Consider the following 72,089-nt stretch of genomic DNA (forward strand, 5'->3'; position numbering starts at 1 on the left):
TCCCCAGTGGTGCTTTTGCATCCTTCAGGTTTAAATTCAGAACCAGTAAATGCTGTACACTTTTGCAAATGCCATGGAGCTAAATCTTAACCTGGGATGCATGCAAAAGCAACACTCCTGAGATCCTATTAATGAACAAAATACAGTGAAAAGGGGCAAAGAAAGAAATCAATTAAACTTTTGGCCCCCAGCCAACTGAACCAACTTCTCAGTGAGATGTAGCTCTAATATTCTGTTTTCTAACTATAACACAGTAACAAGTAAGACACACAAGAAGTTGAAAATGCCAAATGTGTCATTAGAAAAAGTGTGTTGTGGAAGGGGAACTTCATTCCCAGCAGTGCCCCGAGGACAAAAATTCTGAGAATTGTTGAAGGAGATTTGCTTGTGGCGCGCAGTTCTGTCAGTGACATATGTGGAATTCCGCCCACTGTCAAGGAGGGTACATTAAAAGGCGCTGGCACCTACAGGAGATACGGAGGGAGAGAAAGAATTCACTTTCAAATAGCGTCTTTTGATTCCAACGCTACCACTTTGGGTGTCCTATGCAGAGAAACAGCGGCGTCAGTTAATGAGCCAGTTTATTTTAAATTTCAAATAAGTTTGAGTGATACAAGCAAAAAGAGAGAGAAGACTAAAGATGACTCTATATTCTTGCAACCATCTGTCAACCAAAAGCTGCCTAAAGCTGTCCTTGGGAAGAACAGTCAATTTCCCCTTTCTGGTGCTGTTTCAGAGCAGAGAAGCTAGTCCCGCAATGCATATCATAGCAGGTTCTGAAAGAAAGCTTCGTGACAAATTATGATTGATATGAAGGCTTTGGATTTAATTCCCAGGAGCAGCCTGAACTGGGTTTTGGGCAGACCTAACACTGGCCCCAGATGCACTGTACATTTAAAGCAGTATCACATCATGACTTCCCCCAATGATTCCTGGGAGCTGCATTTATTATAATGTTTATCTTTCCTGGGAAGAGGGATTGGCTGTTAAGTCACTAAGAATTATATCTCTGGGAGGGGAATAGCAGTCTCATAATTCTCAGCTCCCTTGACAAACTACACCTCCCAGAATTTCTTGGAGGAAGCCTTCAAAGTGGTAGGACACTGCTTTAAATGTATAGTGCAGAAGAGGCCACTGTCTGATAACCAACCCATGCTCTGCCTCTGAACTCTGACCCTACCCAAGGCAGAAGGTGGAGAAGAGGTTGACACATGTGCAAAGTGGGGGGTGGAGGCTGAAGCATGCAGCTAAGGGCAAGCGCAGAGACAGGTGGCTCAGGGAAGAGAAGCAAAGAAGCATCCAGAGACCCTGCCCAAACCCAGGCTTCCATTACTCACTCCAGATAATTCTGTTTCTGGTGTCTCTGGTGTAGAGTGGGCAAAGTCTACAAAGGAGCCCATGTGGAGTGGGGAAACCTCACAACATCAGGATGAGCTCTGAAGTGAAGCCCAGGCTGATGAGCTGGCTAGTGGCTTCTTGTGCCCGTCCCTCCCATCTCTTGTGAGGCAAACTGGGAAGGCCCTCACCCTGCGTGAATGCAGCAAAGAGCATAAAACATAAGGAAAGCCCTGCTGGATCAGGCCAAACATCCATCTAGAGCAGCATCCTGTTCTCACAGTAGCCAATTGGATGCCTATTAATGATTCCCAGCAACTGGTCTTCAGAGGCATGCTACTTCCTTACCCTGAATGAACAAGAAACCTGAACTGGTCTATGTTGTGTAATCCAGTGGAATAACTGGGAGACCAATAAATACTTGCCTGAGGCAACAGATCCTGGCTGAATGAGTAGAATATAAATCACTAGATCTGACCAAACCATAGTGTCATAGAATCGTACTGTTGGAAGGGACCTTAAGGGTCAGCTGGTCCAACTTCCTGCCATGCAGGAGTCTCAACCCCCCATCCAAGTTTAAACAATACGGGATCCCCCTTAACTTTGCAAATGTGCTAGCAGTTATATTGCTGCACCACTAGGAGTACTTTTCTAAGGAGGCCATGATGGATGCGGAGTGCTTCTTGCCACTGACTCAAGTAAAGATTGTTTTGGATAAAGCTGTTGTTGTTTAGTAGTTTAGTCGTGTCCTACTCTTCGTGACCCCATGGACCAGAGCACGCTAGGCACTCCTGTCTTCCACTGTCTCCCGCAGTTTGGTCAAACTCATGCTGGTAGCTTCGAGAACACCACCCAACCATCTCGTCCTCTGTTGTCCCCTTCTCCTTGTGCCCTCCATCTTTCCCAACATCAGGGTCTTTTCCAGGATAAAGCTAGTTCCCTTCAAATAAGAATCCTTCATAGGCTACAGAATTGCTGCCCCACATACAGAAGGAGGAGGGAAAGCATGAAAGAAGACCACCATATTGGTTGTGCTTTTTTAACTTCCTTTTTAATCCTGTTTGCTGAGAACTTTTTCATTGCTTTGCTCTGTTTTCTGCGCAGTGCACAAACATATTATGTAAGTATCATATCTATTCATTAATTTGGAGAATTAATAGGCCAGTATTCCATTTAAAAAGAAAAACTGCCCAGAGTGGCTTAGGTTACTGGAAGGCAATGTCACATAGGAGCTCATGCACCACTGAAGATGCAAAGGCTTTGAGTTCACATGCCACTTCTATTAAATTTCTACATGTAAGTTTCACTAACAGGCAGGCAGTTCCTATGGTCCAGCTGCACCAACCTACACTATGCCAGGGATAATGTTTGCATAATGTCAGCTGGGCCCCAACACAACATACTGTATCTCTTGAAAGCCATCCAGCATCATCCTATGATCTTCCAGCAGAAAAGCTCAATGCCAGCCAAAGCTCAATCCTTGGCAACTCCACTGGCCTTGACAAGTGAAATCTATTGACAATGCCACCACATGTCCAGAAGTCACCGATCCACATATAGTAACAGCCAGGACACAGAGATGTCCAAGGGATCAACACTGTACCTATGTACAGAAACTGGGTTTGTACTGAGACACTGCCCAGTGGTGTTCACAGAACGGCACAGAGGCATAACAAAAATCTAACAATCATGACACCTCACCCAGTGCATAGCCCACTGTAGGCCCCTGCCTCAGCACTGGTCTTCATACTCCAGAGATAAGGCTAGGAGGAACTACCTGGTTTCATTCTTCAGACTTTGGTAGAGATCGCAGTCACATTCCTCTGCTCTACCAAAAGAACTTCCAGAAATCATTCCAATGTGAGGGACACTGCTTGTCCCAGCCTTTCACTGAATCATATTTCCAGAATATAGCTGGTACATGCTAACAAGCTTTGTTTCAGACCCACTTGGATATTCATAGTTCTTGCCCAGATTCGGAAAGGGACAGACCTCAGTTGCATCTCTGTCCAGTTGTTAAGGAATTTGCAAGCAAACTTCACAGACTACAGAATTCCCAGGAGAAGAGAATTAATCCTGCAGGCAACTCCCTTGAAATGGCATGCAGCAATGCAGCATGTTTGTGTTGGTTTCTTTCCAAGGAAGCCTTCCCCAATATAGTGCCCTCCAGGTGTTTTGGACTCTGACTCCCATCATCCCTGACTATTGGCCATGCTGGCTGGGTCTGATGGAATTTGTAGTCCATAACATCTGAAAGTCACCAGGCTGGGGGAAGCTGCTCTTATAGGGGCCATCTCATTCACACATTACACTTTTTAGGTTTGCATCTAACATTAAGATGGTAAGAAGAGCTTTGCTGGATCAGGCCAAAGGCTCATTTAGTTCAATATCCTGTTTCTCTAATGAGCAGACATATACCTAAGGGAAGCCCACAAACAGAACATGAATTGAACAGCAATCTCCCCACTCCCTAGCAAGTGGTATTCAGAGGGATATCGTCTCTTATACTGGGGGTAGTACACAGCTGACATAACTAGTAGCCACTGATTTTACTTCTATTGGTGAAGGCTCATCCATCAGGGCAAATGGGGAACTGCCCCACCGATTCCAGTCTTGATTCCTCCATGCCCACTGGCCTTCTTACAACCAGCCCTTGGAGAACTTGGCAGGAGAAGGATGGGGATAAAGGTAGAATTAGTTGACTGCATTAGCCATTGGCTCTGTCACTGGTTCTGGTTCTGCCTACTGTTGACTTCCTTGCCTTCCACCCTATCAGTTCCAATGGGCAACAGGCACCGCTGGGTGCCATATGGCAGTTTCTTCCAGATATATAGATCGATCAGTTGGTCAATTGATCAGTATTGTGTACAAATAAAAATGTGACGTCTGAATGCAACAAATGCATGTCTTGTACTGGTACACTTGTCTGAATTTTCCTGTTGAATTCACCCAGTGTCCAACCTTGGTTTTCCCCTCTATAATACGTGAACTAGCCTGGACTCTGTGCCTCCTAGGGAGGCTTGCCTCACACTTCCAAAAATGCACCCAGCTAGAGAGATGTGATAAGACATGAAAGAGGAGGAGGTGTCAAGAGATCTTATTATCGGCTGCACCTCATTGAAAATGAAAAGAGATTATTATCAGGCCCACATGTTTGGGTGAATGATGTTGACTACTCACTCCCCTGAGCAGAAGGAAATTGCCACTTTTAATCCCACCTGGTTTGACAGACATCTGGAGTTCCAGCATCATAGATCCCAAATCTTGCTACAGGAAACAGCCAATAAAGTTGTCAAGGATTAAAAAGCACAGGCACTTTCATTTACATCTCTGTTCTTTACATAGTTCCTAGCCAGGTGAAGGAGAGCAGCATGTTTTTTTAAAAAAATAGAAGGCCCCAGGTTCAACAATGGAAATATCTAAAGGCTTATGTTGCAGGTGATGGAAAAGGCCTTTGCTTGAGGTGGTAGAAAACCATTGGGTTGTAGCCAATGAAGTTCTACACAGAGTAAACCCATTGAAATTAATTGACCTAAGTTTATCATGCTCATTTGTTTCAGTGGGTTTATTCTGAGTAGAACTGTGTTGGATACAACCAGTTATTAGTTAAGATAGACAATGGTGAGGAATAAGGCAGGGAAATAAGGCAGCTTTCCTATCAGAGATGGCAAAAGCGCAGGGACTTTGGGGCAGTAGTCCATGGCCCCAGAGGAGGGGCGTCCAAATGCAACAGAGAATATGCTTCCTATGGTTGTTAGCAAAGATTTTGCACCTATGTTTCCCATTACACATCTTAGATAGCACAGCACTGGCAGTCCAGAGGTGCCCTATGCCCCAGTACAGCACATAAATATCTCCTCAACCATTATCCAAATCAGATAATTTTTATAAAGGTTCCCTGCTTGCTAGCAAAGACCACCAAAAGAGAAGGAACGTCAGCTGGCTTCCCTCCTGCAACAGAGGGCAATTCACTTCCTTAACAATCAGCAGGAAAATTTTTACCCTGAAAGCACAATAAGCACTCTAATAATTCAGTTTTCATCTTGCAATTTTCACATCGGCTGAACATTCCCTCTAAGCTGCATCAAGTGGGAAGCAGTTTATTTGATTTAATTCACCTAGCTTGGGGTGTACATTGTATTTCCCTGTGCTCACTTTGACTAATTTAGCATTTGAGAACTTCATTGCTTTTTTCTCCCTGAAACTAAACCAGGAAGTTGTGACTGTCACGTGGGACTTCACAAACTTGTTACCTTAAGTTCCTGTTCTGAACAAAAGCCTCCTTCCTTGGGCCCTTTCTTCCACTCATGAACCGAGAGGTACAGGTGCAGACACGTTCTTAAATGCTTGTCTAAGGAAGCAATATATTTAAGAATAGGCTTGAATGGAAGGTGTCTGTGATAATAACTATATCAGGTTATGTAATTGCTAAGATCTCTTTGCATAATGCAATAGGAAAGCGCAGGTGATAAAAACACCATGCAGGTAAGGGTGGAAGTCAACCACTAAGGATATATTAAATTGGAAATTAATTTGTAATTTTTAACAATGAGTTTTCCTGGAGGAAAATTAACAATGAGTTTTCCTGGAGGAAACGGCAGGACCAAAACCAACAATTCTTAGACACAGACCTGGAAAACACAGACCTGAGCCAGGAAAGCATAGCACAAAAGGAAGTCTGGATGAGCCCTAATTCTCATCACTGGAACATAAGACGAGCCTGCTGTCCTTTTCTGTTACTATTGCAACCCAATGGAAGCAAACAACTTCTTAAAGCTGAGAGACCTGTGGCTCTCTAGATGTCATTGGACTCCCAGCTCCCATCAGCCCCAGTCAGCATGATGGGAGTTGTAGTTCAGCAACATCTGGAGACAGGGGGGCTAACCTGAATAAAATATGGGGGGACAGGTAAGCTCCACACTGCAAGATGTGGTGCACACAGACCATTTTAATGGCAATGCCTATCAACTTTGAGGGGTGCTGGCCCCTCAAACATTTTATTGGGGGACCTTGGCCCCTAGGAGTTGGCTCCTATGTCTGCAGAGCCACAGGTTCCCTACCCCTTCCTTAAAGCTTTCTTTGAAAATTCCCTTAGTCCTCCACTGTCTCTGAAGTGCACATAACTTTTCTGTCTAAGCCTCTCTATTTCTCTCCCAGGAACTCTTTCCTCCATCTCCTGGGCCAGGTAAACTATATCTTAATAGGAATCCCCAAACCCACGAAGGTTAGGATTTTGTGAATCAATTAGTTCTTGCATTTTCCTTTTCCTCAATTGTAGCCCAATTCTTGTTGTAGTCGCTTCTATGCTACTGCTACTGCAGCGTCAGTTATCAGGGGCATACAATCTGTTTTCATTAGGCTTTATCACCCTGTGCAATTTGATTATTTCCTCGGGGCCTCTGCAAACCTCATTTGCTTTATAGCAGACTTTTACCAGCTGTTTTGTTTCCTGCGATATGTGGCACGCTGCTTCTCTGATGCTTATTTAAATGGCAAAATGCTTGGAACAGGCCGACAGTTGCGTTTCAAGGTTTTAAAATAATGGGCCACTGTTCTCATTAATTCTTTTTTACATCTGAACTTCACTGTTCTTAGGGAAACCAGCTAAACTGTTTTAGGGTAGATTCAAAATTAAAGAGGTGACTGGGAGCCATAAGCAAGGGATGCCTTAATAGTCTGCCAGGGCAGCAGATCTCACATTTCATATTTCCAGATCTGCTGCACAGCATCACGTGTGTGCAAGCAGCCATTCAAAGACACTGCAAGAGACTGTGCATCTTTAGCTACATGATAATATTCACCTGAGCACTATCAAACTGTAGCTCAGTGGTAGAGCATCTGCTTTGCATGCAGAAGATCTCAAGTTCAATCCTCAGCATCTCCAGGTAGGACTGGGAATGTCCCCAGTCTGGAACTCGGGAGAGTTGCTGCAACTCAAGGGAGAAGGACCAATGGCATACCCTCCAACATTCCTCAAATGGAAACAGGGAGGTTTCTCACTCTTCTCCAACCTACCCTCCTCAACCCTTGCTTCCCCCCAGGGGTGGAGGAAGGGGGTGTGTGGTGGGGGCGATCCACCCAGGTGTCACCACTGAGGGGGTGACAAAATGCCAGGCAGCACTCACTGCAGGCCCTGCAATGCGCCCGAGCCACACGTCCTGGAAGTGACGTGGTGGCTTGGCTGCCCGCAGGCTCTGCGCTGCCCCCCAAACAGTCCGCCCGCAGCTTCCCCCTCAGCTGTGGGCTACTGAGTGGGAGGAGGCAGGCAGACTCCTCAGAGGCCCCACAGAGTGTCCTGCCCTGGCTTGCCCCATTCCGCAGGCGGCTGGCCCCGCCCCTGGGTGTAGGGCAGGCGTGCCGCCCCAGGCACCCTATCGGCTTGCTCTGCCGCTGCTTCCCCCCACCTCCGCAGAGCATTTCCTATTCAAAGAAGGATGAGTGCCAACACCACTTGACCAGTGGGACACAGCACACATGTCCTCCACCATCCTGAGAAGACCCCTTAATCCCTGTTTTATTTTACAGTGGATGCTCAGGTTGCGAACATGATCCATGTGGGATGCATGTTCGCAACCCACAGTGTTCGCAACCCGCAGCGGCGTGTCTACGCATGCACTGGTTGCAATTTGGCACTTCTGTGCATGTGCAAAGCACGATTTAGCACTTCTGTTTATGTGCGACTGCCAAAACCCGGAAGTAACCCATTCCGGTACTTCTGGGTTTCGGTGGGTCCGTAACCCGAAAAACGCAACCTGAAGCGTCTGTAACCCGAGGTATGGCTGTATTTTATTTGGTAGGTTTACAAAAAGAAAAACACACACCTATAAATAAATTTTAGAAAGGAGCAAGATTAAATGCAGATGCACAAAGTATTTATTCATGACACCTTGTGCTCTGCTCTAAGCCCCTTTTTTCCTGCCCAGGGCAGCCCTGCTCTCTGCCTGCACCTCAGAGCCAGTATGTCAGATGAGGTGGGGCCTTGGTGGCAGCAGCCTCCTCCTCCTCCTTTGCCCGCTCTCCAGCAGCTGCTACAAGCTGCCCAGAGGAGGAGACCAGGAGCAGCAGCCATGGAGAGGCGACGGGATGCTCCTTTGCTGCCGCTGCTTAAGACAAGCGCTGGCTCATCCTCCACCCCGAGCTTGGCAGTGGCAGCACTGGCAAGGGAAATAGGGACCTTCTGGGATCAAATCAGAAGCCCGGATGGCTTTCATAATTCTGGGACTGTTCCAGGAAAATCAGGATGCTTGGAGGGTCTGCAATGGTTTGAATGGGCATAAGGCAGCTTCCTATAACTACCTGTGCCTACGCTCTTATGAGAATACTATTGTTCCGATGTCCTGGTTGTGGGCTTCCCAGAGACATCTGGGAATGCTGGACTTGATCGGCCTTTGGTCTGAGCCAGCAAAGTTCTTCTTTATTCTTCTTATAAAAATGTACTTGCAAAAAACAACCCCAAATAAAAGAAACTCATAAACGCTGGTACACTCCACCTTGAAGTTCTCTTGCACAAGGCCTCCTGAAATGATGGATAACTTCCAGGTGGATTGTTGACCCAGATTTGCAACATGCTAAGGCAAGCAAGCGAAGTGTTATTACCATTCATCTTTCAGGCTTTGGAAGTCAATATTCTTAAGTGCTTCCCTTGTGCAGGCAGATTTATAATCGTGGACATCCCTTTGACTTTGTAGCTTCCTCCTCCACCTGATGCCACACAACACAGCTCTTCAGTGTCAGTGCTAGACATTGCAGCATATACTATCTTCTAGACTAATAGCAGCTTCCAAACTGAAGTTTCTCTGTTATTATCTACCAGAAATGTCAACAATCACGCCTTACATATAAATTAGGCAGCACCTATCTCACCTGAAATGAACACCTGCTGGTTCCGGTGGCATTGCTTAGAGGTAGCTGACCTTAAAGTAATAGTAATAGTAATAGTAATAGTAGTAATAATAATAATAATAATAATAATAATAATAATAATAATTGGTCAGCTCAGCACAATGTGCTCGAAATCATTTTGCAAGGAAATAGATCTGTGAGGCTGTGTATTATATGATACTTCCTGTCCCCAGGTCATTTGTGTGGTGTGCAATGTGACACCTTGAGGACAAGATAAACATCTTAACTTCCTCCTTATATGTGTGATGGATAATGTCCAGCTGGATTGTTGAGCCAGATTTGCAGATCTGGGTTTGCAGATCCATGTATCAGGAGAAAAAATAAACACCCATGTGACTGTTTTCGAACTGTATTAATTTACATCATCCCCACGCACCCCACCCCCAGCCTGCCATCAATATACCTGCCAGAAAAAGTAGCAGGAGTCTGTAGCCAGAAGTGAGGTTAGTACAGCAGCTAAGAGGCTGAGCTGGGAAGTCAGGAAGCAGCAGGGTCAAATCCTGGTTCTGCCATTGATTCACTGGGTGGCCCCTTTTGCAAACCACTCACTCTTTTCCTTGGCTCCAGTTCCATCTGAAATATGGGAGGAGGAATATGGACACAACTTACATGGTTGTTAAAAGGATTTCTGAGAGAATACACATGAATCCAAACAATAGTCACTGAGGCACAGTGGTGTGTGTACTGTGTGCATGTACACACTTATGTTGGTTCTGCTTGTTGGCTTCCCATAGATAACTGGTTATGGAAACAGTGGTGGAGCAAGCCGATTGGGCGCATGGGGCGATCCATGTGCCAGTGTGATGTAGTGGTTAAGAGTGGTAGACTTGTAACCTGGTGAACCGGGTTCGGGTCTCTGCTTCTCCACATGCAGCTGCCGGGTGACCTTGGGCTAGTCATACTTCTCTGAAGTCTCTCAGCCCCACTCACCTCACAGAGTGTTTGTCGTGTGTTGCGTTCGCAAAGTAAAGGAAGGACTGGACCCTGATTAAAAACAAGACACGAGGCTTTGACCAGCAAGGCTCTCGGCCATTTTATTAGCAAAAGAATCTTTTACACAGTGCTCGTAAGAACCAATCATATTTCCTCTGAGCATTTCATCAAACCCCACATGGGGAAAAAGTAACACTACAACACTAATTAGCATGCATATACTTCTGGGGTAAACAAAGAACAGAACTACAAAGAAGAGTATCTGGCAACCCCGGAGGTAATAAACAAGCAATACACATATGATAAGAAGGATGGCCAGTGACCATTATCACCTTAATGTGAAATCTGTTTCCTGGCCCTAAGATTAACATCTTAAGATAAATATATAAGAAAACTACAAAGACGAAACTGCCCAGTCTTTGAGGACACAGGACGCCTGCCTGTCTAAGTATGTACGTGATTTGTGAAGAGCAAGGAGAGATGGGCAGCAGAGGCAAAAGGGTATGAAAAGGGCACGAATGCAGAATCTTATGGGATTTAATCAGAAATTATCGCCAATATATCAAACCCAGTCAACACAATGTCTTCATCATGGACATGATGGCTTGATGTATATTTTATAATTCCTCATGGTAATCCCATCTGATCCCTACAGTCGTGGGGGAGGAAGAGAAAGGAAAATGTTAGCTGCTTTGAGACTCCTTTGGGTAGTGATAAAGCAGGATATCAAATCCAAACTCTCCTCTTCTTCTCTTCTGCACCCAGGGGCGGGGCCAGCTGCCTGTGGGGTGGGGCCAGCCAGGGCAGGACGCTCTGTGGGGCTTCTGAGGAGTCTGCCTGCCTCCTCCTATTCAGCCACCCTACAGCTTAGGGGCAGGTGGCAGGTGGACCATTTGGGGCAGAACGGCGCCCAAGCCAACGCGTCACTCCCAGGAGAGACATATGGCTCAGGGACGCTGCAGGCCCCGCAGTGAGTGCCACCCAGCATTTTGTCAGCCCCTCAGTGGTGACACCCGGGGCGGACCGCCCCCACGACACACCCCTTCCTCTGCCCCTGTATGGAAAACAGGGTGCTGGTCCAGATAGGCCTTGGGTAGCATCCAACACAACTTAAGCGTATTAGATGTTGTTTTTTATTATTATTAGCCTGACTAGGATTTACTGAAATGTAAAGATGGTGTGTTACTACTGCTGTGTTTTGTAGTTGATGCGGTCAAAAAACTGCAAAACTACTTAGGCCTGATCCAGCAGGGCTTTTTGATGTGCTTTCATGCTTGGCCTCCATCTGCACTATATATTTAAATCAGTATCATACCACTTTATATATTTTTTAAATAATATTTATTACTTTTCCAACAATTTAAACACAACAAAAAAAAGACAATACAATACAAAGACACTACATAACACTAACACATTAAACTAACAAAACAAAACAAAAACTGTTTAAAACACATCAAACAATTTCAATATCTTATCTTTCATTCACTTATTTCAATGACCTCCTCACACCTCCCTTTTTGTATTCCACTTCTGTTAATTGTTTCAGCAATTCCTTTCCATCTTCCTCTGTTTTCTATCCTATAATTATCTTGACACATTCTAACCTTATTTTTTCCTTTAATACTCTATTAATCTATTTATACTTAGTTCCTTATAACATTTCTACTAAAGCCATATAACTTCATTCCAACATTTTTTTCTAACATTCATTAATTTTACAGTATTTCTGTAAATAGTCTTTAAACTTTTTCCAGTCTTCTTCCACCGACTCCCTGGTCTCGGATTCTGCCAGTCATTTCTGCCAGTTCCATATAGTCCATCACCTTCATCTGCCATTCTTCCCGGGTGGGTAAATCTTGTGTCTTCCAATACTTCGCAATAAGTATTCTTGCTGCTGTTGTTCCATACATAAAAAAGTTCTATCCTTCTTTGGCACCATTTGGCCGACCATGCCCAGGAGAAGGGCCCAGTATCATACCACTTTAAACACTCATGGCTTACCCCAAAGAATCCTGGGAAGTTTGTTAACGGTGCTGAGAGTGGTTAGGAGACCTCTGTTCCCCGCACAGATCTATGATTTCCAGAGTGGTTTAACAGTAGATCCTTTTCCTGCGCTGTAGCTTTGTGAAAGGAACCGGGTCTTCTAACCACTCTTAACACCCTTTACAAAACACAGTTCCCAGGATTCTTTGGGGGAAACCATAATTCTTTAAAGTGGTATGATGCTGCTGTAAACATATAGTGCAGATAATCTACCATACTGGCTTCCCAGATGCAAGATGTGAATGTTATTCTGAGGTCGCGGTGCGATGTGAGACCTTTGTCATATTTTAAAGTGCCAAACAGTGTTACCTTCTTATTAGTCACCTATTCCTTTTATAGGTCACTTTTTTATATTCTTGTGTTCCCAGTGTGCTTTTCCAGAGGACAGATCGCTGATATTACTTCAAGATGTCAGCCTGGTTGACACTAATGTGACACATGGTATTCTCCAGAGTCCCCACACTCCAGGACAAGGGAATGCAGGCTGATTTCACATGACAGCATTCCCTAATTGATTCTGAGGGCGCTTTGAAGTTGTCCTCTTTTAAGAATCGCCGCGGATGAGTTGCACCCCCACCACCACCACCAATGGATGTTGTCCTGGAAAATACATTTCTTTTGCTACATCTGCTTCAGAGGTGGGGAGACCTTCACAGCCTGGGGGCCACATCCAGTGGCAAAAGTAGGCAATAGATGTGATGGTAACCTTTTGAAATTAGGCTACATTCCAGCCTTGCAAAAGTCGGAGGGAATTCAACATTGTGCCCTAAGGTGAATGTTCAGTCAGTGCAAGGATTTGTCTTTGCACAATGAAATGTTCTCCTTCCCCTGTGTGGCACCTAAATCTGCTCTAGGGGTTCTCCAAACCTTTGACGCAAATCTGGAGGTAGCCTGGGGAAAGGAGAGGGCAGGGGCAGAAGTTCCATTCCATTTGGGGAATTATGGGGACAGAACTACATACCGTATTTTTTGCTCTATAAGACTCACTTTTTCCCTCCTAAAAAGTAAGGGGAAATGTGTGTGCGTCTTATGGAGCGAATGCAAGCTGCACAGCTATCACAGAAGCCAGAACAGCAAGAGGGATTGCTGCTTTCACTGTTCAGCGATCCCTCTTGCTGTTCTGGCTTCTGAGATTCAGAATATTTTTTTTCTTGTTTTCCTCCTCCAAAAACTAGGTGCGTCTTGTGGCCTGGTGCATCTTATAGAGCGAAGAATACGGTAATTGTATAGGAATTTATTCGTGTATGCTACTACAGCAGAAAGAATGCTACTTGCCCAAAAGTGGAAAGAAGTCGAAGTCCCAGTAAAGGAGGAATGGATACAAAAACTCATGGAAGATGCAGAAATGGTGAAACTTACCAGAAGAACAAGAAATCAAGATAACAAACTTTTTCTAAAAGAATGGAAATGGTTTATTGAATATTTACAGATAAATTGTAAATTGATAAAAACATTAGCAGGATTAATGTAATAACATGCACTTTTATAAGAGTCTATATTTACACTAGATAAATAAATGAGCAAGTTAAATGAACTTGGATATGCAGAAGGTATTAAAAAATAAATTTAAGGAACCGCAGAAAGAGGGGGAAGGAAGTCAAATTTTGAAATTGTAAAACTAATGAAATGTAAAATAAATTTAAGGAACCGCAGAAAGAGGGGGAAGGAAGTCAAATTTTGAAATTGTAAAATTAATGAAATGTAAAAATTTGAAAAATATAAATAAAAAAACTGAAAAGAAGAAGTTCAATTGCACAAGCAGAAGTTGTTCCATTGACAGTTATATAGTTGAAAATGGTCCTCAGCGATTTACAAACACACAAACATTTCTCCATCCAGGGAAGCCGGAGGCATTATAGGAATTCAAGGACGCATCCCAGCCATGCAAAAACTCTCAAGGTGGATGCAGAGCAGGGTCAGCAAAGGGTGTCTTGGGGAGAAGGGGTGTGGCCTGCAGAGGCAGTGCATTCTGGGAAAAGTCTGAGAGCCAAATAGAGAAGCTTGAGCCACATTCCATCCCTGAAATATGTGTTCATCAGTAAACACTGTGTCAATCTTCCTTGGAGATAATCATGGAGGGTCCCCATAGCCTCCTTTTGACATCTTTATTAAGTTTCATCACACTTTAAAAAAAAAAATCCACTCTGGGATTATGAACAAAAAAATCATAATCCACTCTGGGATTATGAACAGCAAGTAGTAAATCTTTTAAATGAACGAATAAAGAAATCTGTCTGCTTCTGGTCCTTATCACTTCCACTGTTTTTAATCCACGATTCCCTTTGATTTCCATTTCTGGACCTTTTTGAAAAAGAAATCTTCTCAAAATGCATATTGAAAGACTGCTGTCCTACGTGGATGGAGGTTGGGTGGGGAGACTCAATGGCTCCAAAGCACCATATGAGCATTTTAAAAAACAGCAAAACCCAAGAAACACAACTGAAAAACCAAACTGCATAAAAAATGCGTCTAAAACCATCACCACAGCTACATTTTCTTCTGGGTAGAAAGGGTACACTCCATCTGGTATATAGTCATTTGGGGGGGAAATTGTTAATTAAATGTTTTAATGACGGAGTTCAGCTGATGCTCACTAATTAATCAATGTTATTCTTTATTTACAAGCAACTGTCCATCAAATTTGAGATCTTCCATTTTTTCCTTCCTCTAATCAGAAGTTAAAACTCAGAAGTAGTATGTAAATGCATGCTGCTGAGAAACATGTCGGAACATTATCCACTGGTGAAAACCAGTGGATAGCTATATTCTAGTCTCCACATTAGCCTGAGAGGTGCAGAACAGGTCATGTCGCAAAGAATGAATTCCTAAAGCATCCCTTGAGTCTCGTAACCATTGCCCCCTGTGTCTTGCTATGGGCTGAAAACCTTACTAATAATTTGTTCATAAATAACACATTACGCACCCATCCCCATGTTAATACCAAATTAGGTCATTTACTCAGAACTGACTTGAACTTCAAGTATCTGCCCTGTAGAGTTAACCCTCTGCATAATGATACTCCTAATAGGTAATTTAAAATCCTAAACTCCATTTTCTCTAACTGTTAGAGCCTTTGAAGCTAATGATCTTCAGAACCATACTTTAATTAGAGCCAGGGGATTTTAGAGAACTACCCCCCCATCCCAGTTTCCATATTTCTTTACATCCAAACTCTGTCCACTTAAGGATCATATCACAATATCGACACCAGTGAGATAGCTCTGGCATAAATTATCTGAAGATTGCAGTCCAATGAATATCTATTCCAAATGTAGCAAAGTTTGGCCAACAGTTTTAAGTGATAGCATATATTAATTGCAGGCTTATTTTCATGTCTTGGGGTATGAGCCAAGAACATTAAAGCACTTTAAGTAATGAACTTTTATGCTACAGTTATCTATCTATATCTATCTATCTATATCATCTTGTGGCGTCTTAATTTGTCTCTATATGTGAGAGTATTCCTATATACTCTTGCTGTAACTTTTCACCATTTCAGAAATCCATCAGCATATGAATTCATTGATGCCTGCTCTCCATACCAAACAAGTGTGAATTGATTATGATGTCATATTCTGTAGACCACATGTTGGGAATCCTTGGCAGATGTAAGTATGGTCAGAACTGTGAACTGTGACCTTCAGAGGGCTGCTAAGAGACACTGAGCTGAACAACAGTAGAGAGAAATGCTGATGAGCAACAACTTTCTGTTTGAAAGTTACCATAACATGTTGAAGAGGCAAGCCCCCTTTCACATTTTTAAACTGCAAACTGGGAAACGACTTGCCTCTTCAGAACTTCCAGCAGCCGCAGTGAAAATTTCAAATAAAACCTAGCCTATCATGACATAAAGATTGTGCCAAACCATGGCTACTGTGGAGCAGAGAAAAATGATTCCCGTTTGCTTTCTTATTCTCAGTTAGAAGCTTGTTTTTCTTAGCTCTGTATAGTCTCAATAAACTGTTTTTAAAGAGGAGGTTTTCTTCCCTAACCTCTAATATACAGAGAGATCTTTTGCAATCTAAAAGGAAATTTACACATTCTCATATTTAAGGTGAATCTCTTCAAGAGAACAATAATTTATTTACTATTTATTTATATATATATTTATTTATTTCATAAAACTGATTGTTGGGGGGGGGACCTAAAGCAGTTTACAAAAAGGATAAAGCAATAAATTTATCACGTTAAAAAAATACAGACATAATTTAAAACATGCAGAAACTACAAAAGCATTTTACATAATAGACTAAAACAAATTAAAACTCATACAAACTTTTGAAACATCTGGGTAGGCTTGACTGAATAATACTGTTTTCAGCAGGCATGGAAAAAGATGCAGTGAAGGCATCTGCCTGATTTCAATAGGCAGGGAGTTCCAAAGTGTCAGTGGTTCCACACCAAACGACTGAATTCTCACAGATACGGTGCAGGTATTATGTGGCATTTGTAAAGGTGCCAATTCTGCTGACTGAAGTGGTCATGTAGGCACATGTGGGGTACAACAATCTCTATATAAATGCATCATGAGGGCATTCCTCCACTCTTTCTGTTCTTTCAACTCAAACCCTGTAGTGGGACAAGGGGGCAAGCTGTCAAGAGTTGGGGTTTCAGCAAGGCTTCTAAGCCCACGGCTTGCCTCTTGTCGGCCCGATTTGAAAGTCTCTGTTCTGAGAGTAGCACCTTAAAGACCAACTTGGTCTTTAAGGTGCTACTGGAAGGAATTTTTTATTTTGACTATGGCAGACCAACACGGCTACCTATCTGTATCTGTTCTGAGAGTTTAGTACAAGGACAGTTGGTTGCACATTGTGCCTCTGGCCACGCCCATTTTGCCTCTGGCCATGCCCACCATTGGCATGTGGCCCCCGTAAAGGTTGCCCATGATGGGCTAAACTGGAAAAGGTCCCCCCCACCCCCAATTTATGGTTAAGCCACTTCCGAGCTCAGGAGGAGGTGGTGTTGCGTGCTTCACGCCCCCAACACGCGCCCGGGGACTGGGTCTCAGCCTCCGCGCAATTAGGGGGATCCTCGGCCGCGTCATCCCCTGGCCAGCCAATCAGCTGGCCCAGGGGATGTGGCCTGCCCCATTTAAGGCAGCAGCAGCCGGGAATCTCCATCTTTGGCCGCTCAGCTGCTCGGCTTCCCACCCACCCTCCCTTCAAGGTTTCCCTTCTGACCTTGCTATGGACCTTGGTTGGTCGCCGTTAAGGGGCCTGGTAGGAATTTTTTCCACTTGGCAAATTGGCACCAGCCATTTGGTTTTTCACCTACCTCGTAGCAAATCGTCACAACTTCCTTGGTACTGGCGGTTAGGCATCACCTCCCCCGGATATTGAAGGGTAGTCCGATAAAGGATTCCGGGGGGCATGGCCCTGTCCGAAGCCTATGAAGTGAGGGCCTAAGGCACGCCCCCAATCGGTGACCCCGGGGGAGTTCCTAGTTGATGTGCATCAGCAGGGCTCCCCCTGCTGGTGTTAACCCTTCCTGGTCTTCAAGCCCACAGGCTGAAGCCGGATAGTCGGTTAGGACCAATGCCTAAGCCAATACCACTCATCACCTGTAACCAATAAAGTTGTGGCCAATTTTAGCCCATTAACCTAAAATAACAGTGTCATGCGTCTTTATTCCTACTGGGGGGAGGCGGGAACTCGCCACACAAATAGCTGGGTCAGGCTCACCTTCATTGAAGCTGAAGAGGGCTGAAGCAATTTGCCTCCTGCCTTTGTCAAATGGGTCTGCACAGTTCAATCTGCTGCAGATCTCCTTTGCTGTTAAATGTTAATACATTTGTGGCCCTAGTTAATCCAATGCCATGTGTTAAATAAAGGTTTGGAGCCTTTCCTTGCGGTTCGATAGTGTGGCATTTGCTACATTCTAATTCTGTCAGTGATTAACTATAGAACTCTGTTTGAAGAGGTCACTGCTTTTAAATACCAGCCAGAACGCAGCGAAGCAAAGATACCAATTTCAATATCATGGTAGCTAGAAGTTAGTGTTAAAATATTGAAGTGGATGTTCTCCAGATGCTATCCAGAAAAGATATATTGGTATTCCAGAGGGTAGATGAGAGATTAGCTTTACAAAAGAGGTTTGTTAAGTAATCAAATAACTAATGAGGGCACTTTTTAAAATTACAGAGTTTAATTGGAAAGGTAATGGCAGATCGAATATAGCATAATATAATTAGCAGCGAGGCCGTAAAGAACACACCAAATGACTCTCATTAATCTTTTGTCTAAAAATTGATATTTTAGAAATTATGTTAACGTTTAGGATTATTAAGTGTGGAATAGTGCAATGTATTTTAAATGTAAATCTAAAGCACTCTGTCTCCTATGAGGGTGTAATCGGCCTACAAACATTTATATAATAATATCCAGCATTGTGCAACTAGAATACAAATCTGTGCAATGAACCATTCCCTACTCTTTTGAAGACCCCAATACTTCCCCCCCACAAAAGCCTCTCCAGAGAGTCTGGGAACTTTATGAAACATTGCAGTGTGAGTTGTAAAGTACTGCAATGGTTGGGGATATCTCTTCTGATTCACCGGTGTAACATTATTCTGCTGAGCTTCAAGCTAATTCTCTTCCTTCCTGCTGCAGCCCTGTACAACTCACTGCTCAAGGTTGGTGAATGCTTCGGACCCTCTAGGGAGACTTTTTGACGGTATTGAAAGCTATAAGGGGTAGAAAGTTTTCATGTGTGTGTGGTGGGGTCATTTCAGATATCTATATTATTTTATGGTGCTTATAATAATGTCATTGTGTAATTGATGAGAATTATGTAAGATTTTTTATTTATTATGCTTTTGTATTACCTTGGGTTTTTTTGGTAAAACTTCCTCTGGAATTGAACCAGCAGGCAGAAAATGAGAGGCCCCCACAAAGTCAACAGTTAGACACAGTTTCAACTAAGGAAAGGGGTGCCAACATTTCTGATGCCCTTAAGACTTGCCAGATGGTATCAGCAGGAGTCAGGCTATATGGACAACTGGCCAAAGCAGAAAAGGCGCATATTGACATTCATAGTCAGCTATTTTCTGCCGTGTCCTAGAACTGAAATCTCTTAGGGTTGCAACTTATCCTTTCACAAGAGCATGAAAAGACAAACACACTTGCCATCTGTTCTCAGCAGAATCCTTCCATATAGTTATTGAATCTTCAGCTTTCTCTTGTTTGAGGACCATTTAGTAGAGCTTATTTCTCGCAACTCAAAATAGAAAAGGGGACTAACCTGTTTCGGCTCTCCGCGGTCGAGCCTTCACAGTCTTGCATTCATCAAAGCAGCATCTTCTAATCGAAATTCATGTGCAAAATATATTACATTGGCATTGCAAGCTACAGAGGCCTTGCCAAAATATGTCAAGAAATAAAGGGGGAGAGCATAAAATGAGACGAGGAGAGCAAAGACAGAGGCAGGCTGGTGCTTTATAGCAGCAAAATGTGATGTTTGCTCCCTGTGTTTGAAGGAAAGGAAAGTACCAGAGACATCTTCTTCTGGTACAAAGAGAGAGGATTGTTATAGAACTCCCTCTGCAGTTTTGAACAGCATCATGTACCTATGAATTTGGATTTGCTTTTCAATAGCTATGTGCTAGCACTGAGCAGTTTCATTTTGAATTCTCATAATCCAGCCCCCACTCTACAGGGGGACAGATTGCACCTTACACTAGTGATGAGGAGCCTATGCCCCTCCAGATATCGTTGGTTCCCCATTCCCTTCAGCCCTAGCCAGCATGGTCAATGATTAGAGATGATGGGAGTTGTAGTCCAACGATATCCTCATCCTTGCCCTCCACACTCCTCCACAATACAGTCCCAATCTGACCCAAAAGCTCATGGAGATATTCATTTGGGAAGTAAGGTGGCATGCAGAGGGCCTCATAAATCAGCGACCTGGGCTTCATAGCCAGGGCACACTATCAGCAGATCGAACAGCACCCAAAGAATAGGCGTGAGGCTTGTGGAAGCATACTACAACTACAGATTTATTAATCATAAATCAGGACAAAGAAACGTGTTGTCTCTCTCTCTTCGTCTTCTCAGAGAGACAGGGAAAAGCAAAAGGAATACACACAACGGAAGTTCCCAGCAAGCTGTGCTGGAATGTAAACAGACCATGTGACACGCAACAGTTCCACAAGTCTGCTCCTTAAGGTGGAATGGAAATTCTCAAAACTCACCACTGTTGTGGCCACTGGAACTCTCTGCTTGCTTAGCTCCACAGGAAGGTAGGGAACTGCCTCATACTGAGTCAGACCGTTGCTCCAGCTAGCTTAGTATCCTCTACACTGACTGGCAGTGACTCTTCTGGGTTTCAGACAGGCATCATAATGTTCATAAGAAGAGTCTGCCGATGGCACGATGGCATGGACTGGTAGGATGCAGAGGAGTGGTGGGAGGAACCAGATGAGGCAACCCCAAGGGAACAAGGCTGGGAGTCTAGGGAGTGGTAGTGGGATAATGATTAGTCAGAAAATTTCAATGAATGGTTTTTCAAAATGAGAAATGCACATTTCAAAGGATAGCTGTGTTTCTGTTTGCGTGTTATTTCAGAAAAGGAAAATTAGGTAGGTTCATCCCTAGTATGGCATCATCATCATCATCGTCATAGTTTATTATTTATACCCCACCCATCTGGCTGGGTTTCCCCAGCCACTCTTGGTGACTCCCGGCCGAATAATAATAATAATAATAATAATAATAATAATAATAATAATAAAGCGATAAAACATCAAACATCAAAAAGTTCCCTAAACAGGGCTGCCTTCAGATGTCTTCTAAAAGTCAGATAGTTGTTTATTTCCTTGACATCTGGTGGGAGGGTGTTCCACAGGGTGGGTGCCACTACAGACAAGGCCCACTGCCTGGTTCCCTGTAACTTCACTTCTCACAGTGAGGGAACCGCCAGAAGGCCCTCAGAGTTGGACCTCAGTGTCCGGGCTGAATGATAGGGTGTGTGTGTGTGTGTGTGTGTGTGTGTGTATGCGTGTGCGCGTATGTGTGCATGTGCACGCACGCATGTTGGGTGAGCCACACAATCATTTCAAAGCAAGGCGGTAAGGATTTCAAGAGAAATATATATTCTGTGCTGATTTCCAGCTGCTTCTGCCACATGCCTAAACTGTAGTGCACCAAAACAACTCCATGTTGCCACAGCACATGCTCAGATCATCCAAGCATGGGTCACTGGCAGTAGAAGTCAGGCCAAGCTCCTCTTTTCCCTGTGGCTGTCCTGTAGGAGCAGTGTCATATGACTTGCCCTCATGTAGTGTAATTTGTAAAGAAAAACATGGACAGCTGTTGGGAAATGATGGTGCCTCTTTTTAAAAAAACAAAACAATAGCTTTGATCCAAGTGTCACCCGGGTGCACAAAAGCACATGCAGCTCCCCAGCCCAAGGCCTTGGCACATCTGCCAGAGCTCAGCTGAATCAATCTCAGATATTTAGGCTTCAATACAGTCCCTTGAGATGATTTGCCGCTTCATCTGCTGGCATTACGTGAGTTTCAAAGGGCAAGGACCTTGATGTTCCTTTGTTATTATCTGGATTTAAGAGGTCAGCATGAGGTCTTTGTGACTCTTAATGCCTTTAATACGGGACGGTTGTCATCATGCCACAATCTGGGCAGAATCAAAGGGGCGCTGGAACAGAATCTTGGCATTTATTTTTTATGACTCCGCTTTGCCAGGGAACCCTCAGGTTGGGCGTTGAAGAGGAGCAGTTTTGTACCCAACACCTCAGGAGGATGACAGAATGAAGAGTGACTTGCAGTACAGCCACATGCAGAGTCTTTAAAATCAGAGATGCACCTCCCTTCTCTCCCTTTGGTTTGTATGGAAACAGTGTGTGGATTCAAGTAGTTGTCTGTTACTGGGACTGCATGGAAATATTCTACCTCACTTGTGTGGCGGCAGTGGCAGGGGGAATCGGCATCAGGTGTGGGGAATCTTTAGTTCTCCTGAGGCAGTCCAAGTCCTATTAACCTTAGGAAGTATGGCAAGTGGCCAGGGATGACGGTTGTTGTAGTTCAGCAAAATCGGAAGGGCTAAAGATTCTGTGCTGGTTCAGGGGAAGAAAACAGAAATCAACATTTGGTGAGCACCGTGTGACATCTTTTCAGGGAAAGGGAGGCTTCCTCAGACCTGAACTTTCAGTGCCATGAGGCTAGAAGGAATTAAGAGCAGGGCCTTACCTTGAGGTCCATCAACTCATCCATACAAATCCAACAAGATTCATGGAGTTTTAATAAGGCTGGCCCTACCATTAGACAGTGAAACAGCCACCTCAGGCAGTGGATTATGGTTGTCATAAGAAGGCAACAAATCATTAGTTTGATTTGTTATTATTATATTTTCTACTGCTAGGGAGGAGGCTTTTCTGCGTGTAGGACTTTTTTTTTTTTGCTCCAGGTGTTACTAGCCCTGGGCAACTTGGTTTAGAAGGGAAAAGGGCACAGCTGACTGCTCTGCCTCTGGTACCAAAATGTTTCGGGCTGACAACGAAATAAAAGAAATAAAAAACAAAATAAAAACTTCCTTTATTTTGTTGTTTGAATTGTTGTATGTTATGCTCACTGTATGTTATGTTTACATTTAATGAGGGTGGATTGTGTATTGGGGTGGAGGTTTATGCTATGTTGTAAATAAAATTCTAATAAAAATTATTTTTTAAAAAATAATTTTGGGCTAGCCATGGGTGTTGATGAGAGTAAGGGCTCTACCAACTAAATCATTGCACTAACACAATGGGTCTCTCCCCACACTCTTCTACCCCCACACCATTCCCAAATCTGCTCCAAAGGGTCAAGATAACCCTCTGAATAATTTGTGGTGGGGGGGGGGAGAGGGGAAAGGGTTCTGTCAAGCAATCTCCTTTGTGTTGCAACGAATACAACCCTAAACTTTCCTCAGCACATAAATGTGGGACTACGGGTAGGAGGAATGGCAGGCATAGGCCCTGGAGCTCACCCCAACAATGCTGAGAAAGAAGGACAAATATGCCTCACACTGGACACCCGACACTGGAGGGCAGGGAGTGGAAAGAGAACCTCAGAAAAGTTGTTGCTCATTTTTAATCCCCCAAAGACTTGAGTCTTATCTCTTCATTTGGGGTGTTGCAAGTATTATCGACTCTTTTCATTTACAGTGGTACCTCGGGTTAAGAACTTAATTAATTCTGGAGGTCCATTCTTAACCTGAAACTGTTCTTAACCTGAGGTACCACTTTAGCTAATGGGGCCTCCTGCTGCCGCATAATTTCTGTCCTCATCCTGAAGCAAAGTTCTTAACCCGAGTTACTATTTGGGTTAGCAGAGTCTGTAACCTGAAGTGTCTGTAACCCAAGGTACAACTGTAAAGCTCGCAGGCTGCTCTCCTTGGAATGGTCGTGCCACAAAACGGCTATGTGTGATAACATTAAGAACTTTATTTGCCACCTTCCAACAAGCCACATTGCTGCTTGGAAAACAACCTCCGGTCCTCTTCAGAGACCAGCTCAATGGCTTTGCGGTCAGAAGAAACAAGAAAGGTGGCAGACCGTGACCTCACTTAGTCATTTGAGTTTTGTCAAATCACATAGTCGATGTCTAATCAACTAACCATGTTGTTTACCACTTCCACAGGAGTTTATCAGTACAAAGATCAGGTGCTTTCTTGTTAGTATGTCTTATTTATAACTTGCCATAGCCATAGGCTGTGTATGAAAAAAGTTCTGGGTTCAAATCCCAGCATCTCCAAGTAGGAGCATTGCTGCTAATCATTGTAGATAATTCTGAGCAACAGACACCTATGTTCAGATTCAGTGGCCTGATCCAGCATAAGGTGGCTTGCTAGGCTGCTAAATATAAAACATAGAGAGGTATTCAATGCCACACTATGTTGATCATTCCATCACGGTATGCCAGATGGAATCAATCCCCCTTTCCTGTTTTTTCACCTTCCCTGAACCAATTCATTCACACGCCATAGTAAAAAATGCAGCATTTTGCCACAAGTGAATATTCAAAAATACAATACTTGGCCTATTGCAGCTTCAGCAAAGTTAGGTGCAAATTTCTAGTACCATTTTCAATATTCCAAGCACATGTCTGTGTTTATATTTTCACTGAGTAATCCCTAAACTGGCATTCCCCCTCTCATCCCTTGCCTTCGAAGACACATTGGACAGTGCTAATCCAAAATTTATGATCCACAAACTCAAGTTATACTTACTTCAAATTACTAGTTCTTCAGGCAGAAGATTACAGTCAAAAAATGGCTCACTGGAGTTTCAGTGCCTATTGAAGACGTTTTAATTCAGACAAGCCTTCCCAGAGGATTGATCCTAGCTATCTCTACTGTCAGTTTTACAGTATATCAGAACTGTATCTTATATTGTATTAGGAACATAGGAAACTGCCTTATACTGCTTAGCATTACCTACACTGACTGGCAGCAGCTGTTTAAGATTTCTATCCCAGTCCTATCTGAAGATGTTGGGGATTGAATCTGAGTCTTCCTGAATGCAAAGCAAATACTCTACTATTGAGACCTTCTCCATAATATATTATTATTATCATTGTGTATATTTTGATTCAGGGTTTTTTTAATTTTTTAAATAAGAATTAATATTATTTTCTGAATAATGATAAGATACAGTGAGAACAAAGAAGAATACTATGACTTCTGTTTATTTAAAAGAGTGATCAGCCACCTTATACCACAACAACAACAATCTTTATTATGGTCCAGAGACCCAACAAATTGTTACAAAGCAATACACAATTCATACAGCCTACCTCCAGGTTAAACAAGCATTTTGTTCAGAATATAGGGGTCATTGGTTCTTGCAACCACCGATAAAAACTTTGCCACTGCTAATGTACTAGCATTTGTCTGGTCTTCCAATAGGAACCTGACACAGTGAACCTCTGATTTTCCCAGGAAAGGTACCAGCAAGGGTAGTATCAGTTCAGTCCTGACTTGCTCATATTTTGCACAGTGCAACAAAATATGTTTTATGGAATTGATGTCTTGTGCACACGAGCAAAGTCTGTCCTGGTAGGGAACTCCTCTCAACGTGCCATCCAACACTGCAGAAGGAAAGACATTTAGTCTGGCTTTGGTGAAAAGCCTTCGATAGTTTGGTACTGTCAGGTTTTTAATGTAAGATGTTAACTTAAAGACATGCCCATATTGTACCCCTACTGCCAGCGGACTACAGACTGCGTGTGATTGAGATCGCAAGTCACTGTGTGCATTATCCCATAATCTTTGCTTTAACATCTTTTGGGCGCCTTCATAACCCAGGTAATACAGTTGGGGGGGGTGACAGACCAATAGAGGTGGCTTTTTTAGCCATGGTTTTCTGCCATTTGCTGACAAATTCCTCATTGGTCAGGTGTTGGTACAAACCCTTCCCTAGATCAAACACTGAAATCCTGAGCCTATGTTTTAGGGCAGCCCACCACACTTTAGTTGAAATTGGGCATTCACCAGCTTCTAACAGAAGTATGGAGTTGGGGACACAGTTGGGTACCTGCAGCAGAGATTGTAGAAATTTTGCCTGAAAGCCATCTAGCTTTGGCAGGTCCCCATTATGCCAGACATTTGCAGCGTACAGGAGTTGGGAAACGGGTTTTGCATTGAAAACCCTTAAGGCTGCTGGAACATATTTGCCACCCTTTGTGAAAAAGAATCTGAATATGGCTAGCTTTGTGATCTTCGCCTTTTGAAGGGAGGTTTGCCAGTGGTGCTTCCAAGATCCTGTATGATGGAATGTGAGCCCTAGATAACTGAAGTATTTGATCTGTTCAAGGTTTTTTTATTTATAAAAACTGTACAATTAGAGAGAGAAATTCAGAGCATATATTGGGGTGCGGGGAATCATCGCTAGCGAATGTCACCTCCTTTTATTTCTGGGTCTGTTTGAAGTGGGTAGATTGAAGCTTTGTGGCTGGCAAAATTAAGAGAGCTTCCAGACCAGTTGGCTTGCATGTGCTCATGTTCAAGAGCAGAATATTATGAGTCTCACTTTTGGGGGAAAGAATAATTAGGCTCATGTGCTACAAAGCCAAAGTGAGAAGGTAAAGAAGGATGAGAGGTGATGGGGCAATCTCTAAATCACACAGGGATAACTAGGGCTGGGTATAGAAGGAAGCTAAAATAAGGACAGATCCCTCTGTTCCGGAAAATAGGAAATTATTTCTAACATTACTGTGAAATCCTTCCCCCCTGCTCAAATTTTTTTGTTAACTAACGCTTGGAGAAGCTTCTCTCCTAATTGATCCATCAATAAACATTGTGTTCCAAATGCATCTATAGGGACTGAGTTAGAAGGGAAGCCAGAAGCTGCTTAATTAACCTGAAAAAGGGATAAGGATGCTTTCCCAGTATCAAAGCCTGCAGTTCATTACTGTCTGCCATGATAGGAATCCTTATAACTCAAACCAGCCATATCAGCATGTATATGCAAACACCAGAAGCAATTTGGAAATGTTTTAAACACTGTGATGAACCTGGCTTGGCCTGCTTGACATTGCAAGCTCCCATCTTAAAAGAATGGGAGGCTGTCTATCACTGCTATGAGGAGATGCTGGCTTTGGAGGGAAACTGCTCAGGTTGTATTTACTATACTAGAGGGCTCGACTGAAATATTAATCAGTTTATTACTAGGGAAATTTGGGGGTGCCTCAGCTGGGCTGCACAATGTCTTTTGACACTGCTTACCTCTTGATGTATGACACTGCTTTCCCAGTAGTGATGTATGGAAGTGAGAGCTGGACCATAAAGAAGGCTGGTCGCCGAAGAATTGATGCTTTTGAATTATGGTGCTGGAGGAGATTCTTGAGAGTCCCATGGACTGCAATAAGATCAAACCTATCCATTCTGAAGGAAATCAGCCCTGAGTGCTCACTGGAAGGACAGATCCTGAAGCTGAGGCTCCAAGACTTTGGCCACCTCATGAGAAGAGAAGACTCCCTGGAAAAGACCCTGATGTTGGGAAAGTTTGAAGGCACAAGGAGAAGGGGACGACAGAGGACGAGATGGTTGGACAATGTTCTCGAAGCTACCAGCATGAGTCTGACCAAACTGCGGGAGGCAGTGGAAGACAGGAGTGCCTGGCGTGCTCTGGTCCATGGGGTCACGAAGAGTCGGACATGACTAAATGACTAAACAGCAACAACAACAAACCTCTTGAAAACTTGTAAGAAATCACACATGGGAAGCTGCCTCAGACCAGCTCAGAATATTTGTCCGCCAAGACCAGTGTTGTGTACTCTGACTGGCAGCCACTCTCCAGGAATTCAAGAAGAAGTCTGTCACATAGAATCATAGAGCTGGAAGGGACCCTGAGCATCATTTGGTAGTCCAAGCCCCTGCAATGCAGGAATATGAAGTTATCCCATACTTGGGATAACCTTGTTGTTATCAGCCCCATGCTCCAACCAATCTGATCATTTTAACAGCGGGTGCCAGGAATGAAATTGGGCACCTTCAACACACAAAATATCTCCTCTACCACTGAGCTCTGGTCCCTCTCTAGGGAAGTATTCAGCTGAGCAGAATTGTGCCTGCTCTCCTTATCCAGTAACTGGACCTTCTTTTCTTAAACTGGTCAGGCACTGAACCTGAGACCTTCTGTTTGCAAAAGTGTTTGCTCTGCCAGTGAACTGTGTTGTCTCTCCATCTGATTGGTTCATGTCCCAAAGGAGGCTTAAAGGAGAGGCAATGTATGCTCTTGGGGAGAAGGCAATGAAGTGGGGGAAGAATCAAATGGATCAATGAGCATGGACCGTATTTTTCGCTCTATAAGACGCACCAGACCACAAGACGCACCTAGTTTTTGGAGGAGGAAAACAAGAAAAAAATATTCTGAGTCTCAGAAGCCAGAACAGCAAGAGGGATTGCTGTGCAGTAAAAGCAGCAATCCCTCTAGCTGTTCTGGCTTCTGTGATAGCTGCGCAGCCTGCATTCACTCCATAAGACGCACAAACATTTCCCCTTACTTTGTAGGAGGGAAAAAGTGAGTCTTGTAGAGCAAAAAATACGGTACTCAAAGTGTGGGTGGAGGAGAATACACATTGGCTCATCATTGTGCTTTGTCTCTAATTGTTTATAGCCATGGTGTCAAATGCATTAGCAGTTGGGGGTGGGGTGGGGGTGGGCATTAGCTCTGTGCTGAAATCTGCTCCCAATTTCCCCAGATGTTTTCTTCCTTTGCAAAACCAACTTCCCCTTTCAAGACTCATTCTCTGGGCACTTGGTAATTCCTTACAGTCTGGGCCACTGTGGGAGTTTTGACCGTAACTTATTGTGGCCAAAGGTAGTGTCTTTGTGTTTTTCTGTTCAGTAAATATTTCTCCAGCATTCTGGTCTACTCAGAAGCACTTCAATATCAGGGGATTTTGCTGGGGCTTCCCACCTATTCGCACCAGCATCAGTTTGCTAGGATGGCTCCAGATATCAAGGTATCAAGAATTTGGGGGAGGGGTCCCTTGCCAGCTGTTTCCTCTGTGTTGCAGGGGAAGCCTTTTGTTATGTCAAACTTCAGAGCAGCTAAAGATAGTTCATTTCCCTCAGAAGAAAAGCAAACAAAAGGAGGCAATCAGATCTGCATTTGCTTTCGCAGTGTATCCCCTATTGGTGATGAAATCTAGCCATGAATCTGAAATTAAGACACACATCCCAAACACACACACACACACACACACACACACACACACCAACAACAGAAGGTTGGCACCAGAGCCAACATTTAATATCCTGAAATGAAGCCAAATGGTTACCTCCACTCCTTGCTGCTCTTTCTTCCTCCCTTCTAAGTTTTTTGTCCTGATTGGCACACAGCCAGGAAATGGGCATTAAACATTTCCAGCTAGCTGCTGCTAATGTGCATTGGAACAAGACCTCCTTGATGTAGAAGGCTGCCTAGATAAATGACTGCAAGAAGCCAGCTCTTCTTTTTTTTTCAAATAATTTTTATTAACAGGCCAATCAAATCACATTACACAGCCAAATTTTTAAATTTTTGTTGGGGGTACCCATGCTTCGAGCTCAGAAAGGGATCCAAACATCTCTCTTGCTGCTGCTTTAATGTACACAGTTCTGTCCAAATATTATTCACAGTTCTGTTCAATCTTCAATCTTCTCCTTGTTACTTTCCTCATTTTTCTTGTTGTTATCATATATTCCTCTTTGTGATCTCTGGTAGTCTCCACAAGCGGGTTGAAAACAAACGTTGTTATATCCTGTGTGGATTTTACACTCCTCCAAGAGCCATATCAAGATAGACAGACGCCATTTCCGCACCTCCGTACAAAACATTCTCAAAGTCTGTCCGTTAATTTCCACAAGCCTGCCAATCTCTCCTCAATTTTCTCAGGGGGCCCTGCCAGGTCAAACTCACAGTCCGATATAATAACAAACCATGGTCCTCCTCCCCCTCGATATCCTGTGGCCAGGCCTGCCGTAACAAATCTCTTTTTATTTCTGCGCCACAAAGAGCTTCCATTCCTTTCCCGATATTCCCACACGCCATGTCTTTGATTAGTAAGTTATTTCCACACAGTTCTTTTTTATAATAATATTTATTCCTTTTCATAGAATCATAGAGTTGGAATAGACCACAAGGGCCATCGAGTCCAACCCCCTGCCAAGCAGGAAACACCATCAGAGCACTCCTGACATATGCTTGTCAAGCCTCTGCTTAAAGACCTCCAAAGAAGGAGACTCCACTGTCAAACAGCTCTTACTGTCAGGAAGTTCTTCCTAATGTTTAGGTGGAATCTTCTTTCTTGTAGTTTGGATCCATTGCTCCGTGTCCGCTTCTCTGGAGCAGCAGAAAACAACCTTTCTCCCTCCTCTATATGACATCCTTTTATATATTTGAACATGGCTATCATATCACTCCTTAACCTCCTCTTCTCCAGGCTAAACATGCTTTTACAACAATTTAAACACTTACAGAAAAAACAAAGAAAAAACAGTACATTACAATACAAAAACACTACATAAATATTAACAAAACAAAACAAAAACAATTTAAAAACACATCAAAAGAGAAGAAAAAGAAAGGGGGGGGAAGAAACTTCCAATATCTTATCTTTCTTTCACATATTTCCACGGCCTCCTCACACCTCCCTTTTTGTATTCCACTTCTATTAATTATTTCAGCAATTCCTTTCCATCTTCCTCTGTTTTCTATCCTATAATTATCTTAACACATTTTAACCTTATTTTCCTTTAATACTCTATTAATCTATTTATACTTAATTCCTTATAACATTTCTACTGAAGCCATATAACTTCATTCCAACATTCTTCTAACATTCATTAATTTTTCAATATTTCTATAAATAATCTTTAAACTTTTTCCAGTCTTCTTCCACCGACTCTTCTCCCTGGTCTCGGATCTTGCCAGTCTTTTCCGCCAATTCCATCTAGTCCATCAACTTCATCAGCAGACGATTTGAAGCAACCGGGTTTCCCCGCGACTAGGGGAGGCGCAAAAGGTGCCCGCCAAATCCCACGTTCACAGGCTTCTCCCGCCTGTGATTTTTATGGGTCTCCGCCTTCGCCGTGGCGGCCAGACCCAAATTTCCACAGAGCAGATTCCTCCCGGTCAGAGGAAATCCGCCATTGCCGGAGACACCAACCCGGAAGTGCTATTTCCACACAGTTCTTAATCATCCTGCCTGTAATCAGTAATTGCAACGGTTCTTTCTTGGCTCTTGCTTGGGTGGGGAGTGTGCTTTCAAGGTTCACTTTATTGGGAAGACCCCACACAAATCAACTGGCAGTCCAGTAGGAATTTTTCCACTTGGTAAATTGGCACCAGCCATTTGGTTTTCGCCTACCTTGTAGCAATCGTCACAACTTTGTAAGGTTAGGCACTAGGTAAGTCTTGTTTATGGGAGGGGAGGTTGTTGCCTCCGCCTGCCCCTCCTCGTTAAGGGTATTCCGTTAGAGGGATCTGGGGGTGTGGATCCTGTCCAAAGCCTGGGTGTGGGCTAGGACCATGCCATGACCCCATCGGGGACCCTGGGGGTGCCCTGATTTGATGTATATCATAGCGCTCCCCCTACCGGTGATTTATCCTTATGAGACTCCCTGCAGATGGGCAGGAGTCAGCATACACTCCAGATTCACCCAATGCCTAAGACAAACCACTCACATCTGTAACCAATAAAGTTGTGGCCTATTTTATCCCATTAACCTCCTAAACATTTGTGTCTGTGTGTTTATTATCTAAGGGAATTGCAGGGCCTGGGGCCTCGACATGCAATCCAGAGATGGTAGAATGCATTGATCACTTTGGATGGCAAGTGGGGATTATCAGGAAGGAAGGAAGGAAGGAAGGAAGGAAGGAAGGAAGGAAGGAAGGAAGCCACACAACTCCCTACAAGTAGACAACTAGCAGAGGACTACCTAGAACCCTTTATTTTAAGTTACTTTCTTCTGGCAGAAAGCTTTTGACAAGAGAGTGCAAATGCAAATGTATAATGGCAACCCTGCCTGGAATATTGAAAGTTAGCTTATGCAGAATCACACCATTGGTCCATCTGGCCCAGCATTGTCAGGAATCAGGAACAGGAAACCCCCTTTTGGCCCGAGGATGTCATTCCCTCAGGATTACTCTTCTGGGGATCATGTGCCAGTCAGCCCAATGCAACGCACACACACTTTCCATCGCTCTCTCTAATGCACGGAAAGAGAGAGAAGGGGAGGGGGGAGGGAGATTCATACCCTCTCACACACTCTACAGCAGCAATTAGGCTTGGCGAAAAAGCACTTGAAATATTTTCAAGCCTAATTGGCAGGAGGAGGTGATCGTCATGAAACTCACAGCACACAGGGAGGGTTATTGCTCCCTTCCCAATGCAAGTCACCTCAAAGGATGCCTCCCTCCCTTGCAATTAGGCTGGAAAACAGTCTCCCACCGACTTTTGCTAAATGCAGAGCAGATAATAGAAAAGTGACCAATTTTGTGTTTGGCTTCAAACTTTGTAGATTGTGTCGGATGCCTTTGTGCGGAAAAGCGATTTATCCTTTTCCCCCCTTTCCAATCTTCAGGCTGTCAGGGTCATTGCTTATGTGTAACATTAGTAATAACAATAGTAGTAACAAAAGTAGCATCACTCTGCCCTTTATCGTAAGATTCCCTATCAGTCGCTCACCTGATTCCCCCATTCCCCTGCCTACCATCACGGGATAGTAACTGAGTGTTGGAGAAGAGAATAAAGGGGTGGGGCAGGAAATGAAATGGGACCCTCAACAGAAGCATTCCATGCTGCACCATTTTGTTGCAGAATCCCACCTGTGCCATCACATTTTATTCCAAATTAAATGAGAACAAGAACCAAACCAGGGCTTAGCTAACACAGATTAAAACCCTCATTCTGCCCTTAAAGTGGTGACGATAAGAATTGGTGCAAATATACCTTTCGACATTCTTGAAACCACTGCCGTTCTGCAAAAGCAGCCACCGCTTGGTGTTTCAGTCGAGGAAAAGGCGAGTGGCTCCATTTCCTTGTGTTTGTGTTCGCAGAGGTGGTTCAAGGACAGCTGCAGAACGAATGTTCAGCAATGTCCAAATGAGCTCCGTGTAAGAACGACTGGGTACTGCCAGGAGGTTTGTACCCTTCAGATTTGTAGAGACAGATATTTCATTCTGTTAGCAACCAAGTTGCTTAGGTCAGCTGGGTCTACAAGTGCTTTGGAAAGAAGGAAAAGAAAGAACGATTGCATAAACTTAGGGATGGAATATATCAGTTTATTTCTCTTCTGTGTCAGTTTCATACACATTTAAAAATAAATACCTTTCCATTCCACTCACCACAATTTTTTTTATTAACCCCATTCTGCCTAAATTGCATTTAAGTTCTATGCAATTTTATCCACACTCTTCCCTAATATACACATTCTGTACAAATTCTGTATGCATTTGTCCCTAAAATACAGATTTCTGTAGGCATCACAAACTACATAGGTGTTTAGCCCATTGTTAGCTATTTTCTCATCAGCTCATAGGTCCAGGAACTGTGAATTAGCTTGGTTGGCACTGAAAAACAATTTTTCTACATCCTTACATTGCTTTCAAAAGGTGTTGTGTACCTCTGTTGAGATCTGGGCCTCAGGCACCATTAGTAACCAGAGAGCAATCTCTTATTCTTCTTAAATTATTGTACAGAGTAGGACAATAAGACAGCTGTGAAGTTCATAGCCGAGGGATATTTTGGGCTAAGACATGAGGGTTATTCTATTGCAGTTGTCACTTTAAGCCTTTGAGCATGTACTCAGCTCCCAGTTACAGCTAGCGACTGCGAGTAAATCAAGTGTTCTTGTCATCTGAACAGTGTCTGCTCAAATAGCTTCTCAATCAATCATCCTTCATATTGGAAACTCCAGGGCAACACTTTTCCCCCCTCTCCGAGCCAACCAATCAAACTCACTTGGCCAACAAGCGGTAGGAGAAACAAATCATGAAGTCAATTATAATTCCAATAAATGTCATTGGTATCCAAGCCGTCTTGACAAAGCATCTTCTGAACAAGAACTGCAGGAGAGCAGTTCCTGTTTTAAAGGGATTGATAGTCTTGCCAATGCTTCTGCAAAACATCTGGACATCCAAGCATCTACAGATGCACAGATGTGAAATTTGTACTTCCAACTCAGGCTATGGACACATTTTACATTTAAAGCAATCCCCTACAAAAAACCTGGGAACTGTAGTTTTCTACTTAAAAAGCTACAATTCCAAGGACCTCTAACAGACTACAGTTCCCAGGAGATTTTGGGTGTGTGTGTTTAAATGCACTTTGAATTCATTTATTCTGCATTCCTTCCCTCTGAACCTCACAAGGCACCATGAATTATTTGCTTTTGGTGCCTCTTGGAAACATACCTGTCAGAGCTGCTTGAAGATCCTAGCTCACGGAGGATCACGCTAGCCAGCGATCATTAAGTAAAAGTCTTTATTGAATTACAGTTTCCATTCTCACGCTGCTGCGCGCAACTCTACGTCTAGTAGCTAGGTCGGCGAAGCTCCGTCTGAGTCTCCACCCCGTGTGCACCAACTTAATATCCTAGCCTTGCTCCACCTTTTCCGCCTGACTGTCCTCCTCTGGGTCCCTCTACCCCCCGGGGCTTCTTCCTTCCGGGATTCTTCTGACGCTGACCCGGACCCTCCTGCCTCCTTGCGCCGGGCTTTAGGACCTGGTTCCCTTTCGGGGCTGCTTACTGCGCCGCCTTCCTCTGCATTTGAACTTGGCGCGCGCGCCCAACCTTCCACTTTCCTCTTAACCGTTTCTTCGCTCCCCGATGGAGGTGTGGCCACTCCTGACTCATGCCCTCCCTCCTGTGGTGAGCTGCCAGCGCTTCCCCCCTGGCTCCCTTCCTCTTCCCTGCTTCCTGGCGGTGACGCTGGTCCCGATTTCCAGCTGCTCCCCCCTGAGTCCCCTCTGGCTCTATCTTCCTGGGGTGCCCCCCTAGACTCCCCCCTTGCCCTGGCCACTGGTGCTCCTTTCTGTGAATCCTCTGATTCACTGGAAAGACTAGGAGATCTCGGGTCGTCGTCATCACTCATCTTTTCTTCTGCCTCCTCCCCTTCGCTCTCTGTTTCCTCCCTTGCCCGTGCCTCTGCTCCTAAACCCCTGACATCCATCCCCCCCTCGAAGCCCCCCATTCCCCCCTCCCCTCGTTCCGGTGCTGGAGCTGGGGGCTGCTGTTGCAAAGGGACGAACGTCGGATATCGGTCGCTTCCCGTGGCGGGCCTCCATCTGAACTCTCCCGGGTCTTCCTCCCTGCTCTCGTCGACGACGGTCACCTCCGCTTCCATCTCTGTGCCGCCGTGCTCGAAACCAGGGTCGTCCCCGAAAATGTCCATGTCCGTCTCTCCCTCACTTCCTCCTGGCGGCGTTGCTCGTCCTGAGCATTCCAGCCACTTTCTGCGGAACTGCTCCTCTGGCCTATCGTCCCACCAATACGAGGGTTCTGAGGCAGATCCCGAGGGTGACCCCTCCGGGGAACGGACGTCTCGTGTCGGTTCCTCGTCCGAGTCGAACCCCCGGAACGTGCTGGCCGAAAGCGTGGGCGTGAAAAGCCAGTCGTCGAAAAAGTCTGCTGGCATAGGTCTATGTGGGAAGAGGGCATGAAACTCGTCTTTGAGCAGAGGTTCGTCTAAGGCGTAGCCCGGCACCCAGCTGTTCGCACTGGCCGGGGTGCCCTCCTTGGCGAGAAAGTATTCTACCCCCTCTTCCCCCCATCTGGAGTCCAAAATCTCCGTGACTTCGTTGATGCGCTCCTTCTGTGCCACTCCCGCGTGCCCTGTTCTGTCTCTGGCCGGACTCGGCGCCGTTCCGGGTTCCTGGAACCTGTGCGGTGCCTTGTAGGGAGTGAGCACCGATCTGTGGAATACCGGATGCATTCTGGAACCCTCCGGAAGTGCCAGTCTGAAAGCTACCGGGTTGACCTGCTCTTCGACTTGGTAGGGCCCCAGTTGTTTATGCCCTAGTTTCTTCTTGGCCAACGACCTGGCCGGCACTGCGTGGGCTGCTAACCAAACCCAGTCTCCCACGTGGAGCTCTTCTCCAACCCTCCTGTGCTTGTCTGCTTGTACCTTGTATGCGTGCTTGGCCAGCTCCAGGTGGCGCCTCAGCTGATCGTGGACTTCCTGCAGCTCCGACGCGAACGCATCTGCTGTCTGCGGCTCCCCCTCCCCCATTCTTTCCAGTCCCGGGAAGGTTCTGGGGTGCCTCCCGTTGTTGGCGAAGAACGGCGTGACCCCCGTGGACACGTGCTTCGTGTTGTTGTAGGCGAACTCGGCAAGCAGCAGGTAATCCACCCACGTCGCAGGCTGTTGATTTGCATAACATCTCAGGTACTGCTGCATGATGGCATTGACCCGTTCCGCTTGCCCGTTGGTCTGCGGGTGTCTCGCCGACGCCAGGTTGATCTTGACGTTCAGGAAGCCCATCAGCTTCTGCCAGAAATTCGAGATGAACTGCCGCCCCCGGTCGGACAGAATAGACCGTGGCAGACCGTGAACCTTGAACACGTGGTCTATGAACAGTTTGGCGGTTTGCTCCGCCGTGGCCACCTTAGCACACGGAATGAAATGCGCCATCTTGGAAAACAGGTCCACCACCACCAGCACTGCCGTCTTGCCCCTTGAGCTGGGCAGATCCGTGACAAAGTCCAGGGCCACCCTTTCCCAAGGTTCGACCGGAGTTTGCAGCGGTTCCAACAGTCCGGCCGGCGGTTTGTGCACTGGTTTGGCCCTCTGGCAGGTGTCACACCTCGCCACGTAGTCTGCGACCTCCCCTCTCATTCCAGGCCACCAGAAATCCCTGGCTACTAATTCCACCGTCTTCTCCTTGCCAAAGTGCCCGGCCGTGGGCGCGTCGTGCAGCTGCTGCAGCACCTTGGCTCGAAGTTCGTCCCCCGGCACGTAGATGGCCCCTTTACGGATGAGCAATCCATCTCTTAGCTGGAAACCGTCGGCCGCTGCCTTGCCCCTTTGCACCTCTGCCATCTTTGCTTGTGCGAAGGAGTCCCCCTGCAACGCTCGTCGCACCGCCTCTAGGTCCACGGTCGCCGCGGCGCACGCCCACACTGTTGGTGCGAAGATGTGCATGGCGGCCGCTGGTGTTGCGTCCTCCAGATACTGTGGCTTACGGGAGAGAGCGTCTGCCATGATGTTGGTGTCCCCCGGGACATACTCTATTCGGAAGTCGAAGTTCGCAAAGAACTCAGCCCAACGTATCTGCCTCTGGTTCAGGAACTGTGCCGTGCGCCAGTGCTCTAGATTCTTGTGGTCCGTGCAAACCTGCACCGTGTGCTTGGCGCCGATCAGAAAGTGCCTCCACGCCTTGAACGCTGCGTGAATGGCCAGCAACTCCCTGTCCCATATGGTGTAGTTCTGCTCGGACTTGCTGAGCTTCCTGGAGTAAAACGCTGCCGGTCGCCACACCCCCTGCGGGTCTTTCTGCAGCAGGACCGCCCCCACGGCTCTGTCCGAGGCGTCTGTCTCCACCCTCATCGGCTTGCTGGGGTTGACATGAAGCAGCTGCTCTTCCGACGCGAAGAGACGCTTGAGTGCCTGAAAGGACTGCTCCGCCTGCTCTGTCCAAATGAACTTCTTTTTCTTGGAGCTAAGCGTGTCCGTGATGGCCGCCGTCTGCATCGCGAAGCCCTTGATAAACTTGCGATAGAAGTTCGCAAAGCCGACAAACCGTTGGACCTCCTTCCGGTTGCGCGGGCTCTTCCAATCCAACACCGCTCGAACCTTGGCGCTGTCCATGGCGAGCCCCTTGTCAGACAGCTTGTAGCCCAGAAAATCCACCTCCGGCACGTCAAATTGGCACTTCTCCAGCTTGGCGTAGAGCCTATGTTGCTTTAGCCTGCTCAGCACTTCCTTGACGTGTTTGTCATGCTCCTGCTGCGACTCCGAAAAGATCAGGATGTCATCTAAGAAACAGACGCACGTCTTGTAGAGAAGTCCCGCCAACACGTGATGCATAAATGCTTGAAAAACGTGGGAGCCATTTTGCAATCCAAAAGGCATAACTCTATATTCGTAGGTCCCCAGTGGCGTGAACATGGCTGTCTTCCACTCATCACCCTCCCGCATGCGAATGAGGTTGTACGCCCCCCGCAGGTCCAACTTGGTGAACACTCTGCCCTTCCGTACCTTTGCGAGGAGGTCGTCAATTCGGGGCATGGGGAAGTCCGATGGCCTAGTCACACTGTTCAAAATCCTGTAATCCACTACGAGTCTCTTTTGGGGCGTGTCCCGCTTCTTAACAAAGAATACGGGACTGCCCCCCACTGCCCTGGACTCCCGGATGAAGCCGCGCTGCAAATTATGATCAATGAACTCCTTGAGTTCTTGCAGTTCGTCCTCTGACATGGAATACAGTTTCCCTTTAGGCAGCGCCGCCCCCGGCAGCAGGTCAATTTTGCAGTCATATGGTCTGTGAGGGGGTAGCCTGTCTGCCTCCTTCTCGCAGAAAACTTCCAAAAATTCAGCGTACTTGTGGGGAATCGCTTGCAGCGTGCCTAGCAGCAGCTGCGACTCCTCTTCCTCTCCTTCCTGCCTGGGCACGATGCAGTGTTCAGCACAAAAGGAAGAGCCGAAGGTCAGCTGCCTCTGGTACCAAGCCATCGTTGGGCTGTGCTTGTCCAGCCAACTCATGCCCAATACAATGGGCGTGTCAGATAGTTGAGTGACGTTGAAGCTGATGATTTCTCTGTGATTCCCAAGTCGCATCACCATTGGTGGCGTCTGCTTCACCACTTGCCCCCCGAGCAGCTCCCTGCCATCCACCGTGACAACCTGCAGGGGCAGTGTGGCCGGCAGCAACTGCACAGCGTGCCTGTCAACAAAGTCCTGCCCTATAAAGTCCGCATTGCTGCCTGAGTCAATGGTGATTGGCACGTCCATGGTGATTCCATTGGGCAGCTGGAGAGATGCTGTGAGCCTCACTACTGGTTTGGGCGGGAGGGGGTTCACGGGCTGTAAAATCTCTGGGGACTGCGTCACTAACACGTCTGGCTGGGCCCCAGTGCCTCTTCCTCCAGCCAGACAGCGTCGTTTCCCTGCTGTGGTCCTCCTTGCTGCGTTGCTGCAGTCACCATTGCTGAGGCTGCAGTGAGCTTGTGGGGCCTCTGGGGACAGTCTTTTGCCATATGCCCTGGCTCCTCACAGACGTAACACTTCCTGTTCCCTCTAGGAGGCTTTGCTTTCACTGCTGCCGGTGCTAGGGCTCTGGTTGCACCTCCAACCTCCATAGGTTCGGCTCCTCCTCCTGGCGGAGGCGTGGATGGCGCCCGCGCTGCTTCTCTGGGAAGGAAGGAGGGGCCCCCGGCTGGTTCGCGCCCTCCACGCCCTTCGTCCCTGCTCCACGGACGTCCTTCCAGCCTCACCCCCACTGCCAGTGCCCTCTGAACGACCTCCTGGGTGGTTCGGGGTCTCTCCCCCCTCGCGATCTCATCTTTAATCGAGTTGTGCAGCCCCTCCCAAAAGAGGTCTCTTACAGGAGCCGAATCTCTGTCCCATTCCAGGGCACTGACCAAGGCGAAAAAGCGGGCATGATACTGCCTGACGCTGGCCCTCCCTTGTCTCAGCCCATGCACCTCCTTCCGTGCAAGATCCACGTCAATACTTGATAAAAAACACCCATCCATCGCTTTAATAAAGGCATCTGCATTCTGGAGCGCCGGATCCTTATCTCTCCATAAATTGCGTAGCCATGCTTTCGCATCCCCATGCAAATGGGACATGATGAACCCCACTCTCTCTTGTTCATCTCTAAAGTCTTTATGCAGCAGTTGCAGTGCGCACAGTACGTCGGCTCTAAAGTTGGGATACTGTTGCAGGTTCCCATCGAAGTGAGAGACCAGCCCGTCTGTCCGTCTCGCCAACCCAATTCCCTCCTGCCGGGGTGTCTGCTTTGTCAGCACGTCTAACCTGACCTGGAGATCCCTGCAGGCGGCGGCTGCCTCCTCCTCTCTCTTCCTGGATGCGAGAGCCTCGGCGTTCAGTTGTGCCACTGCGTTTCTGAGTTCCTCTATCTGCTGCTCAGCCGTCATGTCGTCTGCCGTTCGTGAGCTCGCTAGTAGGCACCTGTTTCTCTCCCCTCCTCGAGGCTGTAGATGCCCACAAGAGGGAGACGGAGCTTACTGTCAGAGCTGCTTGAAGATCCTAGCTCACGGAGGATCACGCTAGCCAGCGATCATTAAGTAAAAGTCTTTATTGAATTACAGTTTCCATTCTCACGCTGCTGCGCGCAACTCTACGTCTAGTAGCTAGGTCGGCGAAGCTCCGTCTGAGTCTCCACCCCGTGTGCACCAACTTAATATCCTAGCCTTGCTCCACCTTTTCCGCCTGACTGTCCTCCTCTGGGTCCCTCTACCCCCCGGGGCTTCTTCCTTCCGGGATTCTTCTGACGCTGACCCGGACCCTCCTGCCTCCTTGCGCCGGGCTTTAGGACCTGGTTCCCTTTCGGGGCTGCTTACTGCGCCGCCTTCCTCTGCATTTGAACTTGGCGCGCGCGCCCAACCTTCCACTTTCCTCTTAACCGTTTCTTCGCTCCCCGATGGAGGTGTGGCCACTCCTGACTCATGCCCTCCCTCCTGTGGTGAGCTGCCAGCGCTTCCCCCCTGGCTCCCTTCCTCTTCCCTGCTTCCTGGCGGTGACGCTGGTCCCGATTTCCAGCTGCTCCCCCCTGAGTCCCCTCTGGCTCTATCTTCCTGGGGTGCCCCCCTAGACTCCCCCCTTGCCCTGGCCACTGGTGCTCCTTTCTGTGAATCCTCTGATTCACTGGAAAGACTAGGAGATCTCGGGTCGTCGTCATCACTCATCTTTTCTTCTGCCTCCTCCCCTTCGCTCTCTGTTTCCTCCCTTGCCCGTGCCTCTGCTCCTAAACCCCTGACAATACCCTTTTGCCTTAAGGTTGAATTTGATACCTCTATGTTCTCACAGACTTCTGCTGCTTCATTTTTTCGATTATGTTTTTTGTGATAAACATATTTCAGGTTACGTTGTATATTGTTCAATACTTGTAAGTGGTCTATATTTTAAAACAAAAACAAAAGCCTCTATTTGCTAGAGAAAGCCTCTTTCCCCCTTTTTCTTTTTTGGAGGGGACACCTGTCCCTAGTAAAACACCAAACCCTATTTTGCCTTTCAAAGTAAGCATATTCTCTGGACCGATATTTATTTTCAAAATGTTGTTAGTGTGTGTGACCATATGGAATGATCAAGGATCCCTTCTGCTCAATCACAAGATGCACTGCACTTCTTCAATATTAATGCCAAATTCTTGGAATGGAAACTCATGACACGGTTCTCTGAGCATTCGATTTAATACTGTTATAGGTTCTGGGTGCCAGAGCATGTGGGTGTAAGTCACTCATAACTCTTGACTTTAGTAAAAGTTAGAATTAATCAAGGTTGGACTAAACCGTGCCGAACACAGAAACCCCTGGATTCAGCTTATGCTAGTGAGCCAGGCTAGCTTGGCAGAACTAACTGAGTGGGGATCATTGGAGGAACAAAGGCTACTGCTGGTGTGGGGCCCCTCTTGCAGCTGTGTGTTAGTGGGCAGTGTGGCGTTTGCCCGTTCATTTAGAAAATGTTTGAACAAGGGGTAGAGATAGGGTTAAAAATATAGACCAATAGGAAAGCCGGAGGCGGAGCCTACCTGTGTATAAAAAGGCTTAGCCCGAGGTTTGAGTTGTTGTTGGGAGTTGTTGGTGGGTAGTTGGTTGGTTTTAGTGGGTCGGCTGGTTGGGAAAGGCAGTTGGAGAAGCAGTTGGCAGGCAGTTGGAAATAGAGAGACAGTTAGGGCAGTGGGTTCTTGAGTGAGGGGAGGTAGAAGAGATAGAGACAGGAAAATAAGACTAAGAAAGTAAAGAGTAACAACGTTTGGAATGCCGGAAAAGTTTGTTTGTATCTGAAATAAAATACACTCTTCTTTATTAATTGGGAACCTAACTGAGGCTGAAGTGATTTTACAGGGGAGGACCTGGTCGGTGGCAGCGGATTAGTGGTGTACGGGTCAATAGTCCGTGAGACGACCGGGGGCTCCGTACAAACGCCACAGGCAGAGACAAGAAGAGTTTAGGATTTCCGGTTTGGATGACATAGGATGGAGGGAAATGGTTTCACTAGGTTAGCAGCGGCAAGGAGGAAGAAGGGGCAGAATATGATGTGGGCTGATGGTAGCAGGCTGTAACGAGGGGGAGGGATGGAGGATTTCTGTCTTTAGATCCAAGCCTGCTGCACCTGTGGGAGAAGTAAGGGACCCTCTGTATGGTATGTAATGCTGGGATTTTCCTCCATCTAGACTCAGGTTGTATAGATGTGCAAATAAACCATATATCATAAAGACACCACAGTCTCTGCTCTGTCTCATTTCCAAAGGAAACACAGACCCTGGCCTGGACTCCTAAAATTTCACACCACTCGGAAATTGGGGTGGAAGGCAACAATAATGAAAAAGTGCAGTGCCAGGCTTTTTCTGTCTGCTATCCCTTTCCCTTCCACCAAAGACAAATAAAAATGATCACCATGAAAAGGATGTGATGTAAGAAGAGTTTTGCTGGATCAGGCCAATGACCCTTCTAATTTAATACCCTGATCTCATAGTGGGCAACCAGGTGCCCATGAAAAGACCAAAAGCAGGACTTGAGCACAAGGGAGCTCTACCCATTTGTAATACCCAGCAAATGACATTCATGATGCTTCTGACAGTGGAGGAAGGACCCAGGGGAAAGGCCTCCAAGCAATGATGGGGAAGTTTCAGCCACAATTGCAGCCCACCAGTTCTACAGACCCCCCCATAAAACAATGAAATCCAGACACAGAATCCCAGCAAATTCACCATACAGTGGTACCTCGCAAGACGAATGCCTCGCAAGACGAAAAACGCGCAAGACGAAAGAGTTTTCCATTTTTTTAGTCGTTCTGCAAGACGAATTTCCCTATGGGCTTGCTTCGCAAGACAAAACATCTTGCGAGTTCTTGTGAGTTTGTTTCCTTTTTCTTAAAGCCGCTAAGCCGCTAATAGCTGCTAAGCCGCTAAGCCGCTAATAGCCGTGCTTCGCAAGACGAAAAAATCACAAGACGAAGAGACTCGCGGAACAGATTAAATTCATCTTGCGAGGCACCACTGTATGTTAATCTATTTTGCAAACTACACAAGCCTTTATCTCCTTTTCCTTTGCTGAGCTGCTAGGCCCATCACGACTACTGCTTTTGAGAGCGTTACAGAAAAACTAAAGGCCGAAAAGGAATGCCAAATTAAAACTGCCTTGGTGCAGAGAGGCTGGTTTGGGACATTCCTTTAAAAATAGAAGTATTCTGACAAATCCAGTTATGCTGACAGCCCTTCTTGAAAGCAGGTAAGATATCTGAACAAATTCTTTGTACTCTCTACGAAGGTGGGGAGGGGGAGGAATTTCACTCTCTGCAGTCTCCTAAAATGAACCTTTCCTCACACATCTAAGCCAACTTGAATCTCATTAGGCTATTTGCTTTTTGATGTACCTGCCTTGCTCAAAATCACAAATGGCATATAGATAACGCAGCATCTCCAGTTGTTTTATTTATAAAGGGAGCACATTTCCTGAATATCATGCTCTCCAATTAGGCAAGTATGGCACTTCCCAGTCTAATGGACCCAAATGCCCCGATCACACATCCCTTGAGGTTAATGAGCTATATTTTCTATTTGATGTTTCATTATAGCCTAAATGTCAAGGAGGTTTTTCTTTTCCCCCATCTGTGCTAAAGCTGCCATCGAACAGCCTGATTCAGAATGCATCATACTAAGAGAGCAAAAAGCTTTCAAGTAAGAATAGAGCCAAGTTAGGCATGCTATTTCTTAGGATCTGTACAGATGGGAGAGGGGAGGAGAGAGAGATCATATTCAGGTCCATATCTCCATCGCACCCTAAAGCTGAATCAGCCCTCTTTTCTTCCCCCTCTTGCACACTTGGTGCAAAAAGAGAAGCAACTTCCTGGCTTCTTAGAGTACAATTTTCCATGGTGAACAGTTTCCCATGGTGTCCAAACCAGGACCCTGGGATTTAAGTTTCTGAGATTTCCTCCCTCTCTTGTAAAATGAGAAAATGGAACTTCTAGCATTTATGGATTATTTGGGAGTGGGGGTATGTTTTGTTGCTACTGTTAAACCATTGGGAGTCAGCAAACTTTGCCAATCTTCTGCAAATCACCCTGCTATCTACCAGTAATTTCCAGCCAAGTAGGGGGCTGGACTAGATGGCTTAGCTGTATGGGTTATATCCAACAAAACTGTCCCATCTGGAAGCCCCAGAACAGATCTGGGGGGTGCCTGAAAAAAGGAGAGGGAGGCGATGTACCACTGCACAAGCAGAAGTCCGTGCATGAACGAGATGACTCTGTTGGATACAACCCTGTGATTCCCTGATTTCTAAGAGAACTATTTACTTCAATGCCCATTCTTCCCCGCTGAAGCTCCAGCAGAGTGATTTGTGCTCATCTTTCACAATCACTCATAGCTTTGCTGTCATTCGTGTCTTGTATGCCAAAAGAGTTGATGGAACCTTGATGCACCCTCTGTCACAGAAATAGATTAGATCTGCCATTGTAAAAGAAATTATATCATGATTGTCATTCATAGCTCTTCTGCTCACCATAGATAAACTGGGGGATGGACCAAATGCAAAGGTGATAACAGTGAAAGGATGAATGGGTGTAAGGAAGGAAGGGATAACTCTTCTTTCAAGGCTCACCTGTGGTCCTCCAGATGTTACTGAGCTGCAGCTGTCATCAGCCCTAGCAAGCCTGGCTAATAGTCAGTGATAATGGGAGGAGATGTTTAGCAAGATCTGAAGGGCATCTGGTATCCACTCCCTGCTCTAAAGCAGGCGTCCCCAAACTCAGTCCTCCTTTGGGACTACAATTCCCATCATCTCTGACCACTGGTCCTGTTAGCTAGGGATGATGGGAGTTGCAGTCCCAAAACAGCTGGAGGACCGAGTTTGGAGTTGCATGCTCTAAAGGAACCTGTTACCTAAAGTCAACCCAAAAAGAAAAGAAACCCTCCAACTTGCAATTACTTCAATATAGCAAATATATTAAATGAAACAAAAATGTGCTCTCTCAAGCCCAGCATGTTTACACTCCTATTTCAGTGACGTCTGTGCTGGCTTGGGCATGTCCACAGAACGGAAGGACCCCCAGGGATGTGCTCTACACAGAGCTGGCTTCAGGCACCAGGCCCATTGGCAGACCACCTCTGTGTTGCAAAGATGTCTGCAAACGTGACATGAAAACTGGCAGCATCAATCCTGCCATGTGGGAATCCCTTGCAGATTACTGCAGTGCCTTGAGATAACCAGTCAGGTCATGTATCCACACCAGTGACCAGAGGAGGAATGACCTCTGGGAGGAGCAGAGAGAGAGATAATGCCATGGTACACCTGCATCAGCAGAACCAGACGCCTTCATCTGCCCCTGCTGCAACAAAACATGTCTCTCCCATATCGGTCTCTACAGCCACAGCAGGCGCTGCAACCTTTGAACAGTTTGACTTCACCCCCAAAGGTGCACTCCTCCATTGTCTCCCAAGATAGACGGATACTGATGGGAATGTTTTAATTGATTTTCATTCAGGTGTGCATTTTTTTTTAACCAACTGCAGGGATAGCCAACTTGGTGACTGTTGAGCTACTACTTCCATGAGCCCTAGGTACTTTTTATTTATTTATAATATTTATATCCCACTTTTCTTCTTGCCCTTTCCATTTCATCCTCACAACAGCCCTGCAAGGTAAGGCAATAGTAATTATTATTACTATTATTATTATTTATACCCCGCCCATCTGGCTGGGCTTCCCCAGCCACTCTGGGCAGCTTCCAACAAAACATTAAAATACAGTAATCCATCAAACATTAAAAGCTTCCCTAAACAGGGCTGCCTTCAGATGTCTTCTAAAAGTCTGGAAGTTGTTGACATCTGGTGGGAGGGCGTTCCACAGGGCGGGTGCCACTACCGAGAAGGCCCTCTGCCTGGTTCCCTGTAACTTGGCTTCTTGCAGTTAGGGAACCACCAGAAGGCCCTTGGCACTGGACCTCAGTGTCCAGGTAGAATGATGGGGGTGGAGACGCTCCTTTAGGTATACTGGGCCGAGGCCATTTAGGGCTTTAAATTTGAATTGTGCTCAGAAAAGTACTGGGAGCCTGTGTAGGTCTCTCAGCAGCCGCTCCCGGTCACCAGTCTAGCTGCCGCATTCTGGAGGTAGGTTAGGCTGAGAGACAGTGACTGACCCAAGGCTGACAGGGGATTGGAATCCCAGTCACCCAGGCCTTAGTCCAACACTCTAACCACTACACCACTATGGCTGGAGTCAAACAACATCTGGAAGTCACTAGATTAGCTGCTCCATGCATAGATACTGCTGGGGCCAGTCCACATTTTAAAAAAATATGTATCCTTTTAATTTAAAAACAACAACTAGGAGTGGAGAAGCCCTATTGAATGCAGTGAGACTTATTTCTGGTACATATGCCTAGGATTCTGCTATAAAACACAGAGAAGCAGGGAAGCAACCTTCCCTCCATCTGTGTGTGTGTGTCACCGAATTCCACATTTCATCTCAGCGATACAACCTGCTGTGGTCCCTCTCTGTAGAGAGAAAAGTGTCTTTCTGGATGCCCCAGTTTCATCTCTTCTCAGAACTGTTTTCCATAAATGCAGTGCTGAGTTTAAAAGCCCAGCTTTCCACAAAAGAAGTGAAACAGAAGGCAGAGGAAGCAAACCAACCAGTAAAAACCATGGAGGGGGGGATATGAAAGAAGAACAATGCCTCAATCAGGGGTGAACTAAAGCCATTCTCAATATTTCCACTACCACCTAACTTGTTGGTCTTCCTCATCAACAGATGTGCCTGCAAATTAAACAGGCAACTCTGTGGGTTTCAAATACCCAAATGCCCAAGTAAGTGACTTCTGCCACTTTCAGCATCCATAAGATTCATTGTTGCTTAAAGAATGCTTCGGAGCCTAAAAGTAAATAAATATCCCTTTGCAGGTGTGGTTTAGATCCAACCTGCACCTGCAAACATACTTCAAAGGGACTCACTGTCAATGCTGATCACCATAAGCTCCCTTGGCTGCACTAGACAGTTCCTGATGGGAAATTTCTTAGTGGTGGGGAAAAGGAGTAGCAGCAAACCACTGCCCTACCCTCTCCCTCTTTATGGCCATGCAGATTGGACCATACTGCATGTCCAGTTCTCCAGCCTTGATCTCTAGCCAAGCTCAGAATAAGACATTGGGGGAAGGTGCACCAGTAATGGAGCCCCATCTCCCCTTCCAGGTGGGAAGATGTAGCTTTGCCAGAATTTTTGGATCTGGAAAACAGAGTCCCAGTGCAGCCCTCACATAACCCTATGCCATAGAAAGCAATGGCTGCAATAATGGACAATGTCTCTTTAAGAACTCAGAACACTCCTTTCAGCGGTTCTCAACCTGTGGGTCCCCAGATGCTGTTGGACTACAACTCCCATCATCCCTGAGCTCTGGCCTTGCTAGCTAGGGGTGATGGGAGTTGTAGTTCAACAACATCTGGGGACCCACAAGTTGAGAAAGGGTGTGAGATGCTCCAGGGCAAACAGCAGCCTCCTTTGTGTGAAAGTGAAGGCTTCTCCCTGCAGCTTCTACAGTGCTCTGTCCAGGGTCCTGAAACACCCTGCCTTGTTCTTGAAAACCTGCCTTGCCTGACATGACTAAGCCCTAGCAGCAGGTGCTCTTGCTGCAGTCAGCTTCCCCTAAAGACTGAAGCCAAGTTGAGACATGAGATAGCCCAGAGAAACAAGGCAAGCAAATGGGCAGTAGCAACAGTGAGAAGGAAGTGGAGACACTCAGAGAGGGAACCAGCTGAAGGTATCTTGAGCAAGAGTCCCCCAAAACCTGGAGCTGGCACTGCCAGAGTTATTTAGCAATTGACTCAACCACAGCAAACTCATAACATCATCATCAACATTTCCCAGAATGGTATTTATGCACAAAAGCAAACATATACAAGGCAGTTTCCCAAACAAACAACAGATTTTTCTCTTTGATATACTTCAGATTGATTGCTCTTCATTAGATAGTATCCCCAAAATATAATCGGCACTGAGACACAACAGCCGTCATTTGCATCTGATAATTAGCTGCTTACTCGGGTAAAAACAAAACAATGCCATGACTAATGGCCTGCTCATAAGATTTGCCGAGGTGGCAAATAAAGTGCTTAGGAAAGCGTTGCAAGAGATTGCCCTGCCATGGTTTTGCAAGGACACAATGCCAGTGGGTAGGTGCATGTAAGTTCATTCTAGACCATATGAAACCATGTGGGGAAATTCCATGTTGTGACCCAATCCTTGGGCATTGATTCTGAGGTAGAGGCACCTTGTACAAATGAGAGTCGGAAGGAATAGGTCTTGGGAAGACCCTGCATCTCACAAGACTGCCGTAAAGCTGTTCCAAGGAAGAGGAGGGGGAATAGCTCAGTGACAGAGCATCGGCCTTGCATGCAGAAGGTTCCAGGTTTAATCCCTAGCATCTCCAGGTAGGGATAGGAACACAGGAGGCTGATCACTAGGGCAAGGCTGGGAACAACCCTACTGATATTTCTTTTTCTGCTCCCCAATATCCAAACCTGTAGCCCAAATGTTCTGTGTCCTTCAGAGCCATATTTCCAAATTTCCAATCACCCAGAGACCCCCTGGAATCTTTGCTGTCTATCTTCTCTGCTGGCTAATCACAGCTGTCGACAGCAGAGCCAGTAACAAACTTCACACCATACAGTGGTACCTCGGATTACAGGTACAGTGGTACCTTCAGGTTACAGACTCTGTTAACCCAGAAATAGTACCTTGGGTTAAGAATTTTGCTTCAGGATGAGAACAGAAATCGTGCGGCGGCGGCATGGCAGCAGCGGGAGGCCCCATTAGCTAAAGTGGTACCTCAGGTTAAGAACAGTTTCAGGTTAAGAACAGACCTCCGGAATGAATTAAGTTCTTAACCAGAGGTACCACTCTACATTAAAACCACGATGATACCACTTCCTGGTTCCCCCCAAAGAATCCTGGGAGCTGTAGCTTGTTAAGGGTGCTGAGAGTTGTTATGAGGCATATGTTCCCCTCACAGAGCTACAATTCCCAGAGTGGTTTAGCAATCAATCCTTCTGCACAGGGAACTTTGGGAATTGTAGCTTTGGGAGAAGTGGAGGGGGGTCTCCTAACAATACCATATTGGGTGGGAATGCCCTTGGGTTTCATTATTGTGGTCTCAGGTCTATAAAAAAATGATCTAAAATAATTAAATTGCCTATTCAGTCCTCTCTGCAAATGTCAGTACTGACTATGTAGACTGACAATACCCTGCTACTGAACTTTTGGGTTGTTAGTAATGGTAATAAAATTCTGTTTTTTAAAAAACAAACAAACCCCCAAAGCAATGAAAAAGAAAACACCAAACATTTCCTTCCTACACTGATGATTCATTGTGCATTTGAATCCCCCCCCCACCGCATCCTAGCACTCAAACCTACTTACATCACTTTATAAAACAAAGCATTTAAAAGTATCTCTATGATTATCTCTAGTAGCAAATCTACATTCTCACAGCATTGATATCCTGCCAACTTATGCAGCTTGGTTGTGGCATTCAGAAATGTGTACATGCAGCAAGATCTCCACACAAACCCATTCTATGTGTGTAACCATCAAATGCTAGGTTCTGCATGATTCAGATTTCAGGTTAGTTCCTATGCAGGCATTGTGCTTATATTGTGGAATTATGTGACCCTTGAAATAATTGCAAATGGTCACCTTTTTAATAGCTTGACGGGAAAATGGGAGTGGGAACAACTCCACTGACCTCACTTGCTAATAATAATGACTATAATAATGCATCTTAGATGACTGTTTTGCAAATTAAACTGCAGGATGAGATGGTTTTCAATGGGATCACCGGTGCTGAACATGCTGTCTGTTTAAAACCAGCCCATTCACAAATCAGAATCATGAACTGCATTGAAATCAACACATTTTCTGCAGTTGATCACTACACTCTTTGCAGTTCTTTGCACTAGCTACCACTTCCTTGTCAAGTCCCATTCAATTATCTCATGTTTTTATTCTTTCTTTCCCTTGCTTCCTTGTTGTCTTTGGGCTGCATACACAACACACATTTCAAGCACATTGCTTCCCCCAACGATGCCTGGGAACTGTAGTTTATCCCCACAGAGCTAAAATCCCCAGGACCCGTAACAAACTGCAGTTCCCAGGATTTTGGGGTGGGGATGTCAGGTGCTTTGAAGGTATGGTGCATATGCAGTCTTTGTCTGATACCAAGATCTTTAAATGCCCAGGAGTGTCACCTCTTACCTATGGTCTGTGCTATCACTTGTTATGGAAATGCTGAAACACACCAACACCCACCTCATATGTCCATCACCACCTTGGGCTAGTCACACTTCTTTGAAGTCTCTCAGCCCCACTCACCTCACAGAATATTTGTTGTGGGGGAGGAAGGGAAAGGAGAATGTTAGCCACTTTGAGACTCCTTCGGGTAGTGATAAAGTGGGATATCAAATCCAAACTACTACTACTACTACTACTACTACTACTCTTCTTCTTCTTCTTCTTCTTCTTCTTCTTCTTCTTCTTCTTCTTCTTCTTCTTCTTCTTCTTCTTCTAGAAGCATTGAAAGATTCCTCTCTTTTCCAAAGTCTGGTCTCTATTCCACTTGCTCCCTGCACCCTCTTCTCTGACTGGGCCAATTGTCCTTGCTGTGCCTTTCCTTCAATTGTAATAAGCACGGAGGGAAGAATTGCTTGGTTCGTTTAATCTCTGTAAGGTGCCCAGGCTGTTTTAGCTGTTTACTAAAATATATATAAGCTTCAAGCAGTGAGCTTTTGTTAATATGTACAGAGCAATTAAAGGCTCTACACATACTGCAGGGGATGATCAAATCTCTTCTGTGAAACTGTATTTATTTACTAAAGGGGTGGGGAGCTTGTGGCCTTCACTGGGCATGCAATCTGGGGCTGATGGGAATGAGGCTCATAAACACAGTACCTTTAAAGCACATTCAAAGTGCATTTCCACCCTCAAAGAATTTTGGGCACTGTAGTTTGTTGAGGGTGCTGGGAACTGCAGTTCTGTAAGGGGTGAACCACGGGGGGGGGGGGGAGATGTATTGTGAATGTGCTTTAAAGGTACCATGCGTATGCAGCCTTAGAGTCCAGTGTCATCTCAATTGCCACAGATTCCTAACAGCAAATTTGCATCCTATGCTTCTTCCTAGAAGCTTGGGACACAATGGGGCCATCCCATTTTATGCAGAACCCTGTGAGAGATTGACTAGACTTGTTCAAAGTCACCTCCCTCTTCCCAGTCCGAAACTGCACATTCTCGGGCACTCAATTGCCTTGTTTTTGTGTGGGACAGCAAAGCTGATATTTATCAAATAACTATTTCAACCCAAGTAATTGCTTAACTAGCAGCGAGATTATAACATCTGTCAAGGGCTTGTTAATAGCCTGAAAGACTGCTACATAACCACAGCAGCTGTCACTGTAATTCATTCCAGATACTAGTCTGAGAAGGTGATCTGTTAGTGGACGAAAACATCCATCTGACAAAATTAATCTGAGTTTGATTCAGCTGTGTGTTCAGCTGACGTGTTTCCAAGCTTGGTTCACTGACATGGTCATCTAGCCAATAGGAATCTGCAGTGCCAGACCTGCAGGACCGTAGATCTGCTGCCTTTAACAGTCCAGAACACCAGCAAATTTTGCTTGTGAGCTGAAATGATGGCAAAGACTGTAACACTATTCCCCGCAGCCTTGGGTTGCAGTTTTTGTGCGATCTCAAATGTGGCTCACTGTATTATGCGAGGGGGGGAGGAGGGGAAAGATGTTTGCGGGAATAGAAAATCACCCACTTCTTACATAAACTTAAGAGAGCCAGCATTGTGAAGTGATTAAAGTATCTTGACTAGGATCAGCGAGACCAGAGCTCCAATTTCCACTCATTCATGAAGCCCACTGGATGAACTTAGGCCTTAGTGGTTCTTTATCTCAGCCTGACCCACTTACAGACTTGTTCTGAAGAGAATAAGGGTGAAAGAGAACTTTTGGCACTGTTCTGAGCACCTTAGGAAAAAGCCAGAGTTAAATATATACATATATAACGGAAGCTTACTCTGATCCATGCTGTTTGAAGTACATCCAGGGTTAATTGCTACAGATAGGATGTATAGTTGTTGGGAAGCAACCCAGTCTAATACACATTGAACACGGAGGAGGTTATCTCTAAATAGGAAATGAGAAACAACATGAGACAGCTGTTAAATGGCTCAGGCCAAGAGCTGTGATAGGAGAACAGAGGGCACACATTACCTTTGGCCATGTACATCAAGCTGGCACTATCTCCTTGGCAGTTGTACAGAAGGGGGGGATAGATCCAGGCAAAACATAAGTAAAGGACAGCCATACAACAGTAAAAGTGGATTCTGAAAATCATAGATAAAGGACAGTCATTTGTGTTTCTGAAATGTTCCTCTAATAAGATCCATCTACCTATGGCTATCTATCTGGGGTATACAATTTGGTGCTATTCAGATGTTGTGGGCTACAACTCCCATCAACCTCAACAAGCAAGACTAATGGTCTAGGTGGGATCTGTAGTACACAACACCTGAGTAGCAGTACATTAGCTCCCCTTGTTCTATAGAGAAGGGGAATGAAGTACAAAGCAGAATTCTCCAATAAATAATGGCTTGGATCCCAGATAAGTTAACTTAAGGGAGTTCAGCAAAGGAAAATTTTCTGTTTCCTCTTTCCCCTTACAACCACCTCCATGAAGCCATTTTGGAGGATGGGTCTGGCTTCCTGAATAATAGAGCCATGAGAGGGCTGGTTGGGGAGAAGAGGAGAGGGAACTTTCCTTACCTGAGATTCCTTATAAGAATTATCAGCACTTTCTCACAAGGAATGGATGAGAAGGTAGCTACGGTATCATTAAGAATAGAGAACCGAGCAGTTTTGACTGGGGTTGGGGTGCAGTTGAGTGAAAAAGGGATATATATCCAGCAGCTTTTCATTTGTGGCACAGAGTCTGAAAGAACAGCAGGGTGCCTAAGATGAAATCTTGGATGTGTGAGTCTTTCAAGGATGAGAGGAAGGAAAAGTGACTGCACAGAGCTAAGAATGGGCCTGACCTGCAGAGACACTGAGTGAAGTTTCAAGGAGGCCTTTAACATTTAGAAATATTTAGAAGTGGAGGGAAGAAGAACACCAGAACAGAGGATCAGCTGTCAAGGCAGAAATAAAGCTCTCTTAGTCAAGGATACCAACTTGGACAATGGCCAGAAAGGTGCTTCAAAGGAAGTTCAATGCTGGTAAAGAATACTGTGTAGTGTTCGCTTGCCCCTGTTTGTTTCAGACTTCCAGCAAGGAAGATAGAACATCCTTTGGAATGTTTTTACCAGGTCAGATGATTTATTCATTCAGCCCAGAACTGCCTACTCTCCCTGCCAGCAGCTCCCCAGGGTCACAGTCCAGTGCTGGTTCCATTACCTGCTACTGGATCCTTTTAGCTGGCAATCTCAGAAATCAAAAGTAGAACCTTCCTCCTGCAGCACAGGTGCTCCTTCAGCTTGCTCTCTTAAGTATTCATTTGGTGATACCTTCTGGATTCATTGAATTATATGAAAGAGTAAATAGCTGTCTGCCTCAGAACTCCAGAGAATGCAGGCTTTGGTGTTATTATTGTTTGGTGTGTGTATTTATTTATTTATACCCCACCCATCTGGCTAGGTTTCCCCAGCCACTCTGGGCAGCTCCCAACAGAATATTAAAAACACAATAAAAACACCAAACATTAAAAGCTTCCCTGAACAAGGCTGCCTTCAGATGACTTCTAAAAGTCAGGTAGTTGTTTACTTCCTTGACATCTGATGGGAGGGTGTTCCACAGGGTGCGTGCCATTATCGAGAAGGCCCTCTGCCTGGTTCCCTGTAACCTCACTTCTCACAGGGAGGGAACCGCCAGAAGGCCCTCGGAGCTGGATCTCAGTGTCCGGGCTGAACAATGGGGGTGGAGATGCTCCTTCAGGTATACTGGACCGAGTCCGTGGTCCATGAGGAAGAGCTCACAGATGCTAGTGGGTGGAATGAAGCTTCAGAAATTTTCTTCATCCTAATTTCACTCGGCAATACAACTCTTGCTGAGCTATCCATTATGTGCATTAGCCCTCAGAAATTACCTGGACAGCTCCCTGCTATTTCAGTAACCCAGGACTCTTGATCATGCCTCATGGACAGCTCCAGGATTGTTTCTGGACTCCAGCCTACAGATTTGCACCTATGTCTGCAGTTTGTTTATATGGTCCTCAAATAATGGACTGGTGAGGCTGCGAAATCACCCATAGATGAAGCCTGGTTCCTGCATGGGTTCAGCACTTGATCACAGCATAAGAAAGGAGAATAATAAACAGGGCATTGTAATGTTTTCCCCTAGCCGACAGAGCACCCGTAATGTAGGTAAAAATTAAGCTTCTGTGAAGCTTCTTCCCAAAGCTTCTCTGTGTTTGTGTGTCTGTGCACTGGCATATGTGCATGTTTTCAGGCTGTACATATATATGCTCTGCCTGCCCAGTCTGCATCCTGCAAAAATGCAAGATGCAGATACCATGTGCAGTGGCTGCCCATCTCCAGCTTGTGTGCATTTGGGCTTTGGGTTCTGATGCAAACTCCTTTGGGGGAAGAGAATGTCTTTTTCATCATGTTACTATGCTCATTGAACAACAACAGTTTTGTTACCACTTAACAATTTACTGTCAATAAATTTTGATGCTGCCTTTCATATCAACCCCCATTGTCCCCAGGGAAATTCACATACACAATTAACTACAACTAAGCACAACACAACCAAAATCATTTACTTACAATTACAAAATAAATGAAACACTCTGCAGAGCAGAATAACAAACAAAAACCCACCACCATTTAATAATAATCATACTTATCCATAATATTGCAATTATTATTTCCGTGGTACCTCGGGTTACAGCCACTTCAGGTTACAGACACTTCAGGTTACAGACTCTGCTAACCCAGAAATAGTACCTTGGGTTAAAAACTTTGCTTCAGGATGAGAACAGAAATCACGCAGCAGTGGCGCAGTGGCAGCGGGAGGCCCCATTAGCTAAAGTGGTGCTTCAGGTTAAGAACAGTTTCAGGTTAAGAACGGACCTCCAGAACAAATTAAGTTCTTAACCCGAGGTACCACTGTATTACTACTATGTTAAGAATTATTATTTTTATTTAAGAATAGATAAAATTTTCAGAAAAGGGGGTGTTTTTGCTCACTGCCACTATTGCTGCATATTTTACAATATCAGTGTACAAACCAAATACATTGTGCCAGTGTATATCAAGTCATCATCTCTGAAGGTCCAAATGGGAAGTGCTGCTTTAAAAAATGTTTTACTCCCTCAAAGAAAGTCACTGACGGTTATGAAATATGTTGACGCTGACTAGCTATTTTCATAAACTGTCTGGTCTGGCAATAAAACAAAACCCTGGAGGGAAAACCCTTCCCTCCTTTGGCCAGTATCGGAAATGGCTTCCAAGAATGCTTTTAAAGGTGGAAACCCAAGGGATCCAGGGAACAGAAACCTGCTCTGTCTTTTTCTAAGCTCATAATTATTTTTAATGAGCCAGTAACCCAAACCATGAGAATATTCCTGCTTTTCAGAGAGGCATTAATTACAGAAGTCGGAATTTGAAACTGCAAAGGCATGAAGTTACGTGGAATAGCAGAGAATTAAAGTGGCCATTTTGCATTGATCGCCCAATATTTAAATGTTAACTTAAATATTAAATAAACCTATTTGGATGTACAAATCTAGTTCAGGTAGCCTGCAGTCCACACATGGTAGTCATCTGGAGTGTATTGGGCAGGGGTAAGGACATTTTCCAGCGCAAGACACACATCCCTTGCTGGGCAACATTCCAGGATATCAAATCCAAACTCTTCTTCTTCTTCTTCTTCTTCTTCTTCTTCTTCTTCTTCTTCTTCTTCTTCTTCTTCTTCTTCTTCTTCAGGGATCACCTGACAGTGCAGGAAAGGGTCAGAAGCAAAAAGTAACAGGCACAACAGATGCAATTATTACTTTTGTACAGTAATTTACATCCAGAAGTCATAGGTTTCCACACATATAAACACGCTATACACCCTTCCATCCTCCATGCAGCAAGTAAGAGGCATGTTTGTTCAGAGCATGGTGCTGATAACACCAAGGTTGCAGGTTCAATCCCCATATAAAAGGTAAAGGGACCCCTGACCACTAGGTCCAGTCGTGACTGACTCTGGGGTTGCGGCGCTCATCTCGCTTTATTGGCCGAGGGAGCCGGCATACAGCTTCCGGGTCATGTGGCCAGCATGACTAAGCCACTTCTGGCGAACCAGAGCAGCGCATGGAAATGCCGTTTACCTTCCCGCTGGAGCAGTACCTATTTATCTACTTGCACTTTGACGTGCTTTCGAACTGCTAGGTTGGCAGGAGCTGGGACTGAGCAATGGGAGCTCACCCCGTCGTGGGGATTTGAACCGCTGACCTTCTGATCGGCAAGTCCTAGGCTCTGTGGTTTAGTCCATAGCGCCACCTGCGTCCCCAATGCCCATATGGACAGCTGCATATTCCTGCATTGCAGTGTCTTGCCAAATGCAAGATGGTTCTTTTAAAATTAAACTCAGAAGCAATACAAATGCAAGTGGGTGAGAAGATTATAGATTTTATTCCAAACAGCAAGCAGTATATACGTTACCAAGCAAGCACTTTAATCTGCCACGGGGAAGCCCCGAAGACATGGCAAAGTGACTCCCCAGATAGCCTTCTTTTGCACAGCTCTGTGGCCAACAGCCTGTGTGCTATCTCCCGACTGCTATATTCAAAAACTAGGTATTTTATAGATGCTGTGCCCTGTTAGGGCCAGTGCAGGTTCTACGAGCTACTCTACATCAAAGACCAAAAGGCAGGCCATACATCAAAGACCTTTTTACAAGGGATAGAGGAAGCAATAAAACTCAGATAACCAGAGCCAGGAAGAGATAGACAGGAAGAGTTGACCATGTCAGATCACTATCTCTTCGAAATTACAATAATCTTCCGGAATAATTATCCTATGCATGCGGGGGGTTGGGCTAGATGATCCTTGGGGTCCCATCCAACCCTACCATTTTCAAAGTTCAAGGACACATTCCATCCAGGGAAAAGCACTTGAAGAGGGCTAGTGAGGTTGATATGATCTCAAAAGAGGTGGGAGGTGGCTTAGGGAGAGTCGTGAAGGCTTCATAGAGAGGTCTACGGCGCCACATTTGGGGCCTGGATTTATGTATGGATTAATTTTCTGTACTTTCTGTATTTATTGGCATAATGGTTACTTTTAATTGTTCTTAATATGGATTTTTAATTGTTATATTTCTTATTGTTCATTTGTAAGCCACTTTGAGCACCATTGAGGAAAAGTGGCATACAAGAAAACTGATGATGATGATGATCTTTGGTGTTGGACCTCTTGTTGACAGGTAGATAACCTGGCTGGGATTGAGTGGAAGGGCTGATAGTTCAAAGCAGCATCTCCATGTATCTGAAGTCAGCATGGGGAGAGGTTTGGACATGGCAACTGTACTTGATCGCTCAAGGAGCTTATGCGATCACAGAAACTGTGGCAGCTGCACAGTGTCCTCCCCTTAGTGAAGAGGTTGGTTTTAGCGATCCAACATGTTAGTGGTCAAAACCTGAAGAGTAGTGCCCCAAAGGGTTTGTTGCACACAACTATCACACAATCATACTTAAATAGTCACAATTGTGGCTTCTTTTGTTTTGACAAAGAAGTTTAGCTTTTAATCATAATGAATTATTTAATGAGGACACACAGTTGGTGAAGTCCATAGGGTTCTTCATGCAGGTCATCGATCTCTTCTCAGTTTTGCCTTTGAGAGCATGGCCTGCTTCTTTCCCAAGTGTTCTTTCCCCCAACAAATAATTTAAAATAGATTTTTTTTTCCCATTGGAGTACTTCCAGGAAGTTGGACGGTAGTGAGGAAACAAGAAAATCCTGTGACTTCCTTTTTTATATATAATGAAGATTAAGTCATGTAGCAACATCAATCCTAGTTGATTCAGCTGGACTTGTATTTCCGAGCCTTGGGCACTTCCCCCATGTCCCCATTTCTCAAGCTGCCCACAAAAAAATGAGGAAATGGAACATTATTTCTACTTTTCCAACCCAAAATGTCCAAGTCTGCTTTTGCAGGAGAACCAGTGCACCTGTCTTTCTGAAGTTTACCAGAGGGTCATCCCCTCAGAAAAGGTAGTCATGCATGAAATTTGCTTTTTAATGAAAGGGGGGTGGTCCTTGTATTTTTTTCTTTAAAAAAATAAAAGTTCCCTGCATACAAACCACTGGATGTAGAAATTCATCAGGCCCAACCCAATCTGGTGGGACTCCTTTACCTGCAAATTTCATCCACTTACATGCACATGAAAATTTCAGTTTCAGATGTTTTTTTCTTTCCCCATTATAGCTTAAGTGGGTGGAAAAGAGTTTTGTATTTAACAGATCAGATTTTTGGGGGAAAGAAAACTAGAATGCTGCAGAGCAGATCCAAAACTAATCAGACTGCTCCAGATGTTACAGATACAGATATAAGGCGAACCTTGTGTTCATTGAACATCCCTGAAATATGATTACTTTGATCATATATACTGGCTTAGATACAGCAGGGCAGCCAGTGCTAGGGGTATGAGCCGAAAGCTTGTTTGAAATAAAGGAAGTGGTTGAGCAGAGGCATTCTGGAGCTGAGTTCTAAGCATAAGGGCAGCAGATTAAAATAAGCAATTTTCATAGAATCATAGAATTGAACCTGTAACCTTGGTCATGGAACCTTACTTAACAAGTTTCACTTGGGTGGGGAAGGGCAATTCAGATTTAATAATTGGTCACCATGACATTACTATACCTAAAAATAAAAAAAATTCTATGCATCCCCAAGCAGAGGAAATGGAAGCATACAAGAGAACGTGACAAAAAAAAATAATCCACAGTTTTTTTCTGACTTTGTGGCAGAAAGCTCCATCTGGCAGAAGTGTTTTGTCTGAGATCTGCACAGCTCTAATAATTACTTGAAATACTTGAGTAAATTACTTCCTAACCATTTCTGTCAGCTGGGGCTGCCGAGATGTCTGCCTGGTTTGGAGTTCACACTGAGACATCTTGCATCCTGCAAAGACCTCTGGTGGCAGAAAGGAAACACTGCTCCTTTCACACAGGCCAAGTACATTGAAAATTGTCTAGGGCAGAATTTGCCCTTGCATGTAGCATCAGAAGGTAGCTTATATCAAGCCAAACCATTGGTCCATCTAACTCAATGCTGGCAGCACTGGCTGCCAGGAGCGCTCAAGGGTTTAGGCTGGGAAGCCTTTCCTAGCCTGCCGTGAAGATGCTGGAGACTGAACAGGAATTATTCTGCATGCAGATACAGAACCATTGAGCTACATCCCTCTCCGCTTGAATTTAAGAATTGCCCTCTGGGAGCAGACTGTTGTCCATCTCACCTGGAATCATGTTTCTAGATGCCCCTGGGAAGCATCTGAATTGTATTTCATAGATTATCCACTCCTGAGTTTCAAATGCTATGGGTGGGAGCAGTGGCGTAGCGTGGGGGGTGCAGGGGGGGCCGGCCACACCGGGTGCAACATCTGGGGGTTAGGGGGTGCAAATCCACGGGTTAGGGGGCGCAAATCCATGGGTTAGGGGGCGCAAATTACTTGCCTTGCCCCGGGTGCTGACAACCCACGCTACGCCACTGGGTGGGAGATCAGGCAAATCAGAGTCTAGAGTGAATGTCTACTTGAAAAAACTCTACGGATGACACCATTGTTGTTTCACACACATTAGTTAACTTCCAGGCCAGAGGGCTTGTTCAGAACGAGAATTATACAGTAAATTTAATGAAAACAAAAACAAACAAACAAAGGATTTGCGACAGAAGTTTCACTATTAGACAAAAAAATATTACAAAGTAAAGTAAAGGTAATTTCTAAAATGTATGGATCATTATTAGAATGGGAAGTTAAGGATGAACAAATCAAGGAAGTAATGATTAAATGAGCTATGGATCTGGGTAAAAATATTCAAATAACAAAATGGGGAAAGCTTTGGAGGGAAAATTGGAAATTCACAGCATGCGAAGCAATAAAAGAAAACATGATAAAGATTTTTTAGGTGGTATTTAACACCTACTAAAATTTGTAAAATGTACAAAACTAAATCAAATTTATGTTGGAGGTGCAATTGATTGGAGGGTACGCTTCTACACATGTGGTGGCAATGTGAAAAAATTTAGGGCTTCTGGGATTTGGTTTTTGAAGAGATGAAAATAATTAAATATAATTTTGGGGGGGAAACAGAAGCCTTTTTGTTGGGAATAATTGATACAGATTCAGCCAGAGAAGATAAGAAATTATTCTTGTATGCTGTAGTGGCAGCTAGAACCCCGATTGCAAAAAATGGAAAAAAGAAATAATTCCAACAAAACAAGAATGACAAGATAAATGATTTAGTTATGTTGAATTGGCAAGATTGACAGAGGCCACAACAAACAAAAGTTTCAAAAAGACTGGAAGAAATACAGTGAAAAAGTAATGCCCGCATATTACTACTTGGACTTGTTTTCATTAACTTTTGCAAACTGATTTGTGGTTAGAACAAAATAACCAAAAAGAAATATAAAGGGAGTTAAAAAGACGATAAAAGGAAGCAGATTACTATGGTTGTTGCTAGACCCATGTAGAGGATGAGGGAAGTCAACAAAGAAAATGGATTTGAAATTTGGTTAAAATATATTGCCCATTAGAGTATTTTTGAGATATGTTTTTATTTTTGCTATGGTTCTTTTGGTTAATACTGTTATTCCTTTTTTGTTCCTTTCGTTTTTTAATTTTTTTATTTGTCATATAATGTATGTCTGTATGTTATGTTTGTCTGTCAGCACATTAAAAAAAAATGTTGTGGCACATCCCGAAGGTCTGCTGGTTGCCACTGAAACATGTAACTGCGGTTATCAGGGAGAACTTGTTGGACAACGAACATCAAAGCAACCTTGACCTGAGCTGACGGGAGGGAAAACTGGATCTGAACTGAAATGCTTCATAGTAATGTGGAAGATGGTGGTGATGACCCCCGACTTAGATGGCTTTCAAAGAGATGCAGACATATTAATGGAGGATAAGACTGCCAATGTCTACCAGAGACAAAGACTATGTTCTTCCTCCATCACCTGAGGCCATGTGCCTCCAAACACCAGTTGCTAGAAATCCACAGGTGGAGTGAGTGCTGTTGTGCTTGGAGGCTTCCTGTGGACATCTGGATGGCCACTTTGAGAACAGGATGATAGACTATTATTTTCTTATTATTTGTTAAATTTCTATACAGTGGTACCTCAGGTTAAGAACTTAATTCGTTCTGGAGGTCCGTTCTTAACCTGAAACTGTTCTTAACCTGAGGTACCACTTTAGCTAATGGGGTCTCCCGCTGCTGTCGCGCCGCCAGCACACGATTTCTGTTCTCATCCTGAGGTAAAGTTCTTAACCCGAGGTACTATTTCTGAAGACTGGCTCTGAAGAGACTCTCTTAAGAATATTAGCAGGGTGGGCAGGGGAAGGACTAGACCACGTGAAAAATGAACATAATATTTTAGCTGCAGTTCATTCATTTTCAGCTTTGCATTCTTGTTATAAAAATGTGCACCTAGACACTCCATTGTTGTGCCCATAACCTAGGTTTAAGGTGCCATTTGGCTCCTAGCTTTCACATCTCGGTTTCTAACACTGCCGAGGATCACAGGATGGTTTACAATATAAAAACACAAAAATACACACCATAGTAACAAACAAAAACATGAGCCCTATGACCTGAGCCAGGAGAGCTTCTTAATCATTAGGTGAGCTGCAGTCAAAATGGCATTTGCTCATGCACCTCTGGTCTCCACTCCTCCAGAGAGTGGATCTGTGATTGGTGGACGGTGGTGTTTTTCTACTCCTGTCTATGAGAAAGTTTGCTTTAAAAATCTGAAACTTGCTTTGGAGGATCTTGCCATAGGGAATGAACTTGGGGTGCCTCAGGTGGCAAATTTGTGTGTCTCTATAAGGGTCCACTAGGAAGTTCTCTTTTATAAGCCTCATTGAAATACAGTGGTACTTTGGATTACAAACACTTAGGGTTACAGACGCTTCAGGTTACAGACTCCGCTAACCCAGAAATAGTACCTCGGGTTAAGAACTTTGCTTCAGGATGAGAACAGAAATTGTGCTCTGGTGCTGCGGTGGCAGCTGGAGGCCCCATTAGCTAAAGTGGTGCTTCAGGTTAAGAACAGTTTCAGGTTAAGAACGGACCTCCGGAATGAATTAAGTACTTAACCCGAGGTACCACTGTAACAGGAAACTGTGCCAGAGCATCAGTGTGTTCTTGAGCAGCTTCCACTTATTTCAAAGAGCCTTATGCAGGATAACATCATGGGAAACCATGTCCCATCTTGCTTAGCATGTGCACATGTGGAGGATATCATGCAGATTTTCTGCTCCAGGCACCAAAATGTCTCAGACCAGCCAGCCCTGACTTTCCCTTTTTCACGTGTGCCACAGGGATTGTAACATGTTCAGAGGTGTAGCTGAGCGTCACCCTCAGAATGTTTGCCCCATATGCTCAGACAAGCTCCTCTCTCTGTGTGTTATATGGTCAGTGTATTCTAAGCATATTTTTAATAATAATAATAATAATAATAATAATAATAATAATAATATGCACTTTGAAGTTTGTCCCTGACACCCTTGCCACATTGTATGCAGCTAAGGAAATGGGCGCATAAAAATGTATATTAGCTTAGGGGATGTGACTTAGAGAAAGCACCAGTGCCAAATGGAAGCACTAATCTCCTACTCTATCAATCTCATCTTGCTAAAACCTGATAAATCCCTTTGCTTCTGCTCTTCTAATCAAGAGGTTTAGAGGGTGCAAAGGTTGCTTTTCACTTCATTACAATTTCCTTCTAATCTTTTATAATCTCTTAGCACGGTGCACAGACACCCATCAGAAGCTTATTTCTCCTCATTTAGAAAAAGGGGAGAGTTTTGCTGTGCATCCCATAATTGTTGTAATCTGTGCCAGACCATGACAAAAGGAGTTTCTAAAAGACTGGTGGTGGTGGTGATGAGGAGGGAAACCTAAATATCTAATTTAAATAATGCAGTTTCTGTTCAATCTGATTCTCCATCCACTTTTATTTTCGTACCAACAAGTATGGCATATCCTAAATTCTTTATGCAAATAAATACTACTAAATTAGCCATTTGCAAACAGTTCCTTTGAATTGCACTTCTGACCACTTTCAATCTGGGTGATTCTATCTAATTCACATTTTCTCAGTTGCCATACCCTACGTAGAATATGTGATAGTCTCATGTACGTTAACCTGAGCTCCTTGGCAATACAGTGGGATTGAAATAAAGGAAAAATATTTGTTTTATGGTTAACCTCATTATAGAGGTATTGAAAATATATTTGGAATGTATTTGATCCTAGTGGGTGAAAGAAAAGAGAGTCGCTCCCCATCCTTAGTCTACTACAGTGTCTCAAGTGCCTAATACTAGTCACATTTCATGGGATTCAATTCCATACTTTGCAACAAGGAATCATAGAATTGGTTTCAGAACAGAATAGCGTTGGAAGAGACGACAAGGATAATCTCATCCAACCCCCTGCAATAGACTGCAGGAATCTTTTGCCCAGTGACCTTGAGATTAAGGGTCTCATGCTCTTCCGATTGATGTAAAGGTAAAGGTAAAGGTACCCCTGCCCGTACGGGCCAGTCGTGACCGACTCTGGGGTTGCGTGCTCATCTCGCTTAAGAGGCCGGGAGCCAGCGCTGTCTGAAGACACTTCCGGGTCACATGGCCAGCATGACGAAGCTGCTCTGGCGAGCCAGCACCAGCGAAGCACACGGAAACGCCGTTTACCTTCCCGCTATAAAGCGGTACCTATTTATCTACTTGCACTTAGGGGTGCTTTCAAACTGCTAGGTGGGCAGGAGCTGGGACCGAACGACGGGAGCTCACCCCGCCGCGGGGATTCGAACCGCCGACCATACGATCGGCAAGTCCTAGGCAATGTGGTTTTACCCACAGTGCCACCTGGGTCCCGATTGATGTGTTTATGATCAAATTGCAAACCAGTTTAAAATCCGAGTATTTTCACTTAGCTGATTTGAGCATCACAAAGCCATAGGCACGAAGCCCTTCTGCCTCAGCAGTGCAAAATGATTCTAAATGCTGTCTTTATGAGTTCTCTGAAAGATAAATAAATTATAGGTGGCTCCTACCCATTGTTTCATTGCATGTTTCTTTCATTATCAAAATGACTTTTTCATGACTTGGCTGCAGATATTATAATGTCTTGCATTCCACATGGCTGTGCTGTTGAATTCCCTACTGTTTCATTCATGTTCATTAAATTCTCATTACTGACTACATCACATGAATGGTGCTCTTTGAGAGGAAGGCAAGGCTGTAGATGGTCCATTTCCTCCACTGGGATACACTGCAATGCTGTTGTTTTGGCTCCTGCACCTATAACAGAAGACTCTTGTCCCAAGCCCTGTGCTTTGAGGGTTCTTGTGTATGCTTGCCACATATTAACCAAAGCCCTCATGTCACTGGTGCAAATTGAGATGCGCTTGTTCCAACAAAGTGTGGTAACAGCAAGACTTTCCTTGATCAGACTTCTCAAATCTACCCTCTCCCAGATGATCTCTGTACAGCAAAAACCGGGAACCTGCAGCCCAGTTTCATAGAGAATATACATACGGTAATACCTCTGGTTACGAACCATCCTCCTTGAGAATGCTTCAGGTTACGATCTCTGCTAACCCAGAAGTAGGTCTCTTGGTTGCGAACTTTGCCCCAGGATGCGAGCAGAGGCGTGCGCGCAGTGGGAAACTCCATTAGTGAAAGCCCGCCTCAGGTTAAGAATGAATTCAAGTTTAGAACAGACCTCCGGAATGAATTAAGTTCATAACCAGAGGTACCACCATATAATTGTGGTATTTCAACTGGGTTTGGCTATAATGATAGCACTTGTTTTCTTGTATCACTTCAAGGGCTTCCATTCCAATATTTTTCAGGTAGATCTTCTTGTTGTGGCTTTGAGAATTGTAAAAATGTCCCATTTTAGTAATCAAAGTGCTTTGGAATGCGTGTGTACTGAATTTCAGCTCTTTGTTTATTTCCTTTACCCTTGGTTTACTTCTTCTTTTTAACGTATTTTTTATTAAAGATTTCCTGGATTACAAAAGTATGTGCAATTTCTCTTTTTTCAAGGTACATTTTCTACAGATCAGTTTCATTTGTTGAGACATTAATGATACATTAGGAAGAAAAGGGGGAAAGAGGTGGAGGGAGCCATGGTGAGTGGGGGGTGGGTTCGGGTGGCGATGTTTCTATTTTACTTAATGTATGTGTGGGGTTTTGTGTCAGTGTCATTTGTGCAGGTTCTCTTTGCTATTTGCTTGTGTTCCTTTGGTGATGACAGAGGTTGGGGCTTCCCATACTATTTGGTACCATTGGTCCATGCTTACTCCTGACAGTTCTCTCCAGTGTCTAACTATGATGTTTCTGGCTGCTAAGAGTATGTGGGTTATGAGTTCTTTGTGATGTGAGTGGGCATTATTATCTTGGAATATGTTTAATAGGGCCAGTTCTTGGGTGACTTCTAAGCACTGGTTTACTTCTATGAGTAAGTGAGTCAACCAGTCAAATCAAAGGAACTTTCTTTATGCAGTGATGACTTTGGCTACCTTATGCTGAAGTTTAAGCTCAACAATTCTTCCTCCCTCACCCTTGTAAAATCTTGCACTTGATTTCCTTTCCTGAGATGAATGGTTGTGACTTCCGCTGCCCCTTTCACCGCTGTTCCCTTAAACCAATCTGCTGTCGGGGTGTTTGCCGAGGTGTTTCTGCTTCTCCTTGTCCTGTTCCTCCTCCGGTCATAGTGATTGCATGCACAAAGGCAAAATGTCACCATCATATTCTTGACATTTAAACCTTCTGCTCCAAGCACTTCCGGCCATTTGAAAATGATGGGGGGGGGGGGGAGAGAGAGAGAGAGAGCAGAGAGAGAAGAACTAAAAAACAAACAAACCCCAAGAAGAATATCTGAGCTGGGATATTCCAAGTTCTTACTGTCTGCACTCCTGGTGACATTTCCTTTCTTTAAAAGTCTGACAGAAGAATCTTTTTGGAAGGCAAAATTCCCCCAGCCCTGTCATTTTGCTTGAAGAATAAGATGAACTGTTCTGGCCATGTGTTAGATCAGTCCATATCTGGGGAACTGCACTCTGAAGAAGTGACAAACAGGAAAAATTGGGGGATGATTCACTGTTCAGGCAGCCACGAGAGAGGCAATTTTTTTTACAGGAAAAAAAAATCTGATAAGATGTAACTGTCACATGTGCAGTTCAGTCAGAGATTTCCCATAGGAATTTTGGAAATTTCCCCATAGGAATCATTGGAAATCATCAACTCGTTATGCAGATGCTCGCCTGATGAATGATTTCCTAGAATCAGAGAATTGTAGAGTTACAATGCAGGAATCTCAATTAAAGCATCCATGGCAGATGGCCCTTGAACCTCTGCTTAAAAACCTCCACAGAAGGGGAGTCCATGAGGAAGACCCGTCCACTGTTGAACAGCTATTACAGTGGTACCTCGGGTTAAGAACTTAATTCATTCTGGAGGTCCATTCTTGACCTGAAACTGTTCTTAACCTGAAGCACCACTTTAGCTAATGGGGCCTCCTGCTGCTGCCGTGCCACCGCTGCACGATTTCTGTTCTCATCCTGAAGCAAAGTTTTTAGCCTGAGGTACTATTTCTGGGTTAGCGGAGTCTGTAACCTGAAGCGTCTGTAACCCAAGGTACCACTGTACTGTCAAAAAGTTATTTCTGATGTTTAGTCAGAATCTCCTTTCCTGTCAGCATTTAATTGGAATTTCCTGAGAATGCCTTGTGTTTGGATGGTGAGGCCTACATGCATTAGGCAAAATTCCAAACAAACAGGCACACAAAAGGATATATTCTGAATAATATATTGATGGGTTTTCATCAGGACTTTCCCCGCTTGCTTTTTTTTTTAAAAAAAGGTAAGAAATGCAAACTGTGGAGGACTGAAGATTGGGAAAACGAGAAGATACTGCCAGGCATCAGAGGATCAAATCACCCCCCCCCACACACACACACACATGGTAGGCTGCCAGGAATGGATAAGACAAGGGAAGTTCTTACCAATGCCTTTTATTCAATATTCACAGAGAGAGGCTTAGAAATGTAGCCTCTTGGAGTAATGGTGTTGCTCCGAGTGAATCTCCACCCCCTCCGTCTCTCCTGCTTCCTCATGAGTCATCGCTAAGGGCGCTTGAAAGGGCCTTTTGCCTTTGAGCTCTTTGCTCTCCTACTTTGAACGCTTGCCTGGTTCTGGGAGAGGGGGGTCTGGAATGCTTTCTAAAGACACTGGGTCAATCAGCTGTCGCCCCCTGGTGCTTCTTCTTCCTCCTCTTTTCCTATTATTTCCCAGCTTTCCCCCTCATCTACCTCTGAGCTGTGACCTCCCTCAAACCCCTGTTGTAATTCTGAACTGTCTCCTTCTTCTCTGGAAGGGTCAGGCTGGGGAGGGAGTTGTGACATTACCATATGCAAGTGCTGGAGGTGAAATAGTTAAACAGGTTACCCTATCAGAACCCAGGGGGTGAAGTCAGAGGGACTATAAAACCAGCTCTGGGAGGGGCGAAGGGGGGAGTTTGTTGGGAGTTGGGTGGTTGGTTGGAGTGGGAGTGAATTGGGATAGAATCTGTGGGTAGGTTCGGTTAGTGTAGCGAAATAAGCTGGGTCAGAAACAGTTAGGGGCTAGGAAGACAAGTAAAAATCTGAGAGGTGGTTTAGTGAGTTAGAGCAGGTAGCGGAAGTTATAGGTCTGGATAAGCACCCCATGAATGTAATTGACTGATATTGTTTATGAAACCACATGCTTGTTAAACTACAATAAATAAACAAAAGTTTATGTTCCAATTTAACCCTGACTGGACTCAGTAGTGTACCGAGTAGGGCCTGGGTGGTGGCAGCGATAAATAAAGTGGTGGCACAGGGATAAATAGATGGTGAAACGTCCGGGGACCCTGTGTGATCACCACAGCAGTCTCCACCATTCTTCCTCTGCCCAGTCTCTGACAGATACCAAAGCTGACACACTGGCCCATTCCTGCTTTTGAGTGAACAAGTGTAAGGCTGGACTTGCCTTTCACTTATGGATTCACTTCAAACAGTATGAAGCTCCAGATCAGTGAAACTGGAAGGTGAGCGGAGTGCCTCTGAGCTAGAAGACTCTAGGCAGGATGAACCCGCCCTACCAGTTAGACTTGGGGACACTTGTTCCTAATGCCAACTTTGAAAGAATTACAGGGTTTAATAACTGAACCTGCTTCCTCAAACTGCGACATCAACAATTTCACTTGAGGAAAGCAATGTGCAGTTTCTGTTGCTTTTTTCTGGCCTAATTATTAAGGGGATGAAAAAGGAGGGGGGAAGGCTTATGAGTACACACCTGACTCTTCCCTGACCTTGAACACGTCTTTACACCTGGACAGCACAAGGTGCTTAGAAGTGATATCCTAATCAATTAATGTACAGTATTTAGGTTATTTTAAATCCTGTCAGATTCCCAAAGTGGGACGCAATTAAAAGATTTTGAGAATGCATAAAAATAAAAATAAAATCAAAACAAAGATGACACAAATGCTTCCTTCTAGAACAGGCTTTGCATTCGCTTTGCATATTTGAGATATGTGCACACAAAGCTTGTATATGGGAAAGCAGATGGTTTGCATTCAGAAGGTTCAGTCCCTGGCAACCCAAGGTAGGGCTGGGAGAGGCCCATCTCTGAAACAACAAAGTGTAGACAGTGCTAAGCTGCATGGACCAATGGTCATAGTATAAGGCACCTTTTATGCTCCAATGTTGTGTAAAGTGCATGGAAAGTTGAACTGGGTCCACATTTGACCAAAATGTCCACATCAGGGTCTGCAATACAGGGTTGCAACTAAAATCCAGTGACTGCATCATGTGCTTGTCCCACATTTGTAATGCATATCCAAAATGAAATATTCATTTTATAAGAGAGGAAAGCGAGTTATCATATTATGCCACCTTTCCTGAAACTGACACTTCCTACGTTTTTGTGGGCTTTGCAAATCAACATTAAAAAGCTAGCCACACATAATGAATAAAAAAGGATAGAAGAGAGCAATGTTAAGATTCTTTATGGTTTTTTGAGTTGAGTTCCTAAACAAATATTTGAAGAGGTCTATAATAATAATAATAATAATAATAATAATAATAATAATAATGGCAATAAAGCTTGCAAAGGATCAAATAGGTGAATAACAAAGAGTTTGAAATTTTGGGAGGCTGGATAGTTACGATGAATAGTGGTCTCGGGGGTGGGGTGCACTTATTTTATTTCATTTTTACTTGTATTATTATTACTTTGTTTAATATATATAAAAAATATTTTTAGCCAGCTAATATTTACTCAGAGCAGACAATGGAAACTGATGTGCCTAAATTAGTCATGTCCATTGGCAGGTTTCTGGTGCCACATTACCAGGCGAAAGGGGCCGAATGTATATGTAGCTACCAGAGCCTAGGAATTTTAAAAAGGGAGCGATTGACACCTTCACACTCTCCTTGTGAACTTCCGGAGTTAACAAGCCAGTCACTGTTGAAGACAGAATGCTGGGCTATGCGGACACTTGATCCATAAGGACACAGAGAGAGCACCCCGTCGTCTTGGTCAATCCTGACCACATTTTCTCCTGTGCAACCTTCCTGTGGTGCCACATTCCAGTGGTGGAGGCAAAAATGGGCAAAGCCATGAATGTGAATTTTACTTTTGCAAAGTAGGCTACATTCTACACATTCTCACATAACCATCCAAGCAAGCGTCATTATCAGAGTTCAATGACACATTCCCTCCAGGGAAAAAAATGTTCAAGGAGTATGTGAGAATCAAGCTCAGTAAAGGGGGGAGGGCATGTGATGTAGGGAGGTGCCCATGTCCAGACAGCCACATTTGGTCCTTAGGCCTGAGATTCTCCACCCCTGCAATAGGAGGGTAGATACTGGAGACTTGACCCACTACCCACCATTCCTTTTTCACGGTAATCCACCTGTCAAGACTGTTAGCTGACAAGAGTTGTCTATATATGTTAAACATGGCCTTCGTCAGCATTTGCCAGACACAAGACACGCAGACAGTAACTGCTATGTTTTCTTGTATATTAGACTCCAGCCAATACAGCCAGGAGTTCAGGCAGCTGCTCTTCTAAGTGGACCAAACTGCAGTAGCAAACTGGGTTTGCTGCTTGAAATCCATCACCCGGCTGGAAATTACAGTATTTAAACAGCAGGGCGTAACTATATTCTACCCACCGCAAACTATTTGGAAACCGGCAACAACAAAAAGGAGAAAAGCAAAGTGTATCAGAAAATAACAGACACACAGAGCAGTTCCCACTCTAATGGGTCTGCTCTGCCACAGCCTGTTGTCAAAGCAGTTGCTTTTCACCACCGAACCATTTTTAACTGCGTGGATGAAGATGCCAGTCTATTAGAGTTTGAGAAGAAGAGCTATTTGTGGCAAAAACCACCAGGACAAAAGCCGACCTCTGCCCTTCTCTTGTGCTGCGTGTGTTTTTGTCTACCTGGAGCTGCATGGGAGAGAGAAAGTGGTACATAACTGGCTTTTTAATTTTCAGCTTTGCACTAAAATGGCCAGAAGGATCTTCTGCTGGAAGGGCAAGCCCAGAATCCTTTCCTTCCCATCAAAAAAAACAAAAGACCCCGAAAGGAGAGCATGAAGCCGATCAGCATTCTCTGTTGTTGCAGGTAGAACAAAGGATATGGCACTTCAGAAGGGTTGTTTGATGGTGGAACAGACTCCCTTGGAAGGTGGTGGACTATTCTTCATTGGAGCTTTAAGCAGAGGTTGGGTGTCCATCTATCTGGGTTTCTTTAGCTGTGATTCTTGCATTGCAGTGGACTAGATGACCCTTGGAGTCTCTCTACAATCCTATGATTCTGTGATTACATGGACCTTTGATCCAGCTGAGGTTTTCATCTGCTTCCCTTTTAAGCAGGAAACTGGGAGAGTGGCTCATCATTGTCATAGAATCATAGGGTCCAGCCCCCTGCAATGCAATGCTAAAGCACCCACGTTTTAAGGCAATGCTGCTTATTCTCATTTTCCTGCAAATCCTGGGTCTATGGTAATAAAATCCAAACTCTGAGCTCAGGTTCATGTACATGAAGGGAGGGTTAGATTAATTTATTGGTAAGGGTCAGGGCAATCAACGTAAAAAGAGAGACATTAGTAACTTGGAAACTGGGTAGCAAAAAACAAGTGGGGGAGTTGTTTTTTACTAGCAGAAAAGGGGTTAAATTTTGGGATAAAAGCTACAGCCCGAGCCACTGGAAAAACTTGCCCAAGTATCATGAACTTCCTATGATTTCACAAGTTAAATCTCCCATAACTCCATTGCCATGCCCAAAGCTGTAAGGGTGATGAAAAGAGGAACTGGAAGAAGTTAATGATGAAGACTTCTGCAGAGGGCTTCTATAGTGCTGTGCCAAGTGTCAGATGATGTTCTTGTTAGAGAGATGAGCAAATTCCCCCTTGTCCAATTTGGAAATAGTTCAGATAGACCAGACTGTTTACTCAGCTGTCCGAGCTAGGTCTGAATTGGCACTGAACCCAGCACTGCAGTTTGTAAGAAGAAGAAGAAGAAGAGTTTGGATTTGATATCCCGCCTTTCACTCCCTTTAAGGAGTCTCAAAGCGGCTAACATTCTCCTTTCCCTTCCTCCCCCACAACAAACACTCTGTGAGGTGAGTGGGGCTGAGAGACTTCAAAGAAGTGTGACTGGCCCAAGGTCACCCAGCAGCTGCATGTGGAGGAGCGGAGACATTTCTTTGTAAGAAATGTGCCCCAAAGCCTACTCTAGTATACACAGAGGATGCTGGAAGCACATATCTCAAGTCAATTGCTGCTGCAGTGTGGTCCAAGCATTGCACCCCATCATGCTCTCAAAGCCACTCCTATTCGCTTCTGCTGCCCTGGTTCTGGAGGCTGCAAAGTGTCTTGGGTCAGCTGTGATGCTAGGATGGAAGCAGCA

The 72,089-nt window shown here is 44.8% G+C and overlaps 1 long non-coding RNA gene across 2 annotated transcripts; it reads right to left on the reverse strand.

Annotated features, from left to right (window-relative positions):
• Positions 1 to 22,887: 22,887 nt before the first annotated feature.
• LOC310689079 lies at positions 22,888 to 42,587 on the reverse strand. 2 transcript variants are annotated; one of them, XR_014517284.1, is made up of 3 exons: positions 41,408 to 42,584; positions 32,645 to 32,917; positions 22,888 to 24,057 (listed from the first exon to the last, which is right to left on the reverse strand). It is a non-coding gene; the product is annotated as an uncharacterized lncRNA (long non-coding RNA). The 2 variants fall into 2 exon arrangements; XR_014517285.1 differs by lacking the exon at positions 22,888 to 24,057 and having other exon boundaries at positions 32,502 to 32,917; positions 41,408 to 42,587.
• Between the last annotated feature and the right edge of the window lie 29,502 nt (positions 42,588 to 72,089).

Source organism: Podarcis liolepis (assembly GCF_965112155.1).
Source record: "Podarcis liolepis genome assembly, chromosome: 11".
Lineage (NCBI taxonomy): Eukaryota > Metazoa > Chordata > Lepidosauria > Squamata > Lacertidae > Podarcis > Podarcis liolepis.